This window comes from Arvicola amphibius, chromosome 12 (assembly GCF_903992535.2).
Source record: "Arvicola amphibius chromosome 12, mArvAmp1.2, whole genome shotgun sequence".
Taxonomy (NCBI): Eukaryota; Metazoa; Chordata; class Mammalia; order Rodentia; family Cricetidae; genus Arvicola; species Arvicola amphibius.
In genome coordinates this window covers 131,175,149-131,247,237 of record NC_052058.2, presented here as the reverse complement: position 1 = coordinate 131,247,237, position 72,089 = coordinate 131,175,149, and the positions used below count along the sequence as shown (strand labels likewise).

The 72,089-nt window shown below is 36.4% G+C and overlaps 1 protein-coding gene across 1 annotated transcript; it reads left to right on the top strand.

The window, feature by feature from the left end:
- The first annotated feature begins 48,303 nt into the window (after window positions 1–48,303).
- On the top strand, window positions 48,304–49,733 carry LOC119802996 (PRAME family member 12-like). The gene has a single exon (XM_038314189.1). The coding sequence runs from the start codon at window positions 48,345–48,347 to the stop codon at window positions 49,731–49,733; it is 1,389 nt and encodes a 462-aa protein (XP_038170117.1). The 5' UTR covers window positions 48,304–48,344.
- The last annotated feature ends 22,356 nt before the right edge of the window (window positions 49,734–72,089 follow it).

Here is a 72,089-nt window from a genome sequence, read left to right as displayed (position 1 = left end):
AGACACAGCAGGTTCCTGTCTTTCTCTTGCTCCTAATTATACGTCACTTAATATGTGCTTCTCTGAACAGCTTCTTCACTGAATCCCCCGTGTTCCAGCCACACATTGGACATTACTTCACCCTGGCCCACCTGTAAGTCAAAAGAGTCTATAGAGGAGGAGTGAGAATGAGATGGGACGAAAGACACAGGAGATTGAGACTAGACAGGATTCTGATCAAGTCTTGTTTATTCAATGGGATAATCCAGGTAAATATAGGGTAATGGAAAGGAGGAAATTCTCCTTATGTTCATGAGTAATTAGGCAACTTATACACAACCCAATTATGTTCTAATGGTCAGGCATAAAGTTCCTAAGTGCAACATGAAGAAAAGTCAGAATGTTCAGAATACGGGAACAATGGAGCAATAACTCCTTGCAGAATTAGTATTTGACAGATCAGAACCCACGCAAAACAGGATGTATAAAACTGAATCAGGGAGCAATAAGTCTCCCACAAAAATTATTATATTGTATTTTGTAGATATGTTTGTATACATCAGCATTCCATACTGAGTCCACACTGTTGTGATTTTATATAACCAATTTATTTATTTATTTATTATTATTTTTTCATGCATAAATATTTTATTGTTCTTTTTCATTCATCTATTGATGGATACATAGGCTGATCATACACCTTAAATTTACACAGTGGTGTAGCAAATGTGGCCATACAGTTATTTCTTTTTTTTTTGCAAGTATAATATAGCATATTTAATGGTATAGTCTTATTTTAATGGTGGAATACTAGTTTCATTGTCTGTGTGGATTCTAATTTATTATCCCATCTTCGTCAGTGAAAACTTGTCGTTCCCCTACTCCAGCGCTCTCTGCTTGTGTCTGACACATTCCTTTTTTTTTTTCTTTCTCATGGTTTTTTTTTTTTTCTTTTTTTTATGTTTTTTTTTTATATTTTAAAATTTCCATCTCCTTCCCTCCTCCTCCCCCCTCCTCCCCTCCTTCTCCCCCTTCCCTCCTCTCCTTCTCCCCCTTCCCTCCCCTCCCCTCCACCCATACCTCCCCTCCCTCCCTCTCAAGGCCAAGGAACCATCAGGGTTCCCCACTCTATGCTAAGACCAAGGTCCTCCCAACTCCCCCCTGGTCCAGGAAGGTGATCGACCAAGCTGAGAAGGCTCCCACAGAGCCCGTCCATGAAGAACAATCAGAGCCCAGAGCCATTGTCCATTGCTTCTCAGTCAGCCCCCGCTGTTGGCCACACTCAGAGAGACGGGTTTGGTTGCATGATCCATCAGTCCCATTCCAACTGGAGTTGGTGGGGTGAGTGAGGGTTTATTTTTTTTTTTTATATTTAAAAATTTCCATCTCCTTCCCTCCTCCTCCCCCTCCCTCTGCTCCTCCTCCCCCTTCCCGCCCCTCCTTCTCCCCCTTCCCTCCCCTTCCCGCCACCCATACCTCCCCTCCCTCCCTCTCAAGGCCAAGGAGCCATCAGGGTTCCCCACTCTATGCTAAGTCCAAGGTCCTCCCAACTCCCCCCAGGTCCAGGAAGGTGATCGACCAAGCTGAGAAGGCTCCCATAGAGCCCGTCCATGCAGAAGAATCAGAGCCCAGAGCCAATGTCCTTTGCTTCTCAGTCAGCCCCCGCTGTTGGCCACATTCAGAGAGACGGGTTTGGTAGCATGATCCATCAGTCCCATTCCAACTGGAGTTGGTGATCTCCCTTTAGTTCTGTCCCACCTTCTCCATGAGTGAACACACCCCTCACGTTCCTGACTTTCTCCCTCATGTTCTCACTCCTTCTGCTCCTCATCAGGACCTTGGGAGCTCAGTCCAGTGCTCCAATGTGGGGCTCAGTCACCTTCCCCATCTGTTGCCAGCTGGAGGTTCCCTCAAGGTCCTGACTTTCTTTCTCATGTTCTCCCTCCTTCTGCTCCTCATCAGGACCTTGGGAGCTCGGTCCGGTGCTCCAATGTGGGGCTCTGTCATTTTCTTCATCTATCGTCAGGTGGAGGTTCTATGGTGATATGCAAGAAATTCATCAGTATGGCTATAGGAACTGGCCTTTTCAGGCTCCCTCTCCTCAGCTGCCCAAGGAACTAACTGGGGGCGTCTCCCTGGAAACCTGGGAACCCCTCTAGGGTCAAGTCTCTTGACAACCCTCAGGTAGCTCCTTAAATTAAGATATATGCTTCCCTGCTCCCATATCCACCCTTCCTATATCCCGAGCATCCCATTCCTCCGAGCTCCCCCCATTCTCCCCTTCACATTTTTCTCTCCCCATCTTCCCTTGGCCCAGTCTCGCCCAACCCTCAAGTTCCCAATTTTGCCTGGCGATCGTGTCTACTTCCAATATCCAGGAGGATTACTATATCTTTTTTTGGGAGTTCACCTTCTTATTATCTTCTCAAGGATCCCAAATTTATAGGCTCAATGTCCTTTAATTATGGCTAGAAACCGATTATGAGTGAGTACATCCCATGTTCATCTTTTTGGGTCTGGGTTACCTCACTCAGAGTAGTGTTTTTGATGATTAATTTACTTTTTAGGTATATTCCTAGTAGTGTTAAAGCTAGATAATCCAACCATTCTATTTGCCTTTAAGGAAATGTCTTATATTTTTCCATAGCAGTTATACAAATTCTCACTAACCATGTATGTATCTTTGCTAACATTTCTTATATTTTTGTTTATTTATTTATATGTTTTTTATTAAAAATTTCCATCTCCTCCTCTCCTCCCACTTCCCTCCCCTCCCCTCCACCCACACCCCCACTCCCTCCATCTCCAGGCCAAAGAGCAGTCAGGGTTCCCTACACTATGGGAAGTCCAAGGTCCTCCCAAATCCCCCAGGTCCAGGAAGGTGAGCATCCAAACTGATAAGGCTCCCACAGAGCCCATCCATGCAGTAGAATCAAAGCCCAGAGCCATTGTCCTTGGCTTCACAATCAGCCTCCACCTTCAGCCACATTCAAAGAGTTTGCTTAGGTCACATGCTCAATCAGTCCCATTCCAACTGGCATTGGTGATCTCCTATTAGATCTGTAGCACCATCTCAGTGGGTGAACAAACCCCTCGTGGTCCTGACTTCCTTGCTCATGTTCTCCCCGCTTCTGCTCCTCATTAGGACCTTGGGAGCTCAGTGCAGTGCTCCAGTGTAGGCCCCTCTCTCTATCTCCATCCACCACCAGATGAAGGTTCTGTGGTTATATGCAAGATACTCATCAATGTGGCTATAGGACAAGGCCAGTTCAGGCATCTTTTTTTTCTGCTGCAAAAGGAACAAGCTGGGAACATCTCCTTGGGCACCTGGGATCCCCTCTAGAGTCAATTTTCTTGCCAACCCTAAAATGGCTCATTCCCTCAAGCTCTCCCCCATCCTCTCTTTCTTCCTTCTCTCACCCATCTCCCCTTATCCATACCTCATCCCCACCCTCGTGCTCCCAACCAGTGCCCGGCAATTTTATCAGTTTCCAATATCCAAGATGATAATAATGTGTTTTTACTGTGAAAAAATGATGAAATATGTTAGGTACAGCAATAAGAATCAGTAACTGTTGGACAATTTGGTGTGATAAGATACATATATCTTATCACATATATATGTATATGAAATTTATACAATGCCTGTGTCACTTGGCATTATAGTATTCAAGAAGCAGAGATTAAAATAAGACCTAAATACCTTTTGGATATTCAGATTGGCATGGGGAATTCATGGTTTTGCTAAGATTTCTTGTAACAGTGTATATACATAGTTGGGAGTGTTTTGGAATATTTATCAGATTAATTATTAATGTAGGAGGCTACTCATTCAATTTTCGGCAGATCAGGCATCCAATATAACAACACAGAAACTGTAGTAATTAAATCAGTGCTTGGCCTATTAGCTCTAGTCTTTTATTAACTAACTCTTACATATCAATTTAACCATTTTTTAAAGTTAATCTGAGTATCACAACTTGTCTGCATCTTACTGCCAATGTTTCATCCAGCATCTGTGTCTTGTGGAGCTACCTGACTTCTCGTCACTTTGCCTTCATTCTCCCAGGATTCAATTCAGTTTTCCTGGTCTAGATCTTTTTTACCTTATTTTAAGCCCAAAGCAGTTTCTTTATTCACCAAACAATAAGAGTAACAATACACAGATGGACTTCTCACATTATATTGCCATTTCTGTTTAAATAAAAAGGAAGGATTTATCTTTAACATAGAAAAATTACAATTAACAAAACAGGTATCAAGCAAGAATTACAGTTATAATATTTTTTCTACTTTACCATCTATCATAGCTAAGAAAATCTATAACTATCTATTCTTTAACACCAGCAAATGTTGTAGAGAAGCTTTTAGTTTATTTCCAGGCAGCCCGGAAGCTCAGACCCAAATTAATCACACAAAACCATATTATTTAAATCACTGCTTGGCCCATTTGATTTAGCTTCTTATGTGCAACTCTTACAAATTGATTTAACCCATCTCTATTAATATGTGCATGACGAGGTCATGGCCTCCCAGCAATGTTTTAGCACATCTGTCACCAGTGGAGCTCCATGGCTTCTCTTAGAGTCATCCTTTCTCTGAGCTTTCAGTTTAATTTTCCCCTCCTAGCTCTGTTCCTCTATAGCTTTGTTATAGGCCTAAGGAAATTCCTTCATTAAACATTGATATTAACAGTATACAGAGGGGAATCCTACATGAATCAAATTCTCCAGAAGGATATAATATTACCTAGTAAACAGGAGATGCATTGTAAGCAACTCTTAGAACTCTAGAATTGACAGACATATCTCATTTCCCAGAGAATCACCCGAAGGTTTTTTTTTTTTTTTTTTTTTTTTTTTTTGTATTGTTGGAACATCCATATTTAGCCTACATGCCCACATTATCTGACAGACCTTTCCACATACAGGAAATTTTAGACAGTTTTGCCTATATTGGCAGCTTGTCAGTCACTTTTTTGTGTGTCCTGCAGAATGTGTTGTAAACTCTTTTATGAAGCAGTAAACCTAAAGGACTGTCTTTTTAAGAAAGCTTTAGCCATCATTTTATAATGGGTCCTTCAAGTTCAGTCAAAGAGTTTACACAAGAGCAGTTCTTTTGTACAATGTGCTAACCATCTCCATATGGAGCCTCTTTGGTGCCCATTCTTTTCTAGTAGTAGACTGGTGATGCCAGAAGCCAATGTGTCTCATTGTCATGTAAAATCCTGTCTTTTTAAAACATTTTAAATGCCATATTCTGTAGTCTTTAAAACTTTTGAAGAACACCTATCCATCTGAAATACATATCCGTACATCTAAAAATCTAACTAACGAGAACAATCTTGACTAATACAGATTATTATCTATTAACCTATATTTTTCGCCAAAAATGAATGAGTGACACATTCAAATAATGAGGTACAAGATCTAATTTTTGGAGACCCTTCTATAAGTTTGGATGTCTAACTCTTCTTGATATGGTAGGGTTTGTACTGCCTCAGCTTAATATGTCAAGCTATGTTGCCTCCCCATGGGTGGCCTATCCTTTGGGAAAAATTGAGGAAGATAAACTGTGGGGAGGCAAGCATAGGGAGAAGAATCTGTGGGAGAACTTTATTAAGAATGTACAATGAATGAAATGTAAATAAAAAGAAAGCAATTACATACATCCCATCTTATCAGTTATCCATTAATATTATCTCTTAAATTTAGCATTGATATTTAAAAAAGATCAGCAGAGACAGTATGAACATCTACATTTTTCCTTGATTAGATGAGACAAATCTGAAACTACAGTATTAGTTTCATTTTAACTCTGCTCAAAATTAAGCACGTGTTGTTACATGGCATTTGTAGCTAGCTCGTCAACTTTCGGTCCCTCTAAGATGAGCTTCATGGCTGAGGTCTCAGGGAGCCATGAACATCACTACACTTCTGGGATATTATTGGGTCCATTCTTACACTGAGTAGTATACAGCCCATTGTTAATAAACCTTATAAAGTATTTGGATGGAGGACCACTTAATAGCATTATGTTCCTGGTAGTCACCAGCACCCAGCTCATAAAACATCTCTTAAAGAGCCATTCCACTGTTCCACTTGCATTGATCTTAGCTGAACAAAAACACTTATTCAGAAGCCACGTTTGATTCAATTTTTGATTGCTTAGAAACTTTTAGATATCTCATTTAATTTGTTTTATACTAATTAGGTTTCCCACATCAGAATGTCATTAGTAGGCAGAGTTTTTTTTTTCTTAATAGACAGTTCTTGCGTAACCACAGAGAAAAATTATTATTATTTTTAAACACTCAGCAAATAGCTCAGGTTATTAGTAGTTAAAATGTACATTTTAAAATAATTATATTTATTATAAGTGCTCTGTCATGTGGATTGGTATCTTTTCTCTCTATAGTAATTACATGTCCTTCCCACAGCTTCACATAATCCTGAGACTCCTCCAATTTTCCTACTTGTCTGTTTCTTCAGCCTAAACTTAATCTACTTAGACAATATCCAGTCAGAATCTTTCTTAACTGAATCACAGTTACATATATTCACATAATAAAAGGGATATTCCATACCCTGATCTTGATTAGTTAATACCCTCTCTCTTTATTTATTATTAATAATAATAATAAATTATTATTATTAAAAATTTCTGTCTCCTCCCTACCTCCCATTTCTCTCCCCCTTCATCTACTGACCACCCCCTCCCACTCCAGTCCATGGAGCAGTCAGGATTATCTGCCCTGCAGGAAATTCAAGGTCCTCCCCCCAATCCAGGTCCAGGAATGTGCTCATCTACACAGACTAGGCACCCCCAAAGCCAGTACATGCAGTAGAATCAAAACCCAGTGCCATTGTCCTTGACTTCTCAATCAGCCCTCGTTGTCTGCCTGGTTCAGAGAGTCTAGTTTTATCCCATGCTTTTTCAGTCCCAGTTGAGCTGGCTTGGTGAGCTCCCATTCAACCAGCCTCACCATCTCAATGGGGGTGGACACTCCTTGAGGTCCTGACTTCCTTGTTCATGTTCTCCCTCCTTCAGCTCCTCATTTGGGCCTTGGGAGCTCAGTCCTGCACTCCAAAGAGGGTCTCTATCTCTATCGCCATCCATCGCCAGATGAAGCTTCTATGGTGATATGCAAGATATTCATCAGTATGGCTAAAGGAAAGGGCCATTTCAGGCTCTCTCTCCTCAGCTGCCCAAGGTACTAGCTGGGGACATCTCCATGGATACCTGGGAACCCCTCTAGAGTCAAGTCTCTTGCTAAACCTAAAATGGTTTCATTATTAAGATATCTTTTACCCTGCTCCCTTATCCGACCTTCCTCCATCCCAAACATCCCATTCCCCCAAGGTCTCCCCATCCTCCCCTTCTCACTTTTCTCTCCACATCTCTCCATCACCCCTTACCACCACCCCACCCCCACCCCCAAGATCCCAATTTTTGCTTGGCAATCTAGTCTACTTCCAATATCCAGGAGGATAACTATATGTTTTTCTTTGGCGTCACCTTCTTATTTAGCTTCTCTAGGATCAGAAATTATAGGCTCACTGACCTTTATTTATATCTAGAATCCACTTATGAGTGAGTACATACCAAACTCATCTTTCTCTCTTTTTATTACATTTTATTTATATGCTGATGTAGACATACATTGACATTTTTTCTATCTGCATGAGAAATTTTATTATTAAATTTATTCATAATAGTGTTGGTATGTATTATTTTATATGTATTATTAGTATAAAATATGTTTATTTTTTACATATGTCACTTACTCAGCAGTGATGTCATCCTCATATCTACAAACTGAAGGATGACCACGTGAACATTGAATTTAAACCTGGCCAGGTGATTCTTAATATCTTACCACCGACTGGGCTGTGATCTACAACTGCCTTATAATATGGGATTAATAAATAGGCTCATTTTCTTAGTCAGGCTTCCACTCACATTCTATGACATGACATAAGCAAATAATACAATTTCGAAGAGTTAAAACACTATGACTTGAATTGTTTCCAAGGAGATAAAGAAAACCTAGTAAAGGGAAATATTCCAGTACTCATATTTTCTGTCTCCAACTTGAAATTATTCAAAAGCTGAATCACATTTAAATAACGATAAGTTATATGTAAAGGCTCTCTTTTGCTCCTTAATGTATTTTTGTTGCTTGTTTATATATGATATACCTGGTACCTTAAAAAAGGCAATTTCATTAGGTATTACTTTCTTTCATATGAACATATCATAATTGCATTTTTTGTTCCCACTATGTCTAGCCTTTGCTAGATAGCCTTCCAGAGAATGGGTTTCCTAGAATCAGAACATGCAGAATGAATAAATCCTGGTCCCACTGCTTCTGAACCCTCAGTCTGCCCCAGTCATACCACTCTCCCTCACACTCAGAGTGCTTAGTTTGTTAGTATCCTAGTTCCCTCACTGTCAGGCCAGAGTTCCTAGGCTACCATCAGCTCAGGTAAGCTGTTTCAGTGGGTATTCCCATCACGACCTTGACCTCTTGCATGTATTCTTACTATTCCCATTATTCAACTGGACTTTAGGAACTCAGCCATGTGATTAACTGTGGATCTCTGTTTCTGCTTCCATAATTTGCTGGATTTTGGTTCTATGATGACATTTAAGATAGTCATCAATCTGACAACAAGGCAAGAACTGTTCAAGTACCATGTCCACTAATACTGAGAGTCTAAGTTGTTTGTGGTCATCCTTGCGAATTCCACCAATTCCTGGGCTTAGCTAGTCCCATAATGTTTCTGTCAATTAATTTAACATTTTCCTTGCTCTCTGTCTCTTTCCTTTCCCAATCTTTACAATCCTGTTACTTAGAGTTCTTTCCTCTTCATTTCAGTCTTTGTCCTTACTTTTCACCACATCCATATTTTTTCAAGTATTTCATGATATTTGTTTTTTTCCTTTTCTCAGGGTGATCAATTTTTTTCCTTAATGTTCCTTTTATTCCTTAGCTTCTCTGTGGTCCTGAATTATAGGTTCCCTATTCTATGCTTTATAGTTGTTGTTCACCTAAGATTAGGTACAGACCACCATCATCATTCTGGTCTAGGTTACCTCACTTCGGATGGATTTTTATACTTTTACTCATTTGTCTGAAAATTTCAAAATATCTTTGTTTTTACTGCTGAGTAGTTCTTTACTGTGTAAATGTGCTCACATTTTTTTTTAAAATCTATTTTTGGCCAATGAACATGGATTTTCTTCCATGTTGCTTGTATTACATTATATGCTTAAGGATTATAGAGCAAGAACCCAGACATTTGCCTATTTCTGGACATTATTATCTGCTATTAAGAAAAGATAATTTAACATTGGTGTTTACAGAGGACCATAGCATATTTGGTGAGTAAGTAGAATACAATGATCTTTAGAGTGGTTAACTGTGTGGTCTGTGATTTATACTCATTATCTTAATTTTTATGCTTTCATGGTTACATTGAAAACTGAGACAGTCAGGAATATGCTCATTTGGAAATTTGCAAACCTGGAAGCCATTTTTAGAATACTTGTTTTCTAAAGCAGGTGTGCTGGTATTGTACAATTCCAGGACATTAGAGAAGTGTGGTAACAGGAAGTTTTTTGAGTAGTCATGGCCAGCTAGGTTCGAATGGCACATTTCAGGCCCAGGAAGAAACCTATCTCAATTGCACAAGTTTTAAAAAATATCTGCATCAAACCCCTATTAATTAATATATAAGCAGTTTTGCTCTAATGAATTTCCAACAACTGTAACTAAATACATAATTCTTGTAGTATATCCAGTGCTCAAAAACGCACTATGCATAGAGGAAGGACAATGAAGCCAAACCCTTATTAGAGTAGCTATTTGTAGTATTGGGCAACTTGAGAAAGAAATTTAGAATTATTTTCAGTGTTGCTTGCCAGGTAGGGCACTCATGTACCGATAGATAGTTTCTATTTAATGGGCATACAACTTCCTTAAATATATTCTCTATACATTAAAGACAGAAAAATATGGTTCAGATTTAATAGTAATTTGGAAATATTGACAGGAATTCTAGTATTTGGAATATAGTGAATTTTTATAGTGAATACTTATAAATTTATATTAAGGGAATATTTTAGGTATATTAATTACAAATGATATGAAACATTATGAAAGTCGATTTTAACAAAGGTGGGGGTGCAAATAATTATAAGGTCTTTAAACAGGCAAACATAAATGTTAAGAATATAAATATACGTAATTTTTTTAAGGAAAGAATTCACTTGAATTCATTTTTTATCATTAAGACACAGTGGGATACTTTATTACAGTCAGGTCTATTTCAAGGGGGCTTGAAATTAACATTTATTTCCACAATCCACCCATCTCCTTATACAACATTCTAATGGAATTAAATATATTATGTATTGTAATTCAACTACATGAACCATTGTAATCATGTATTTATATATTACATATTACATGTAGTATATAAAACATAATTATATTTCAACTACATAAACAAATACACAAAAAAACAGACAAAAACAGATCACAAAGAATAAGAAGCCAGATGCAGTTAACAGCATGAATTCACCATCAAAGAACCAAAGATAAGAATGGAGGCTTTCATGTATACAGGTAGAATCTAGGCAAAAGCCGCTGCAATGTTGCTGTGGCTACCAGTCATAATTATCCAGGTTTGTCTGTTGTTAACTGGAAGCAAAACAAAGGATAAATTACATTTTATCCTCTGTTCCCCTTTAAATGGCTCTGCCTTTTTTTTTTTTTTTTTTTTTTTTTTTTTTTTTTTTTTTTTTTTTTTTTTTTTTTTTTTTTTTTCCACACATAGGGAGGAGGGCTACTCAGCTCTGGATGAGATCACCATGTAAAATGTAGTCCTGTGCTTTCCAGTCCTTGGTTTGAGATTTCCTTATTGGTTCCTAGATAACATAAAAAGGTGTGCACTGAGGGATTCTGCCAGCCCGGCTCCTGGCTAAAGTCCTGGCTAAAGTACAAGAATTAAAGATTTGTACTAGGTTATTCTCTATACTAATATAACAAATATGTCTAAGATATACAAAAGCCAAACTATATAGAACAACTATAGGTAACCTGAGGGATCTAAGCTTTTAGCTGGACTTTAGCCAGGAAATTGGCTGTAAACAAACTCAGAAAGGAAATCTGTTCCAGAGACCTGCAGGAGACAGAAGCAATAGATACCTAGTAAAAGCAAAGAATTTCTGAGATTCCCCATGCTTCTGCTAACAGTCAGCTGTTCCTCTTTGCAATGCAGAAAGGGTACTCGAGTCTCTGAAGTCACTGCTTCAGCCATAATGTCTGTGATTTTTAATTAGCCTTTTATTCTTTATTTTCTGTAATCAAATTTTAGTTTGGGGTCAATACTTACAGAAATCGGCAATGTACTGATCATATGAACCATTGGAGGATTCACTATGATAATTGCTATATTGGGGAATAGCTTCTGTCATCTCGTATTCTGAAAATTTCAAATGGCAGATTCCACAATCAGTGTGTTTAGGGAATATGCCATGGAACTTCTAAATGTGACACTAGTAAGCTGCAATTGGCAGCAGAGAATAATAATCAGACATCTGAACTCAGAAATATTGGATTTCAAGAATAAGGCAGGATACAAACCCAGGAAGAGGGTTATATGATCAACCCCTAATACATCGCAGTGGTTTCCCTTTGATAATTGGATTCTGGTCCGAGATAAACTGCATTTTTCCCTGTCATCCACTTTCACTTTCATTTTTTCTGCCGGACCACACCTTGAGATGGGAGGGAGAAATGAGTCAGCAGCTCTGATGGACATCTCCACGGTTACCACAGGATTTATGTTCCTATTGGTAGAATGGAGATCAGTCTCCTTAATGGTTCATATTCCCGGAACAATTAGAAAGCACACACCCCTGATGTCTGAGGCAAGGAGAGCTAATAACACTTTCAGCATAGCATTTCCTTATTAGTTATGCTCTGGTTATAATCCATTTCTCAGATGTTCATCCCTATAACCAAAACCAGATTTTATATCACTAAGCAGTCAATGTTGAATTATTACGTATCAGCCCTTAGGCAGGTTTTGGTGTCACCAGAGATGGTCCCATTGGATGTCACAAATATGAGTGCTGGATGTGTGAGGGAATGAGATGTGAGAAGAAATATAGACGTTATCTGGGTCACTTGGAATCATAGCACGAAAATTCTTGAAAGAAAGACAGCATTTGTGTACATGCTATTGTGGCAGGACTTAAGGACAGCTAGAAAGTTCTTGGAAGGTATCCATCATAAAACAATCTAGGGGGAGACAAGTTCATGCCTTGTGTGGATAAATATCTATTGCAACTTTTCACTATGCTGCCCAATTTAACATCAATAGCCTAGGAATAACCACATCCTTATTCTTTTGTATAAAACAACCAAGAGTTGAAGAATTAAAGTTTTGTACAAGTAGGATGCATGTATTAAATAGGTAGATATTCAAAAAGTAGAGGCCTAAAGTCATCCCCATTGTAGATTGAGTATCTTAAAGGTAGAGAACGTTGTAATTTTTTCATGTCTCATCTGCATACACAAGTTTATGGAATAGCTGTAGGTATTCTCAAGGTTATTCTATGTACTAATATAACAAATATATCTAAGATATACATAAGCCAAACTGTATAGAACAACTAGAGGTAACCTGAGGGATCTAAGCATCCTGTGCATGTGTAATTAAAAGAAAAGGAGAGCAACCACATCTAAATCTCTCAATTCATGCATTGGTGGGAGAATAAGGAGCTCCATTGAGGAGATCTAGGTGAGGGATGTTGTTAGACTCAGGAAAATCTAATTTGAATTTTGCACATCCTAATAAATTGGAGGATCATATTTTCATTTGTATATAACACTTCCATGTCAGAGATATAAATGTTGAGAATATATCAGAACTACAAACCCTCTAGAAGACCATGCCTATATGAAACTTAGTTTGTAATTAGCTTTGAATATTCTCACACTTTCTCAGAATAGGTGACTTTGAAATTCACAAATCTTCACTATCTTTTGTATCACCACATGCCTATTTTTAATGTTTTTTTTTTAAATTTTCTTATTATTTTGAATGCATTGTTGTTTTACCATGGGTGACCTTCTTTTCCCATCACTGTTATTTCCCATCTAGTTTTAGAGGTTACATTTCTGGTGAGTTTCTGGTGATCCACAAATATATCGGTATGGGAATATGATTACACATAAGATTTTTTCTATATGATTCTAATAGAAATAAAAAAAATCTGTATAATTTTGTAATCATTTCAGTCTCAGTTTCCAGTCCATTAAGACATGTGGGGTATTCTTTCCAAACTATGCTCTTAATCATAATCCTCATAATTACTTCATTTCACCCATGATTTTTGGGCCAATTTGATAAAAAAAATCTGAAAATTGTTCTTGATCTTCACTTTTTTGTCATGTTACACATGAGAGTGAGAAATTTTGTTCCTGCTAATTTAAGCCACTATCATGCAGGTTCAACTTCAGTCATCTCTCATGTATTCAATTTCTGTGAAGCTTCTAATACTAATAGAGAGATTTCTGTTCTATGAGAACATAATTGATAGGAACATCATAAATGGATGCTTTGCCTCAAATGTGGAGGTGAAAATATATTTTTGAAATGCTCTTTAATCTTGAGTGTGGAATTAGAGGAATGCCCTTGTCCAAGAAGCACATCTAATAACAATGTATTATTTCCTTTGTTAAAATATTCTCCTATTTTTTCATAATACAGGAGGTATACATTTCATAATATCTCACCAAGTGTACTGTGACATTTTCAGATCCATTCAAATAAGTATATAAGTTTATTATATATATATATGTATATATATGGGTTTCCTCATATACACACCTACAAATATATATAATTTATTTATTAATGGGTACAATTGCATTATATCATTTAGAAATTCATGTGTAAGTGCAGTATGTATATTACTTCAAAATTCTTCCTGCTACTTTCATTAAAATATCTGCATTAGAAAATGTCGAATAATACAATAGTTAATAAAGTTATTTTACATTTTGTGCATACACAAATGTATACACAACTATCACAAACTGTATAAAGACTGTGGTGATTATATGTAACCATTTTAGCTTATCATTTTGAATTTTAAAACTATCAATATTATTGTACAGTAAAGGAAGATCTTTTCTGATTTGGCACAATTTTTTTTTCTTTTTAATAGGGTCTCCTGATGTGAGAAGTGTTGTATGTGGTGAGTTGGTTTTATTGCCATTGGCTAATTAAGAATATGCCTTATCCAACGCCTTTACAGAGTAAACCCAGGCTAAAAGTAATAACAGAGTATGTAAACAGATTCCGGGAGAAGCCATGTAGCTACTGCCAGAGGAAAATTCCTCATCTGGTACCGGCCAAAATTTTACCAGTAAGTTAAGGAAGTTAATGAACATTTGCTATGAATATTGGTTAGTTTAGGATAAAAGAGCTAGCTACAACACACATAAAGGAAGCAATTGGCCAAATAGTATGCAAAAAAATATAGTTTCTTAGTTATTATTTAAGTCAGGGTGGTCATGGAATGAACTAGCACCATGGTCAAGTATATGCACATAAAAGCTGAGAAAGATGAAAAAGGAATGCTCAACACAAAAAGATAGATTTATTTAAGGCTTTTTGGTAGTAACATTTTTTGGTTGGGCTCTGTTTGCTAGTAGCAAGCAGAGGCATGATTTTATTTTCTTTCAGAGAAGGCTTCCTGACTCAGTGGTAGCAGAAAATCTTCAAGACTCTGTTAAGAAATCTTCTTGGTTTATGCTAGTTTCAGGATGAACTATGATTCTTTCTGGTGGTCTGGAAACAGTGCATTAAACTGGTGTTTGCTAGCAGAGTGCTACAACTTACTTAATGGCAACACAGACATGGTGAGACCTAAGCCTGGATCTTGGTCTAAAAGCCTTTCTTTCAGAGGCAGTAAACATGTCTTCACCATGTTAGACTGAGTGGAAATGACAGGCTATATGGCAGACTTAGTCCTAGCCATGCCCGCTTAGCAGATAAAAATGCTTCTGAGCAGAAAACAGTTAAAGCTATAAAAAGAAACAACTCATTGAAAAAAATAACAAAGTTTTTAAATAGACAGAATATACATAATCATAGATTAAATGAGTAAAGAAAAATAAGTCATATAAAGATGAAAAATACACAGAGAGACTGGATTATGTACATTATTGTGTTTTATTTTTGACTGTGAATGAGCTAAGTACAGAAAGATATTTCGTAGAATGAGGTGGTAATCTAAACCAAAATAGATGCTTTAAAGGTATCTTGACTTCAAAATTTGGTTCTATGTAAGGATATTTTGCTTTGGAAAAGAGGTTCTACTTCCTTTCCAGAGAGGATGAAAACCTGTGGATTTCTCAAGAGTGTTATTGCTGGGAAAAGATGCACTTAAAGGTCTAAATAAACTCCTCCAAATACTTTGCCCAATAAACATCAGGAAGAAGTTAGGAAATAAGTATGACCAAATTCAAAAGCATTTTTTTTTAAAATTTGGTTACATTTAAAGGGTGATATGCTATAGAGATATGCACTGGTATTGATTTTGGTTTATTAATATAAATTTAAGATCAATATTGTTTTATATATGTATGTTATAATTACATATATGTTTCTGCTCTTGATTAAGGTATTGTATTGTGCAGCTAGTTTAAAATTAATGTATAATTTTGAAACATAATTTAATATAGAGTCGTCTATAAGAGTCAAGTTTGTAGTCAGGTTAAATAGCATTTCTAGAGTTACAGAGATATATTTCAGATAGATAGTTATTATTCAAGCTTCTCAAAGACTAACAGAATATGGTATTTAAAATGTTTTCAAAACTTAGGACTTTTCATGACAGTGAGACAAATACTCATCTGCTCCTAGTAGCACCAATTACATCAAGAGAAAGATGGGCATCTAGCAGGCTCCTTATGAAGTTTACCCGCCATTTCAGTAAGAAACTGCTTTTGCATGGACTGCTTAATGATATATTGTATTAATTAGACATTCTGGATCCACAGAAAAATGACTGCTAAAGTTGCCTAGAGAAGGTGAGACAATCCTTAATGAATCATGCTTTATGAACAGGTCTGTAAGACCATCTGCAGGACATGGAAGAAAGTGACTGACAAACTGCCATTATAGATGTAACTATATTTGAAATTTCCTGATAAATTCTCCCAGAGGCAATGGGCCAGTAAGATGAATAGGGGTGCCTGTAAAGTCACAGAAAAACTTTGCATGACTGTCCAGGCAGTGAGATGACTCTCTAAATTCTAGTGTTTTGGAAGTTGCATACAATGCAATTCCTGTTAACTTAGGTAATATAATCTCCTTTTGGAGACACTGATAAAGTTGAAGTATAGTTATAATTATAGTTTTCTTTAGTTACGATAAAATATAAGATGCATATAAATATTGTAATGTGATTCTTGCTAGATAACTGTTTTGTTATATGCAATTTTAGTATGTTAAAGTTAAATCTTTCTCTTTTATTTAGAAAGAAAAGGGAAGGTGATTTGGTAGGTGATGTATTCTCTGAATATCTTTTATTACTATTTGTTAATAAGGAAGCTGAATCAAACAATATCTTAGCAGAGTAAAGAAAGTCTGAAAGAGCTATATAGAAAAAGTAGGAAGAGTCACTGAAAAGTCATGAAGCTGCCGTCAGAAACAGATGCCTTTCCTGGAGCCTGCTGCAATTTGCCAGTAATCCATGACCTCATGGTGGTCCACAGATTAGTAGAGATGGGTTAGTTTAGGATATAACACATAGCTAGCAGTACTCTTAAGCTATTGGCCAGAAAGTATTGTAAATAATATTGTTTCTGATTGGTTATTTCAAGTCAGGTCATTAGGATACAAGCCATCAGCCTCTCCCAACAGATCTACTCCTTATGATATATTGTCTTCAAGTAAGATATCCTTTTCTTTGGGATATAAATTGGATCTACACAAGGCATGAACTATTGTTAAGTCCAAGACTAATGGTAAGTAGTATGTATTAATTAGGTATAATTAGAAGAAACACTGCAAATTTTAGCTCTTTGAACAAATATGCATGAGTAATATTGATGTAAAATGATATTTTTATAGCATATAAAGCTGATGTTTAATACTCTAGTGCATATTAACCAGTATGCTTACCCTCAACATTAAAATGCTGTTGCTTTCTCATGAAGACATCGTTTCTCAGACTATTTTATCTATTCTTGTTATGGTCATACTTCAAATCTTGGAATTTTCTTATGAAGTTATTTTTGTTTTTCCCCATTTTTTTCTTTTCTGAGTTTTATAGCTGTTTGTTTATTTTAAAATCAACACACCAAAACAAAGACACAAATATCTTTTGAAACATAGGTAATGATGATGAAAAGCTCTATGTTAAACCCCATATTGAAGAAACTCATATGATGTACAACATTTCTTATGCTGATCTGGTTGACAGTAGGCATGTGATCTCTAGCCAGATGCCTAATTCCAGGATGCTGGCTTGGTTAAATGGTATTCAAGTTCTAATAAGTACAGATAAATCTAAGAAAGAGAGCATTTTGCAAATTGCAATGCAGGAGGTGAAGACTTTGAAATTAGTGAATTATCTGTAGATTGAGCAACATGCTTCCATATCCAAAGATGTGTGGATGAATTTGGGCAGAAAATGCTTTTCAAAAGACAAAAATGCCTACAGCCATGTTAAGCTAATGAAACAGTAACTAGGTTACAAAGAAAGAAGTAATTGTAGTTAAATGGTTCCCCTCTTAGTTGAAGACTGATTCTGAGAGAAGAAAACATAGAATCTTTCACCTAGTTAAGCTAATAAACATCAATTTTGATACAATAATATCAGGACCCTGATGAACCTGACTACTTCTCAGAATCAAGTCACAGTCCAGTTGAGAGTGACAGGTAGAATTTCAGACAGGTCATAATGGTAGGCTATGCCTAACTAACAGGAGTAAGAAACTTGCCCACTGTCATGGACACAACAAAGCAGAATAGAGCAAAGGTTGACAGGTAGTAATTTGAAAATTTTTATAAATTGTCTTCAATATTTCTTCACGGAGCTAATTATTATTATTATTGGTTCATAAAAAATAATTTAATTTTAATTTACAAGACACAATTGCTTTCTATTTTGCTCTCATTTTTGCATTTTGTATTTTTTAAGCATCTGCTTTCTTATTTGTGTTTTTTCTTTATGGCATGTGAATGACGTTTATATCTATTTATATGTTCATTCATTCATTTGTTCATTTATGTAAATTTTGTGTCAAACCTACCTGATGATCCCCCCTTCATCTCTTCGCCATCTCTCTCCCTTAGGCTCCTTAATCTACTTCTTCATAGTATTTACACAATATGGGGCAGGCCTCTCATGGATGCCAGAACAGCATGACATATCCCTCTACAATAAGGCCAACACTCCCCCTGTATTTGAAGAGAGTAAGACTATCCAGTATGCGGAACAGGATACAGAGCACCAGCCTAACAGCATGACAGACACTTCTCCTATTGTCAGGGTGACAGAAGTAGATTAAGGGTCACAACTGTTATTAATTAAGAAGCATTCAACTGTGTTTTTAATAATTGTGAAAAATTTATTTGCAAGGTGTACAAATTACCATTGAGGATTTTATAGTAGAGTATGACAGAAATAAATTCACTAAGGTGATTAGGAAAGTTTCCAAAATGATTTTGCCAGTAAATATTATATTGTACATAAAGTGTAAAAAATAGTTTTTGAGACTCCAACTTTGTGAATATTGAAGGCTAAGTATTACAGGCCTAATGTTCCAAGTAATTGTTGATGACATAGGACTTGAAAACTTCTAAATATATTAAGAGTACTGTGATATATATCATTGCATTTCAGAATGAGAAGAATATTTGTTATGATAAGAAACTGATTGATTTTCATGTTATAATTGGATATTTGAGAAAATAACTCTAGAAATTGCCTCAAATATTTCCCTCCTTAAGCCAGACCCTATAGTACAATAGGAACTTATGATGAATTTGTGAATGTTAATCACCATGTCATAATAATTATTTGTGGATCTTATAATCATTATTTGTGTATCTTTCATGGTTCATTTCAATTAAGATTTGCAAAGAAGCAAAGATCTTATTGGATCCTATTGGATCTTATTGGATATAATGTGTACTACTGTAGTGTTGGAGGTGCGGGCAGGCCTGCTTTTCGTCCCGCCCGGCTCCTGCATCGTTAACTTTCCACCTGAAATAACAACAAACAAACTGTATTCTTTTAAATACTGCCTGGCTTATTAGTTCCAGCCTCTTACTCACATCTTGACTAACCCATATCTAATAATCTCTGTAACACCACGAGCAGTGTCTTACCGGGAAAGATTCAGCATGTCTGCCTGGTGGCTGGCTTCATTGCATCTCGTATCTCTCTGAGGAGAGGCACTGCGGTCTGACTAACTTAGGAGAGGCATGGCATCTGACTGAGCCATCTACCTTACTTCCTTTTTCCTGTTCTGTCTACTCCACCCACCTAAGGGCTGGCCAAGGCAGTTTCTTTATTAAAACAGAAGACCCTCCCACATCATACTACAGTCCACTGGAAAGGGTTTCTTTGGAGAATCATGATAAAATAGTCCCACATCATTTGGCATAGAGTATAATAAAGGATTCTTTATTTAGGTGAAGCCTCTCAGATCAACGGTCCTCTGCATGAGCAAGGAACAGGGAGCACAATCTGGCTGCCAAAGGGAGAAAGAGCATGTTTCTTGATCTGTTGTTATAGTATGCCAAAACCATGCCTAAGTGGCCCAGCATCCAAAGCCATTGTCTTAAGAGTTCCCAGAGCACCTCTCCACTTTTTTTAAATAAGAGTTTTAAAACCATTGTAAAACTATATACAATATGAACAGATATTGAGTATAAAAATGGTAGTTATCAGAGAAGCCCTGTCTTAAACAACCAAAAAAATAGAGTTACACCCATCATAAACAATATCAAGAAAGAAACGTACCCTAAATTTTTCAATAAATATCTTATACCAAGGAGTCTAAGTCTTATATCAGTAAAGGCTTGGCCAAGTCATTAGAGAAATGTAACTATGACTACCTAGTGTTCAACCCCATTGAAAACCTGATAGGAAAATAATATTTCTTTAGTAAACATGAAGTACAAGAAGCAACATTCAAATGTGCAATAAATGACAAAGGCAACTGGCTACGTAGGCAATCACCCTAAGTCTCATTTTCAACATTGGAGCAAATAACATTTCCTAAGACCTAGAGTCACTGACAGACCATTTTCAGAGGTAGGAAAAAATTTAAATTCATCTTACCCTGTCCTGGCCAAGTCTGGCCATCTTTTTTCTTTGATTATGCTTTTCCAGTTTAGACATCATGCATTTTTTTCAGTGTCAAGACATGTGGAGTTCTTTGGCCAAAGACCAGTTTTGCCAAGCTCCAAGTGGATGCCTTCAGTGCCCCACATGTTCTGGGGAATAGACTAGTGCTGTCAACGGATAAATGTTTGTTTCCCTTATGTTCCCCTTGTTACTTAGCTTGTCTGGGGTCATGGGCTATAGGTTTGCTTTATTTAGTATTTACCGATGAGTGGCTACAAACCATCCTCATCATTCTGGTCTGTGTTAACCCACTCAGGATGGAGTTTTTGGGTTTCATTCTTTTTCCGGCATATTTGAAGATGTCATTGTCTTTTACCTCTCAGGAGAACCCCATTGGTTAAATATACCCACAAATTTTTATTCAATTTTGTTCTATGGGCGTGGATTTACCTCGCTGCTGTTCTAATTATACTATATGCATAAGGATGATAGTGGAAGAACCTAGACATTTGCCCATTTTTCACATTATCATCTTCAATTCAGAAATGATAATTTAATATTGGTGTTAGAGAACCATATCAAACTTGATGAGTAAGCTGAATACCATGATCTTTAGACTAGTAGACAGTGTAGTCTGTGAGTTACATTCTTAATTATTTTTTTGTTTTATGGTTGTATTGTAACCTGAGATAGTAAAAAACATGCTCATTTGGAAATTTAGAAACCTAAAAGACATTTTCACAATACCTATTTTCTAAGGCAAGCATTCAGGTATTATATAATTCCAGAATAGTAGAGAAGTGTAGAAAGAGGAAGTTTTCTGAGTATTTATGTCCAGGTAGGCTAGAATGGCACATTACAGTCAAATGAAAAATCTAATCTCATATCTTCTAGTTCCAATAAACATCTGAATGAAACCAGTATTTGATTATCATCAAAGAACATTTGCCCCAATGAAATTTCAAAAACTGGAACTAAATGCATTATTCTTGTAGTTTATGCAGTGCTAAAAATCCTAGTATGCCTAAAGGCAGGACAAATTTTCAGAGTTGCTTGCCATGAAATGTGCAATGTAACAATAGATGGCTTGAAAATGGTGGACATAAAAATTCCTTGAATAAATTATTTATATATATATATATATATTATTCTATATATATATATTTCAGTTTTAATGGTGCTTATTAGATTTAAAGAGAACTTACAATATTTTGAATCTAGTAGTTTTTTTTATAAATTATTCTTTAGAGGATATTAATGTATATCGATTGCATGTAAGACACAAAAATATGAAGGCTGCTTCTTGCAAAGGTAAATGTGCAAGCACCTATAAGCTTAAAACAAGCAAACACAAATGTTAACAATTTAAATATATTTAATTTTCTCCTGAGATCAATTAAACTGAATTCATTTTTTATCATTAAGAGCCTGTGGACTACAATATTACAGTTGTGTCTATATGAGAGAGTGATTCAAATCTACATTTCTTTCTACAGTTCACCCACTTCCTTGTTAAGCCCTCTAATCAACTTAAATATATTATGTATTATAATTAAACTACACGAAAAATACAATTCCATTTTTTATTTTAATATATTTCATAATACCCTATTATATATAACATATTTAATTATAATTTGACCTCATAAAAAACCACACGTAAAAACAGAGAAAAAAAAAACAAAAAGAATCAGAGCCAGATATATTGGCATCACAGATTCACAATCAAAATCCCCAGACAGGAATGAAGGCTTCCATGTATATAGTTAGATTCAAGGAAAAAGCATCTGCCATCTAAGCTCAACCTGTTACATTTTGCTAGTTTCGTTGGCTGTTAACAGGAGGCAAAATGCAGGGTAAATTACATTTTATCCCGTGTTCCTGTCAATTGCTCTGCTTCTTTTCAAAATACACAGAGAGGAGGGAGACAGATGACTCATCAGCTCTGGATGTGATCATCAAGTTAAATGCAGTCCTGTGCTTTCTGGTCCTTGTTTTGAGATCTCTCTCCTTATTGGTTCCCTGATGGTATAAAAAGGACTGATCTGAGGGATTTTAACAGTGAGGCTTTGACTAGTCCTGCTAAAAGCTGGACTTTAGTCAAAGCCTCATAATAAGCCACACCAGAGAAGAAAATGTGTCCAGAGACCTGATGGATACAGAAGCAATAGGAAAAGAAAGGAATTTGTGAGAAGAGTCACCCGATTCTGTTTGCAATGCAGGTAATGTGCTCGAGTCTGAAGCTCTGATTCAGCTGTAAAATCTGTGATTCCTAGGTTAGATTAAGGTTCTGTGTTTTCTGAAATGATGATTTTCTTAGAAATTCTGTACATGAAAACACTGGAATGTATTTTTCTTATGTGCCATTTGAGGCCTCACTAAGATAATTACTATGTTGGCAAATAGCTTCAGGCACCTGAGAATCAGGAAATTTCAAGGTTACATTCCGTAATAAGTGTTTAGGGACCGTGACATTGCATTTCTGAATGTGATACCAGTAAGCTGCAATCGGCAGCACAGATTCACAAGTAGCCATCACCAGGGAGAAATGGAAATTTTCTGGTAGATAGGCAGGTTACAGACGCAAGAATTTGGATATGTGATCATCTCCTAGTTCCCTCATAATGATTTCCTCTTTGATAATTAGGTTCTGGTCCTAGGTAAACTACATTATTTCCTGCCATCTATTTTCCCTTTCATGTTTTCCTGTCAGAGCAAACATTGAGATGGGAGGGAGAAATGAGTCAGCAGCTCTGATGCCGATCTCCATGGTTACCACAGGCTTTGTTCCTATTGGTGGAATTGAGATCATTCTCCTCACTGTTCCAGCGAAAATCTGAATGCACACACAACTTCAATCAGAGGCAAGGAGAACTAATAATATTGTTAGCATAGCATATCCTTCCTAGTCAGGCTCTGGCTATCTGTCAGCTCTCAGCTTTAAATATTTATAACTGAAATCTTAATGTACATTGGCCCAGACACGGCAGACTGCTCTTGACATCTGTATGAGAAAAATCCCAGTAATTAGCAGTCAGGTACTCGTATATTCCCAGTATTACAGATCGGAGTTACCTGTTATGGTCTGTACATAATTGCAATTCGTGCTTCTAAAACGTCTCCTTCTCTTTAAACTTGTGGCACCACTATCTCTGTCTTGAAAACTGTAGTATCTGCAAAGTAATAATTCCCTTAAGGTTTTCGTATATGACAGTGTCAAGTGGAGTCATGCCCTTTCCTCTTTTCTCTGAGTTTCATTGTGAAAATTGGTATGACATTGCAGTTCTTTTTCATGAAAACAGTATCCTTGAAAATATTATGCAGTAACCTGTAAAAGCACTACCCTACCTGTCACCAAAGACTCTGAATTAGAATAAGGTATAGAAGAGAAAACCTACTTCTTATCATCCTATTGCTTTTAAGGATCTCACAGTTTCAAATTTGCCGTTTTGATTGACATAGTATTTGTGTATAAATAGCCTTGTACATTATACTTTCTCGCATTTTGTCCATCCCTAATTAGCAAATCAGAGAGCATGAGCTTTTTGGAAATCCAGTGTCTATTGATGATGGCAGTGAAGTATTACATACTTCCCTTGAAAATAATTAACACAATAGATATCTTTGTTATTGTCTGTCTTGCTTTATATGCTTTGAAATAGTGCAGAACTTATCTTGTACATCATTTCAGACTCTAAATGAATATTTCTGCTAGGAATGATGAGGCTGGAAAGAAAACATTGGTTCTTTGGAATCAAGAGCCTCCATTTCAATCTGTTACAATATTTCTGCCATCTTTAAAATATACATGTATGAAACTTCCAAGTAGGCTTTAAAGAATGAAACACCATAACATAGGACCACACAAGTTCATATTTTTTATAGAAAGGCCTTCCCTGCACATCATGTTATTTTCCAACTGGAGCCAAATGAAAATCTCTGGTGAGGGTCAAATGATGCTCAGATATATGAGCATATCAATATTACATTAAACTTTGGGAGAATAAAATATATTATTTTTATGTAAGTTTGTCATCATTGCAGACTTAGAGTCCTAAATATTAAAGCTGTTTGAGATATGCCTTCCATCATATAGTCTTAATAACAATAATACTTGATTTCTTGATTTTTTTGGTCACTATGACAAATACATATCTGAAGACTTATTATTTTCTCTTTTCCGGCATGTAGCTAATGAGAGTGAAGAAATTGGGTCATGCTAATTTCAAGATTAATCTTCACTTATAGCCCAAGTAGGTAATCCCATTAATTTACTAATAATAGCAGAAGTATTTACATTCTATGATGATGAAATCATATAGAAACGACCAAAGCAGGTTCTTTCCACCATATTGGCAGTTGTAAGCCTATTATTGAAATGGTCTGTGAATCTCTAGTTTTGACTTACAGTCATGACTTTGGCCAGTAAATGAAGAAATAACACACTACTTTAATCTCCGTGAGAAAATTTGATAACCCTCATAGTATAAGGAGTTCAGTTTTACAATCTCTCTCCTAATATACTATGAAGCATCTCAATTACTTTCTAATATTTATATAAGTTCATGTATGTGTACATGTATGAGACTGACTACGCATAATTATATTCATACATGCATATGCCAGCATGTGTACACTTTCTTAACATACTTTAACATTTCATACATGAGTACTCTATGTTATTTTATGCTCATTTTTCTTCAGCCTTTAAAACAATATCTATAGTAAAAGTGTCAAAATAAACCCTCCTACAAAATAAAATTGTTATATATTATTGTGTAATACAAATGTATACATCAGTATCCTACTGAATAAACACTGTTGTGATTTTGTATAACCAATTTAGCATTTACCTTTTCTATTTCAAAGGCCTATCAATATAACTGTACAGTAAAAAATGATCCTTTCTTAGCTTCCAATATTTGTCAGTGGCTTTTCAGCTACTTGTGTAACTTTTAGAGAATTTTCCACCTTTTTTGACATTTCAATAAGGGATGTTTTTATGTGAAGATTTTTTCTTTGTTTCTTTGCTTTTATTTAATTTTAATTGGCATTTATGATTTGTAAAATTTTACTCTTTAATACCTTAAACTTATCTGTTTTATTTTTTTTCTGGAAGTTATAGCCAATAATTTTTGTGGGTCTATGGATAATACATTTAAGGTAAAGTTAGAAATGATATTCTTTCAGAAAAGTTGCAGATGAATTTTCTGATTTTGTTATCACTAACTCGCTAAAATATAGAGTAGACTTGATTGTTGCAATGGGCATATTTTTCTTTCTGTCAATTATATATGTACATTTCTAAAAAAATCCAAGAGTAAAAATTTAGACATGTGTATGAATATAAAACCAGTAATACTTCTGAAGTGTTAAATTTTGATAAATTATCACAAATACAAATACTGGAGAAACCATGCATTTTACCTTGATATGTTGTAGTCCTGTTTGTTGTGGGTTTGACCTTAACATAATAGGATGATTATAATTATAGCTATATTAATGGTTTAAGAAACTGACTCTAACATCTAGGGGGAGTTGGGAGGACCTTGGTCTTAGCATAGAGTGGGGAACCCTGATGGCTCATTGGCCTTGAGAGGGAGGGAGGGGAGGTATGGGTGGAGGGGAGGGGAGGGAAGGGGGAGAAGGAGGGGAGGGAAGGGGGAGAAGGAGGGGAGGGAGGGGGGAGGAGGAGGGAAGGAGATGGAAATTTTTAAATATAAAAAAAATAAACCATGAGGAAAAAAAATAACATCTAGATCCTAATAGTGTAAAATATTGATGAAATACCTTATTTTTAAGATAAACACCAAAACATAAATTTATTAATTCTCTGTAGATTTGCATGGGAGTCTCCTGAATGTTGCTTTTCTTTGATGTATTTGTGGGTTATATATAAACAACAAAGACACTGTAGTGATCATATGGTTTTAGTTAAATCTTTAGTGATGCAAACTATACAATCAGAGGAAAGAACATAGTAGAGTAGTTAGTTACATATAAAAACATCAGTGTCTACTCTAAATAATAACCCTTATGTTATTTTCTGCTTTTATGTTCAAAAATTCACAGACTCATAGAGGGCTCTGTCCATGAACTGGTACTTTGAAATATTAACAACTGGATCTATTTTTACTATATACATCTGAAAAAACTGGTATACAACATTGTCATGTTTTCCTAGGATATTAAGCAGATACTGTGAATGCAAGAGCTATGAGATTTATTGCCTGTTTTCATACCACATGTGGCATGTTATTATACATTATGTATATGTACACACAAAGAGAACTGAATGCAGGGAGAAAAAAACAGAGGAGAGAGCTGCCATGGAGCCACCAGAGTCAGCCATGCTGAATCTTTCCTGGTAAGCCACTGCCATATAGCAATACACAGATTGATAAAATGGGTTAAATCAAGATATGAGAGTTAGCCAATAAGATGCTAGAGCAAATGGCCCAAGCAGTGTTTTAATTAATATAATTTCTGTTTGGTTATTTCGGGGCTAAGCAAGCCGGGTGGCTGAAATGAACAAGCAGCCTCTCCTTGAAACAATTGGTGCTCAATGTGATCAACTAAATCAATAAAATATATGAACTACAAAAGGTCTGCTTATTAAAATTATTTTATTACTTGAAAATAGAAATGTATACATATCTAACCCACACTCGATACACACTGTGGGAATTATATGTATCCATTTTTATCATTATTCTTGTGAAATTGATGACTATCAAAGTTATTGTAGTTTAGAATTAGATTATTTCTATTCTGAATCTGGTATTTGTCCTTGGCTCTTCTCCTTAGTGTGGAATATAGAGAAAGTTCTTTATTTGTGTTGAAATTACAATTTGTAATGTCATTTTGCTAACCTGTTGAGTTATTTATTTTTTTTAATTTTTGTTGGCATTTAAGACTTCTAAAATTGCTTTTTAATACCTTGTCTTTATTTAAAGACAGTGTTGTCACACAGATATTATATTTCTTATGACATGAAATTATGTCTTACCTTTACTGGCAATATTTTTGACTGTAGGAAAAAGTGGTATTTGTGTGGTTTGATCTGGTAGAAATGGATGAAACATTATAAGTTTTTTGCTATTTGAACAGATGGATATTTTTGCAATATAGCTGTAATATGATGGGATTTTTTTCTGAGAGGTAGAGCTAATGTTGCCTGTGGGTATAACAATAATATTTATAACATTGTGAGAAACCATATTCCTTCATAGAATTGACTGGTGAAATATTGCTTGTTGATTCACTATGTATCTGGCCACATTGATTAGGTTAGCTTGTTAGTTTGGGCATAGATTGCCTTCCTGTCCATGACATATATCTGCATTACTGGAAAAAATTAGAGTGAAAAATTTGCAGATGTCTCTTGTTATCTAACCAGTTATACCCTAGGTAAGGATAAAACTTGATAAATTATGACATTTGAAGGAACTGGTAAAAGTTAAAAAAAATTGAGATGATATTTTATATAGCTGTTAGCTGAAGTTTTGATCTTAAAAATGTAGAATGATTTGAATGAAATAATAACTATATGTGGGTTAAGTATCTGTATCTAAGATACTAATAATGTAACAAACTGCTATAAGTACCATATTTTGAAGGGAAACAATGTTAAAACAAAATTGTTCTGAAACTTTCTCTACCTGGGATTCTTGTTTAATGTTTGTGTGGATTATAAAAGAATGGTAAAGACACTGGCATCTGTATATTTTTTAATCATTATGTATCCAGTCTAGAGTTTCTTTTTGCTGTCTGGCTCTTTTTTTTTTAACTTCAGTATGGTACTTTATTGATCATGGGAGACAAATCTCAAAATACAGTGAAGTTAGAGTAGCTAGCAGTGTTGTGTTTCTGTTATACTGAAATAAGTTGGAATTTAACAGTACACAGATTAACATATGTGTTGACACAAGGCATTACTCGCTGGATCCTTCTCTCATAGTCCCTGAGAGTCTAGCTGTATGCCTGACATATCAGGAGTCCTGATTACCTCGGTAGATCAGGGAAGTTGTGGGGTCAATGCTGACTGCTAGTAGACTGTTTCCCATTATTCATTAACCCCATTTAAGTTTTCTATCAAGGGAATCAAAAAAGAGCCATACATGTTTTAGTTAGGAGCACTCAGCCTAGAAGCTGGCTGTTATAAAAGCCATTCCTCCTTTTGCCCTTAGGATTGAGTTTAGCCAAGAAAAATTGTTATCAATAAACTGCTTTTGGCTCCAGTTTTGTTGGTTTGTCCCTTTTTAAATACTTTTTTGTCTTATGTCGAATGTCTGGCCCTTAGTAGGAGTGCATTTGTAGGTAGAATATTTTATCCCACCAGATGTTTCCAAAATAACCACAGAGAGACTGTTATTAATTATAAATGCTCTTTCGATGGATTATGCTTATTGCTGTTTCCACCCTAGTTTATAAACCCTCCTTTTCTTATTTAGGCTATGCCACATGAATTTTTAAATTTCTAGATATAACAAGTTCATATCCTTTTCTCTGTATCACCTTACAATACTGAGACTCTTCTTTTTCCACAGAAGACACTTAGTCTTGTTCTTCCAACTAATTTTTCATGCCTAGGTATGAGTCATAAAGCTTATTTATTAACCAATCCATGCAATAAACATTGACACGTTTTAAGGGAATATTATTCACCATGGTCTTTCCTTTTTCATGCAAATGCCCTTTTATTGCAATTTATTTATAAGCCTACAGAGATATACAATTATACTCTTGTACATATTTAATGTTTTATGATGAAAATATGTTTATAAAAATACTTGGAAAATGTCATTTTATGTGTATGTTTAGTTTATCATATCTGTAATTATTCCTTAAATATTTTATTTATAAAGCAGGAATGTTAAATTTTATGCTACAGGTTTAGACTTGATTTAGAGCTGCCTTAATATATAAGATAAAATTTAGAATGGATCATGTGCATTTGAAAGCATATCAACATGAAAATTTTGCTATGTACTTTCATGAGATTATAAATATGACTCCACTTTATTTGGTAATAAATATATGGAGTGTAGGTACCTCTGACTCAGAAACTGTCGATGATTCTGTTTCAAATTGCTTTGCGGTGAGATGCTATGCTACATTTCATTGACGGACCAATGTTTTAACTATATCTATAAAATGTTATGTGTAGTTTGAACTCATAATATATCATTATCTAAAATATTCATTTTATATTCCTCAACTTTTATATCAAATGCTTTTTCTTAAAACATCCTCTAAAATCTTTTGTCTTGCTCATGTTGCCCCTCACATTCTGTAATATTATGTAAACTTAGTAACACAATTTCAAAGAGTAAAATGCCCCTTGATTATAAATATTTAATAATATAAAGATAACTTGGTAACAGGAAAAATTACCTTAATAAGTTTTCTGTCTACTACATTTAATTATGCAAGGAAACCACAGTTCACTAATACTAAGGTGTATGAAAATATTGTTTTTGTCTTTATGTGTGGTTTACTTGGTATTTTAAAATGACACACAGATTAACATAGGTAAAAAAAATCAATATGTGCATGCCTTAGCTCCAGTATCAATTTTCAAAACCTATCTGATGTTGAGTTGGCTTTTAGGGGAATTTACTTTATGTCATTCTTAGTCCAGTGAATGTGTAGGGATGGTAATGGAATAGTCCTGTCTTTTGCACATTTGTGACATTTATATATCCACTGTTCAGAAAATAGAATTGGAAACTGGAGGAACACAGAGGACTGTATAATAAATAGGAAGGAATTGTAATACAGTGAACTTTAGAGTAGACAGCAGTGTTGTGTTTTGGTTATACTCAAGTACGCTATTTTATGTTTGCTTTTAAGAATGTATTCTGGACAATGAGGCAATGTCCTGTCTTTGATATGCCTATTTGAAAATATGTAACCCTAGAATATATTTCTAGAATATTCATATTCAAAGGCATTCATGCTGGTATTATCTGATTCCAGGACATAAGAACAGTATGTTAACAGGAAGTTCTCCAAACATACATTGACAGCTAAGCTAGACTGGCAAATCCCAGCCAAAGGAAAAATAAAACAAATATAAAATCTGATAGTTTCAATAAATAACTGCACCAAAATTTGCAAATAATCTAGTTTTGAAAAAATTCTGCATCTACCTGGTATTATAATAATACAGGCTTCAGGGTCCTGGCTTTTTTGTCCATACTTGAAAGGAATGATGAAAATTAAGATTAAAAAACAACAAGAGACAACAGATAGAGTTGGGAGGTCATCCAGTGCATACTGTGATCTGCCTCAAATTTATTATAGAAGATCTTATGTACCCAAGTCAAAAATTTGGGGAAGAGGAATGCAAATGACTCTCTTGCCTTGATACAGAGAATTAAAAAAACATAATCTCATCCCCACATCTCCAACTATCAAGTAAAACACCTTATATCAAAATTCAATTTTGTCTTAGCAAAATAATCAGTAAGCACACTATAGGTCAAAACATGCTCTCATGAACCCTTGAAGATACTAAACTCAGTCTTAACTATTTTCAATTTAATTAATGCAACAGGACAAACAGCTGTTTGATTATTAGATTGTCTCCTTCAACATTATATAACTACTCATCATTGAAACACACAAAAAAGTAAAAAAAAAAAAAGAATTCTACCTGAATGTCAAAAGAAGAGCTAATACCTATACTCCTCAAATTGTTCCACACAATAGAAACAGAAGGAACATTGCCAAAATCTTTTTACAAGGCTACAGTTACTCTGATACCCAAACCACCCAAAGTTTCAACTAAGAAAGAGTATTACAGACCAATTTCCCTCATGAACATTGATGTAAAAATACTCAATAAAATACTGGCAAACTGAATACAAGAACACAACAAAAAATCATCCACCATGATCAAGTTGACTTCATATTAGAGATTCAGGTATGGTTCAACATACAAAAATTTGTCAATGTAATCTGCCATACAAATAAACTGAAATAAAAAACCAAAAAAAAAAAAAAAGAAACACACATTCTGTCATGCATGCCCTTTCTTGTTTACCTAGATGGAGAAAGATCTTGTCCATGATTTATTACAAGAGTGTATTTAAAAAGAGTTAAGGGAGAGCATGTATCTTGATTCCACATACATCTTAGCCAAATTTCCATTAAGACTTCACAAATACCTTGATAAATATAGTCAAACCACTAATGTCTATCAATACAAATGTTTCTTTTTTTTTTTCAATGAGCATTTGTTCCTTTTAATCACAAAACATAAGCCCTCTATTGAGACCCTTTATGATTTTACAGAGGACTTTGAAATACATCAATTATAAAACATGTCAAAAAAAAACATCTTCAAAATATACAGATACAAAGAGGTCCTTTAAACAGAGTTCTCTATAAAATCCATCAGTGTAAAAAGACGTGGGAAGGCATGATACTTGATTGCTGTGCCCAGCAAAGGACCTATGAAAAATTTTTCGGCTTGTTAGCTGGGCGGTTTTGCATGCTGAAAAAAGAATACATGGAATCATTTGAAAGTATATTCAAAGAACAGTACGATACCATCCATCGCTTAGAAACAAACAAACTGAGGAACGTCGCTAAGATGTTTGCTCACCTTCTACACACTGACTCACTGCCATGGAGTGTTCTTGAATGTATAAAGCTCAGTGAAGAAACCACTACATCGTCTAGTAGAATACAAATGTTTCTATTGCTACAATACCTCCTAGTAAAGAAGTAACTAAAAAAGTAACTAAAGAAATAAAGGGTAACAAAGTTGGAATGTCCTATTTTCAAATTGATCCAGGCTGTCTTTAGCAGCATATTTGTTGTTGTTTTCTACTTTTTGAAATATTATTTTTTGTAGGTTTGGAGCCTGTCCTATAACTGGTAGTTGTAGATCTGTCTGGCCTCAAACTCGGAGAAATCTCCCTGTCTCTTTTGATGGACATGGGTCAAAGAACCCCAGGCTAACTCCAAGATATACCAACTATATTTTCTTCTTATAAGGGTACAACTCATGAAACAGGAAGTAGAAGACCAACCTTTGCTGTGAAGCATGGGAATCACAGAGAGAGGAAAGCCTGGGCAGGCTGGCGGTTTTCTCTGGGTATGCAATAGGTCACGTCCTTACCATTTTCGAAATGATAACACATTTTCATAGAGAAAAGAAGTAGTTTCAAACATTTATATGCGAAAACCAAAATTTTTGTATGAATATTAACAATAAAACACGATAGGTTAATTTATAATTCTTATAATGAAAGAAAATGTTTTTGTGATGATGAGATATGTGTCTTTTTCATCTCATAGAATCTTAATACATTGCTGCTATCATTATTGAAAGATGTGTTTCAGCTGCTATAGTCCTTGAACTCTGAATATTAGCAGCAAAGCCTATTTTTAATCCCTCCTTATATGCTCAAGTGTGATTTTATTCACACATTATACCTAAAATAGTGTTTGATTGCTTTATCAAGTTTCTATCCCACAGAAGGGAAATTTCTGAATCTCAGTTCTCCAGGACCTCTAGTTCAGCAGCAGATGAAACACTGAACTGTCAAAGTTAACTTCTGTGTCTCAAGATACATTAGATATGCATGGCAAAACATCCAGTCAACAATCATTTGATGGATTTAGATTAATAAAACTCACAGATGTCTGGGTGGTCTATGCAGCAGTTATACCAAGAACCTGTAATCGCCAACCATCTCTCTATCCTCCTTTATTTGTCAGATTGCAGTATGATGACATATACATCAGAGTTTCAGGAACAAAATTTCAGCAATCTCCAACCATTCGCTCTCGGTGAGTACTAGCAGCTACAATATCATCCAGTCTGGTACTCCTCTGGTCAATCCACTACAACAAACTTTCAGGAAACCATTGAGGTTCTTCCTGTAAACACACACACACACACACACACACACACACACACACACACACACACACAAACATGCTCTTGACCCTATATTATAAAAAGGTTTTTTCCTTTCCATAACCCATTGCAATGGTCTTTTCACTTTGCTTTAGACAAAGTCTCTTCTACACCCTCATGCCAAAATCTATGTATGGTATAATGCTTGTGGGAATCCACATTTAGAAAATTTAGAATAAGAAGGGCATGATGCTATGCCTTATGTGGTGACTGAAGGGTATCCCTCATTTATTCATTCATTTATTTATTTATTTATTTATTTATTTATTTATTTATTTAAATTGTGAATTCAAGAAGCCAGGGGAATGCTCCACTTGAGTCAGCACTTGACAGTCAGCATCAATATAGAACCTGTGGAAAATAGGGTCACTTCTCCCCTTACAAATCTCACTGCATTGCTCAAGATTTTCCATAGACAATATTAAAATAGGCACAGTCACTGAATATTTACCAGTCATTTCTGAAATTCCTTCAAAGTTTGCAAGCTATCTTTCCTAATTTCTAATTACTGAGTCTTAATTTCTTTAGGATAAGACATATTTCCTGAAAATGGGAAAGGTGGCTGGATTTGTATTTTCTGTAGGGAAATAACTACCCTTAAGGGCAAGGCTCTGCTGAAGCTGCCCAAGTGTTGCAAACAAATTTCTTCATAGTTCATGGAGAAACAAGATCTGTAATGGATAATGTAAATCTTGTTGAAAAATATTTTGAATATTTTCTATTGCATCAGCCACACATATCTGCATATTATTACACTGTTTGCCATTACTTGAGGCAACACTTATCATTGATAGGTCCCAATTTGCTCCTTTAATTGGCTGATGTAACACTACATGGAAATCTTTGAAAATATTTTGGAGCCAAAGGGATGATAAAATCAATCTTAAATCTAACATCTTTTATAGGTACCATTTGGACCATACCTTAATGAGAAAGTAATCCAGGCTAGTCTCTAAAGCTCAGCCTAGGTACATGGTCTCATTAACTATTTATAAAATTCTTGTATCAGTTTCCATTTTCCAGATGTCTATGTTGTGAGAGAACATATTTACCTGTTTTCCCCTGCAAAGCAGCAGCCATAACTAGTCCTTGGTGTATGATGTTAAAATTCCTCAACAATTTTGAATGTGATCAGAGATGACACCTTTCTTTCTAGAAGATGTCAAAGCAGCCTGATATATTATATTTGTAATCTCATAGGCTACCTGTTTAAAATCAAAAATCTTCCTTCTTGATCCCTAATTATTCTTATTGATGGCTGCATCAGCATGGAGACAAAATCCTGGAACAACTCAACAGGTCCCTGTATTATTTAAGGTAAGTCCTCTGCTTTCCTGAAGAAAGAAGTTTGTTCCAAGAACTAATTGGGTTAGATTACTCACAACTGTGGCCTGACTTTGTTCTGAAAACTCAGTTTTCCTCACCAGGTAGACCTTTTCCTTTCAGGCAAGCTTTAACCATCCATTTCCAATCCATGGTGTATGTTTTCAAAATCCATATACTCTAGCAGCATGTGTAAAAGGAGAAATCTGGTCACACTGAGCTCAGGTTGCTTTTAATGCTTTGCCTGGTTTTAATGGTTTCAGGTCTTGTTGGCTGAGTAGATTTCCCTGAGCATATCATTGCCCTATTCTAGAAACATTTGAAATCCCTGAACACCTTTTTATTGGCTCACTCCTTCTCTGTAAAATAGCTTGTATGAAAAATGCACAACAAAAGTTGGGTGTTTGCCTTGCTCCAGGAGATCTCTGCACTATGGTAGGAGAGTAGTACTTTTATGACAGAAGAATTTCAGAAACTTCAACTTCTGTGAAAGTGAAATTACTAGGTCTCTCATGCCTTTTAACTCCTGTTCTAGGTTTCCACCATCTTTGACTCTCAGAATCCCTAGTCAGAAGTGCATGACTTTAAAGATCCTCAGTATGGAACTTTGTGGCTTCTTCTTCAGCTTTCTAGGCTCAGACTGATTATATCACAGTCCCATTAATAATTCTATTTTTTATTAAAAATTTCTGCCTCCTCCCCATCTCCTATTTACCTTCTCCTCCCCTTCCCCTCCTCTTCCCACTACATATACTGGCTTTGGGGGGGGGCTAGCCTGTTTAGATGCTTACTTTCCTAGACCTGGATGGAGGGGGGAGGACTTTGGACTTCCCACAGGGCAAGGAACCATTAATAATTCTTAATCTATCAGCTCTTCTGTCTGCAGAGTGTCTTGTCTCACTTCTAACCATTTCACGGGAACAATCTCTGCTGTTTAGGGTAGAAAACCTAACTCCCCCTTATAAGTACCCACAGATGAAGTAATTTGTGCTGTCAAAAGCGGATACATTAAACTGTTGAGAAATATGTAAGTTCTTAAAAACTTTTAAATGCTATACTCTTTAGGTCTTTGAAGTGTTGAAAATAATCTATCTAACTGAACTATATCTCTGCATAACTAGAAAACCTAAATAATGTTACTAAGTATTTGATTAATATTGTTGACTATTAATCTATATTTCTTAATTATATATTATATTTAAATAACCTGCAAAGACAGTACATTAACCAAGAGTAGAAATACATATACCAAAATCAACCTTAAATGTTTATCAGTAAACTAAGATCCATACCAATGCAAAGTGTACATCTCTCTCTATAATATCCCAGTTTAAATAAAGATGAACATAAATAATTATTTGGGAATTTCTATGTAGTTTTCTCCATATGGTGATGGTTCAAATCTTTAATCCCAGCACTTGGGACTCTGGAGTCAGAGGTAGGTGGATCTCTGTAAGTCTGAGTCCAGCATTGTCTACAAGAGCTAGTTCCAGGAGAGATGGCAAAGCAAGAGAGAAACCATGTCTTGAAAAACTGAAAAACTAAAAGAATACATTTAGATTCAAATTTCGATGCTTTTAAAATATATGTTTTCATATACCATAGGAGCCCATGAATCAAATGTCCCTCTGCCATCAAAAAAATTAAAGAAATCACAATAATAAATACAATTCATACACTTTGTGTACATTCTTTCTTTATGTGGCTTACCTTTTATGATATTACTTTATCATTTACATTATTATCTTTACTCCTTCAATCTATGACAGTCTCTACTCTTTTTTCTTTTTATTATTATTATTAATTATTATTAAAAATTTCCGCCTCCTCCCCACCTCCCATTTCCCTCCCTCTTTCACCCCTCCCCTCCCCCTCCCTCTGCAGTCCAAGGAACAGTCAAAATTCTCTGCCCTGAAGGAAGTCCAAGGTCCAAACACCTCCATCCAGGTCCAGGAAAGTGCACATCTTAACAGACGAGGCTTCCCCAAAGCCAGTACATGCAGTAGTATCAAAACCTAGTGCCATTATTCTTGGCTTCTCAGTCAGCCCTCATTGTCCGCCACGTTCAGAGAATCCGTTATGATCCCATGCTTTTTCAGTCCCAGTCAAGCTGGCCTTGGTGAGCTCCCATTAGACCAACCCCACCATCTCAGTGGGTGGGCGCACTCCTCCAGGTCCTGACTTCCTTGCTCATGTTCTCCCTCCTTCAGCTCCTCATTTGGGCCTTTGGGGCTCAGTCCGGTGCTCCATTGTGGGTCTCTGTCTCTATCTCCATCCATCGCCAGATGAAGCTTCTATGGTGATATGCAAGATATTCATCAGTATGGCTATAAGAAAGGGCCATTTCAGGCTCCCTCTCCTCAGCTGCCCAAGGAACTAGCTGGGGACATCTCCATGGATACCAGGGAACTATCTAGAGTGAAGTCTCTTGCTAAACCTAAAATGGCTCTCTTAAGATATCTTCTTCCCTGCACCCTTATCCACCCTTCCTCCATCCCAACCATCCCATTCCCCCAGGATCACTTTTCTCTCGACATCTCCCCATCACCCCTTACCGCCACGCCACCCTACCACCAAGATTCCAATTATTGCCTGGCAATCTAGTCTACTTCCAATATCCAGGAGGATAACTATATGTTTTCCTTTGGGTTCACTTTCTTATTTAGGTTCTCTAGGATCAGGAATTATATGCTCACTGACCTTTATTTATGTCTAGAATCCACTGATGACTGAGTACATACAGAATTCATCTTTTTGGGTCTGGGTTATCTCAATCAGAATAGTTTTTCCTATTTCCATTCATTTGCATGCAAAGTTCAAGATGTCATTTTTTTTTTTTACCACTGAGTAGTACTCTAATGTGTATATATTCCACACTTTCTTCATCCATTCTTCCACTGAAGGGCATCTAGGTTGTTTCCAGGTTCTGGCTATTACAAATAATGCTGCTATGAACATAGTTGAACAAATGCTTTCGTAGTATGATAGGGCATCTCTTGGGTATATTCCCAAGAGTGGAATTGCTGGGTCCTGGGGTAGTTTGATTCTGAATTTCCTGAGAAACCACCACACTGATTTCCAAAGTGGTTGCAAAAGTTTGCATTCCCACCAGCAGTGGATGAGTGTACCCCTTACTCCACATCCTCTCCAAAATAGGCTATCATGGTTTTTTTTTTTTTTTTTTTTTTTTTTTTGCCATTCTGACAGGTGTAAGATGGTATCTCAAAGTTGTTTTGATTTGCATTTCCCTGATCACTAAGGAGGTTGAGCATGACCTTAAGTGTCTTTTGGGCATTCGAACTTCTTCTGTTGAGAATTCTCTGTTCAGTTCAGTGCCCCATTTTTTAATTGGGTTATATAGATTTTTAAAGTCTAGTTTCTTGAGTTTTTTATATATTTTGGGGATCAGACCTTTTTCTGTTGCGGGGTTGGTGAAGATCTTTTCCCAGTCAGTAGGTATCCCTTTTGTCTTAATGACAGTGTCCGTTGTTTTACAGAAGCTTCTCAGTTTTAGGAGGTACTATTTATTCAATGTTGCCCTTAATGCCTGTGCTTCTGGGTTATACATAGGAAGTGGTCTCCTGTGCCCATGTGTTGTAGAGTACTTCCCACTTTCTTTCTGTCAGGTTCAGTGTGTTCAGATTGATGTTGAGGTCTTTAATCAATTTGGACTTGAGTTTTGTGCAGGGTGATAGATATGGATCTATTTTCATTCTTCTATAGGTTGACATCCAGTTATGCCAGCACCATTTGTTGAAGATGCCCTCTTTCTTCTATTTTGTACTTTTAGCTCCTTTGTCGAAAATCAGGTGTTCATAGGTTTGTGGGTTATCATCCAGGTCTTCTATTCGATTCCATCCCTGTATGGCATTCACTTATTTTAATTTTAATTTAATTTAATTATTTTCTGTTGTTATTTTTCATCATGACTGCAGCCTCTACTCTGCCTCCTCTTCCACTCACTTAGTTTGGACAACCTCTTACTCTGCACCTCCACTGTATTCTCACATTAAGAAGGAGGCTTCTCATAGACACCAGCAAAACTTGGAGTAACAACTTGCTGTAACACCAGGCACCTTTTCCTATATTTAGGCAGAAAAATGCAATCCTGCGTGAGGAACATATTTCAAAGTCTCAGCCAAAGCCACAGGGACAAATCAGTCTCTCACTACCAGGTGTCCCAAAATAGATCAAGTATTACAACTGTCACAAATAAGTAGAGGAACTAGGTGGGTCTCATGAAGGCACAGTGGTTGTTGGTATATCCCACAGTAATTTCTGAAAGTCATTGAGAGTTTGTCATCTTTCTTAATTTCCAATTTCTGAGGCTTAATTTCTTTTGGATACAACATATATCCCAAATACTCAAAAGATGGCTGTCTTTGTACTTGCACTAGGGCAATTACTGACCCTGCAAGGACAGGATTCTGCTGAAGGTGACAATATATTACAAACTTTCTTCATTTATATAGACAAGTCATCATCCTTAAAGGATAATATAAACTTGTGTCCCTTGAAATGTAAAAATTTGTGTAGCCTGAGGCACAGACTTCTAGCATAATAAAAAATATTTTGTCATACCCTGAGCAACGATGTTCTAATGATATCTTCTAATTTGATTTTTTAATTAAGTGATAAAACACTAAATGCATGTCTTTGACAATTTCAGTGAGCACAAAGGATGGTAAAAAACAATCTTTTAAATATAAAACAATATTATAGGTATCTTTTGTTATGAAAGAAACATACAGCACAGCAAGATGTAAAGCTCCCATTAACTCTCATTAACGCTTTTTAAATTTTATATCAATCTCCAGTTCCCAGATTTCTTCGTTGTGGGGAACAACTTCAACTGTTTTTTTTTTTCCTTTAAAGCAGAAGTCATAGCTAGCCACTGGCTATATGAGTGTCCAATATCTGAGGATATTCAATAAAATCAGAAATATTACTCTTATTTCTAAATTATCTCTAAGCAGATCAAATACTACAATAGTATTAATCATTGGTTAATTTTACCTCTCAAGCATCCACTTTCTGTGTCTCCAATTAATCTGTTTGGTTACTGCATCATCCTGGAACAATTCATCAAGTTTCAGAATTAATTGACATCACTCTTCAGTATGCTCTCCAGAAGACAGAAGTTTATTCCACGCCTCCTTGTCATTGAAGTAATTTGGGCATATACTGCTATTTCAAAATTTAATTGCTGTTTTCTTTTTTTATGAAGTCACTCTCCAGTAAGCATATAAAAAGAAATGGGAATTTGTTGGGTCAAATTTCTCTGATCTGTGACCCAACATTTTTCTGCATGTTTGGTTTTGCACAATAGATAGTCTCCATATGGCAGGCAAGTTTGTCCATTTGTTTCCATTTTCCAGAAAGTATGTTCTAAAATCCTGTACTCCAGCAGCATTTTCATCAAAGGAGCTTTTGGGCCATACTGAGTTCAAGATGCTTTTAAATCTTTGAGTTGTTTGAATGGACTCAGGGCACCTAAGTTATTATTTGTCCTGCAAATAACATTGGTCTATTGCTAATAACATTTGTACTTTCTCTCCTCAGCAGGTACATTCTCTGAAACTAGCTTGCTTGAGAGATACACGACAAATTCTGAAGATTTGTACTATTCCAGGACATCTCTGTATCATTGCTTGGTTTAAACAGCCCTTGGCTAAGAAGAGGAGTGTTTTTGTGATAAAAGGAGATTTACAGAGTTTGCAACTTCTGTGAAGGTAATATTACTAAATTCCTCAAGCTTTTCAGATCCTGCTTAATTTCTCTACCAGTTTCTACTTCTCAGCATTGCTGACCAGAAGCAAAGGACTTGAAAACTCCCTATTCTTGTACTTAGCAGTTTCTACCTATTGCTCTCTAGGCACAGGCTGATCATAATCAAACAATCATATGAATGTTTCATCATCTAACAACTCCTGTGGTGGATAGGAGTGTCCTGTCTCACTTCTAACCATTGCAGGTGAACCTACGCTTTACCTATTATGTTCAAATACAAACTCTCCCTTATAAGCCCCCACAAAAGAAAAGAATACTTTGTGCTAATTCCAGGTTATAATGTTCTTAGTTTTTCTCCTCAATTTTTCTGTGTCCAGGGTACCATGCTTGGGAAATCAAAGACCAAGCTTCTCTACAAATTCTAAAAATTTCTGTTTTTGAAACTGATCCACCTAAGCTCCTCTAGCTTGTAATTTATCTCCAAAGCAATTGCATAGTCAGTTAACTACTGATTTTCTGTCCCATTACAAATTTATTTACAATTATAATCCTTTATTATTCAACCCATGTTCACTTTTCCTTTTTTCCCAAGCACTTATTCTTTGCTTAACACCTGTGGTATCCTTGACTTTTTGGTATCTGTCATGCAATACCTTCATACTCCAGTTTCACTTCTGAGGAGCCATCATTTATTGTCCTGACCTACCCATTTCCATACTTGTGGATGGGATAAGTATTAAGATCAAAATTTACAAGAGAAAATATATAGATATTGAAGGATATCCAATAATACTGTTATATGTCTCAAGTCTATGATTCAACGTTCTTATATATCTCTGTCCAAAAATTGGTTGGGAGGCAAGACTCCCTCGCCATGACACAAAGAACAAACTAAGTAATTTTCTCTCATAATCACCAAACAGGGAGCAACCATATTCTAGGTCAAAATACCAATTTGTCATCTCACAATGTCCTGTGACAACACCTTAGGTCAAATCATCCTAGCTTATACCCTTGAAAGAGCAAGTGTAGATGTGAACTACCTGATCATTAGAAAGATTGTAAAAGACTCATCTAACACATGTGAATTCATGAATTCCAAGTAATAACTCAAAATGCTTATTCTTGTGATATATCAAAATTCATATCCAATATGCTTAATGGCAAGACTACTGATGCCTGATCCTTTTGAAGTGAGATCACTGAGAAGAAACTTTAGATGTTTTCTCCATGATGTTTGCCAAAATTGGCTACTATGTACCAACAGGTGGATTCATACTGAATGTCATACACCTGGCTTAAATGAACTCAGTTCTTATTAAAGAGACAAAATAATACAATCTTTAGGTGTAATAGTGATTTTGGAAATTGTGCAGTAGTTTTAAAATCGGGGATGTGATGGATTTTTTTTTAAATATTTGTATATTAATATAAGGAATATATTTCTGAATAGGGATTGCATCAGAGAATGAAAAGTAAAAGGAGAAAATTTAGTGTACTGTGAAATTGGATATAAGGCCTTATAAACAAATAAACATAACTGATGATAGCATAAAAATAATAAAAATTTTTAGTGAAAGCATTTGATCTTATTTTATTTATCTTGAGCACACTATGAGATAGCGTTTTCCAGATGTGTCTATTTGGAAAAGGGCTCAAAATCAATATTTCTTTCTTGGAGGTACAATATTGTAAATATAAATATATATTATATTCATCTTAATGAAAGAATACCAATATACATAAGAAATGTTATATACTATACATAAGTGATTTAAAATTATAATTCAGCTACATTAAAGATATAGAAAAATTACAAAAACAGATAAAAAACAGTCAGCAGTCGGAAGTTTGTGACGGCCTAGACTTACAATCAGAGATGTTGAGACAGGAATAAAAGCTTTTATTTATACAGCTCTAATCCAGCAAAAACAACCTGAAACTCACTCAGCTAGCACACAGTGAGGAGAGAGACACAGATGAATCAACAGCTCTGGTGGAGATCTCTGTGTAAACTTTAGACCTGTGCTTTGTAAACCTTAGCTTGATATGTCTGTCTTCATTGGTTCCCAATGCATCTGTACTTAAATGCACGTGCTCCTCCAATAGGAGGTCACAGAGCAAATAAAAATGTCTGTACTGAAGCATTTTGCCATTCAGGCTACAGCCAAAAATCCAGTTTTTAGCTGGATTTAGTCAAAGCCTGATTAGAAACAACTCTAGACAAGGAATCATGTCTCAGAGACCAGCAGGACACAGAGGCATTAGAAATGTAGGAAAGGAAAGAAATTTCTGAAAATTTCCATTCCTCTGCTGAGAGTCTCCTGCTCCTGTTTGCAGTATAGAAAAATATATTTATGTCTCAAAAGCAACTGCTTCAGATTTTATATTTGAGATTTCTGACTCAATCTTTGCTTTGTAATAACTGCAAGAAAGAAAGTTTGGGTAACAACACCAAACAGAATCTGGAGATGTTCTGATAAACTACATAATCAGAGGTCCTCCTGAAATAATGGCTATATTGAGCAGTAGTCTCACATAGCCTCCTGGGTCTCCTTTAAAATTAAAAGTGTCATATTTCCTAATCAGTTCGTTTATGGAATCTGACATGGAATTTCTGAATGTTATACCAGCAAACCACAACTAAAAATAAAGAAAAACAATAAGCCATCAGCAGGCAGACAGGGAGACTCCTATTTAAATAGCCAGGACAGTTGGTTAAGTATCTTGATATAGAATTGCCTCCTAGTTACTACAGATGCTTCTCTCATTTGACAATTAGAATAAGTGCCTAAGTTAAATAACATTTTCCTGTCATCAACTTACAATTACTTTGTTTCTGCCACAGCACACATTTAAATGAGAGAAATGAATCAACAGCTTGGAATAAGTTCTGAAGGGGGTCCAGAGTCCTTGATGCTCAGCCTTTCTGCCAGGTGGCTGCAACCACTTAAACTTGCTGTCCAATAAAGATTATTACTCCTAATCCATTTCACTATAATTGCCTAGGTCAGGTAAATAAATTGTAAAATTGGAAAGTTGTACCACTAGTGCTAATATTACAATTCAGAAATATAATAAACAGTTTGCTTACAGTATAACTGGTATTCTGCTGGGCTTATGTGATTTTTCTTATAATTCATCTATTTGTATGTGGGTATTAGCTATGGTTTTAAAATTATATCTTTAAAATAGGTTTTGATAACAGAGCCAAACAGGAGTCACTTTTACAAATGATGCTGTCTTTACAGACTAATAATGAACAGCTAACTGAATACATTAATACTATTGAAAGGGATAACATTAATTTAACAGAAAAAATCCAATCTATGTTGAAGGGTCCTGAGAAATTATCTGAAATAATTCATACTGTTGAACTTAACAATCATAATCTGTTGAAAAGTTATATTAGGATATCAGATAAAGATGTCTCTAGGGAGGTAATATGCACTCTATCCAAATCATACCCAAGAATGAGACATTATCTTTAATAGACACATTTTATACATCGGGATCATGTGTACTGAATAAGGACCAGAAGCTAAACTGATCAATGAGGGGATAGAACATCACAAAAGAGTGGAAATTCAGACTTTACAAAAGACTATGATAAAATGATTTGAAATATTGAGAAAATTATTGTAACTGATGGGCAGGGAGAGAAAATATAAGAACAGGCTTTAGCATCACCAGCATTGGTCAAAGTCAGGGATGACTTAACCAGAGTTTTAACAGCTTATCCAGTTATCTCCTTTGAGAAGCCAACTGGTACAAAATACTCTAAGGTAGTCAAATAATATAAGTGAAAACTTATAAGAATGAGTGATACAAAGGAAATTAAGCAAGCAATAGTATCTTATGGATTGCACTCACAATTTGTTAGGGATAGGATTCAGGAATCAAGCAAGAGAATTGAACATTATACCAGGGTTAAACAGGTCAAGAGAGAATCCTATAGTGACTTTTACAAAAACTAAGACTGTACAATTAGGAGTAACAGATACTGAAGTAAAATGTGTACTTTTAGAATCACTGGCCTTTGAAAATTCGAATTTATAGTGCAAAAAGATACTTGGGCCTTTAAAGGTCAGATCAGTACCAATAGGTGAACTGATCTTGCATACAATGAATTTTGAGACATCAGAATATAGCACTGAAGCTTGGGTAGGAGAAACAATTTTCAATGGTATGAGGAGACAACAAAATGTCAAATGAGCAGGAATCACAGAAGCAAGGGAAGTTGAAGATCCTAAGAGGGAAACTTACAGAGAACCTAACCAAGGTCATGGGAAATCATGAACTCTACACCAACAGCTGTGAAACCTGTATTCCACTAAATTAGGCCATCTGTATGTGGAGACAGATGTGCAGCTTGGTGAATTTAAGGGGCCTGGGAGAGAGGCCAGGGTTTGTTTCTGGTTCAAGATCTAATTTTGGAGAGAATTCCATAAGTTGGGATGTCTAACTCATCTTGTTATGGTAGTGTTTAGGAACTGCCTCAGCTTAGTGTGCCATGCTGTGTTTCCTCCCCATAGGTGGCTTTACCTTTGGAAGAAATTAATGAGACTATGCTTTAGGGGGGCAAGCATAGGGAAGAGGAGTCAGTTTGAGAACTACAAAATGTAAAAGGAATAGAAAATGAATAGAAAAAGCAATTAAATAAATTCTACCTTATCAGTGATTCATTTAAATTCATAAATTACATATAAAATACCAATAAAGACCTGCAGAAACACTAGTACATGCATATTAACAAACACACAGCAGTCTGTCTAGAGTCTTTTTTGTCCCGATCTTCCTGTCCTGAACATTACATTGTTCTTTAATCAGCTAAGATTAAATGTAATTTACACTGTTCAGAGTAAGTCATGTGTTGTTGCATGGCTTTTGTGGCTGGTTCTTCGCCTTCAGTTCCCTCAGAGACTAGCTGAGGTATTAGGGAGCCATGATTAATATTGCACCTCTGGGTCATGATTAGGTCCATTCTTACACTGAATTACATAGAGTCCTTACTTAATATACTTTATTATGTTCTTAGACGAAGGGCCACTTAATAGAGTTATTCTCCTGGTAGTCACCAGCACCCAACACAAAAGCCATTTCTTAAAGAGCCATTCCACTGTTTGCTACTACCATTGATCTTAGCTGAATTAAGGCACTTATTCAGAAGCCACATTTGTTTCTATTTTTTGATGGTTTAGAATTTTTTTTTTGAACTTTTATTTTTTTATTTTTTTTTCTGTGAAGTGTACTTATTTTTTTTAATTTTTTTAATTTTTTTTATATTTAAAAATTTCCATCTCCTTCCCTCCTCCTCCCCCCTCCCTCCCCTCCTTCTCCCCCTTCTCTCCCCTCCTTCTCCCCCTTCCCTCCCCTCCCCTCCAACCATACCTCCCCTCCCTCCCTCTCAAGGCCAAGGAGCCATCAGGGTTCCCCATGGAAACGGTGGGACAGAACTAATGGTTTAGAATTTTTAAGATATATACTTTTATTAGTTATACAGTAATTTGTTCCCTACAACAGAATATCATTATTCAGACTTTAGTGTCCCAACAAAGAGTTTCTGAATAAATGCAGAGAAAATTATTATTTCTTCTAAAAGCACAGCAAATAGGAAAGGCTTGTTACTAGTTAACATGTATATTTTATATTAATAATAATTCTTATATGTGCTCTGCCATGTGGATTGGTACCTTTTCTAAGTATAAAAAGTTCATCTCCTTACCACACCTTCCAGACTCCTCCATTTTCCCCAGACTTCTTTGTCTGGTTCTTAAACCTAAATTTATCTTGCCTAGACAAAATCCAGTCAGGATCTTTCTTTTTTAAAATTAATATTTATTTTTTATTTTTTTTATTAAAAATTTTCATCTCCTCCCCTCCTACCAGTTCCCTCCTCTCCCTCGACCTTGGGGAAGTTGTCAGGATCTTTCTTCATCAATCAAAATGACATATAATCCGAACTATAGAGAAATGTTACATAACCTGTTTTTAATATTTAATACACACTCCCTTTTATTATAATTTATTTATATGCTAATGGATAAGTAAATTGCCATCCTTGCTATCTGCTTGAGAAATTTTATGATTAAATTTACCCATAATAATGTTGGCATATACTATTTTATATATATATTTAGTCTGAAATATTTTATTATTCTTTACGTATTTCACTTACTCAGCAGTGATTGCATCCTGAATGCTCATGTCTAGAAACTGAAGAACAACCACATGATAATAGAAGTTGAACCTGCTGAGCTGATGATGAATATCTTACCACAAGCTGGGCTGTAATGTACAAGTGCCTTAAAGTATGGGATTAATGAATAGGCCCATTTTCTCAGTCAGGCTGCCAGTCCCATTCTGTGACACGATGTAAGCATATAACACAATTTTAAAGAGTATAAACAAAGTGAATTTAATTGTTTTCAAGGATATTAAGAAAACCCAGTAAAGGGAAAAATTCCAGTACACATTATTTTCTGCCTATGAATTACAATTTTTTAAAAGAAAATCACACTTAAATAACAATACGTTATATGTAATGGCTCTCTTTTGCTATTTTATGTATTTTTAATGCTTGATATATATGTTTTACCTGGTACCTTAAAAAGACACATTGGTGACACAGGCAATTTCATTATGTGTTTATTTTCTTTCATATTACCATTACATAGTTCCATTTTTAATTTTATTTTTATTTTGTTCTCACTATATCTAGACTTTGCTAGGTAGTTTTCCAGAGAATGTGTTCCCTAAAATCATAAAAAAGCAAGATGGATAAATCCAGGTCCCACTGTCCCAGGCTCTAAGGTCTGCTCCAGCCATACCTGTCTCCCCCACATTCAGAGCACTTAGTTTAATACTATGCTGGTTCCCTTACTGTCAGGCCAGAGTTGTTAGGCACACATTAGCCCATGTAAATTGTTTCAGGGGGTATTCCAATCACGACCTTAATCTCTTTGCATGTATTCTCACGCCTCCGTTCTTCAATTGGACTTTGGAAGCACAGCTCTGTGATTGTCTGTGGATCTCTGCATCTGCTTCCATCATTTGCTGGATATAAGTTCTATGATGACATTTAAGATAGTCATCAGTCTGACAACAAGGCAAAAACTGTTCAAATACTCCCTCCACTAATGAATAGGTTCTTAGTTGGGGTCATTCTTGTGAATTCCTCGAAATTTCTCCAATTCCACCTTTTAGCTATTCCCTTAATGTTTCTGTCAATGACTGTAACTTTTTCCTCATACTCTCTTTCCATCCCCCATTTCGACAATCCTGTTCCTTTAAGCTTTTGCCTCTCCTTTTCTCTCTTTGCCATTAGTTTCTGCATTCCCTTTCACCGCACCCATATTGTCTCATTTTTGTCATGATATTTGTCTTTTTCCCCTTCCCATGGTTATCAATTTTTCCTCTTAATGTCCCCCTTATTACTTAGATTCTCTGTGTTCATGGGCTATATATTCCCTATTCTTTGCTTTATAGTTGTTTTTCACACATGATTAGGTACAAACCATCCTCATCGTTCTGGTCTGACTTACCTCACTTAGGATAAAATTTTCTAGATTCTCATTTTCCTGCATATTTCAAGATTTCTTTGTTTTTACTGATAAGTAGGTCTCCATTGTGTAAATGTGCCCATATTTTTTTTATTCATTTTTTGGTTTATGGGTGTGAATTTTAATCCATGTTGTTCTTATTACATTATATGTTTAAGGCTTATAGAAGAAGAACCCAGCATTCTCTCCTGGTCCAGGAAGTGCAGTACAATGGCGGTTTTTATGTTTCAGTAGGAGAACCCTGGCCTCTGGAGTTCAGTGCAGAGATTTCATTGCAGATCGCTGGCTCTCTATATATATTGCAACCCGAAGAATCAGTTCCTGCCTTTGCACATCGACGGGTGGTACCATTAGCTAGAGTATCCTGGTTACATATTCTGGTGACTCTGTCATACAGCTTGGGAACCCTCTGATCCATCAAGATGAGCTTCCAGGCCACACCCACACTCCTGCATCTGGCAGTGCAGAGCCTGCTGACGGACGAGGCCTTGGCCGTCTCTGGCCTGCAGGACCTGCCCATGGAGCTCTTCCCTCTGCTCTTCAAGGAGGCCTTCACCCAGAAACGGTTTATGGTCCTGAAGGCGATGGTGCAGGTCTGGCCCTTCCCTTGTCTCCCACTGGGAGGTCTGATGAAGATGAAGGCATCTTACCTGGAAAACTTACAAATCATACTGGATGGAATTAATATACTGCTTGAACAGAAGGTTCACCCCAGGAACCACAAACTGAGAGTTCTGGATTTACGTGCTATACACAAGGACTTCTGGAACGTATGGGCTGGAGATGAGGCAGCTGCTGGCTCTCTAGAGGTCAAGCATAAGAAGAAAGCACAAGACAGAGGTGAAAGGATAGTGGCCAAGCAGTCATTGAAGGTGTTTATAGACATGTCCCTCAAGCCAAGAGCCCTGGATGCATGCATGTCCTACCTCCTGCTGTGGGTGGAAGGGAGGACAGGCTTGCTGGGCTGTAAGAAGCTGAAGATCTCCACAATCGCTTTCCGGAAGATCGTGAAGGTACTGGAAATGCTAGAGCTGGATGATATTGAGGAAGTGGAAGTATGGTGCACCTGGAAACTGTCCACCCTGGCTAGCTTTGCTCCCTACATGGGCCAGATGCGCAATCTCCGCAAGTTCCTTCTCTCTGATGTCTGCATCCCAGTCCCTATTTCCCTCGAGGAGAAGGAGAAGTTGATGGACCAGTTTACCTCGCAATTTCACAACCTGGAGTACCTCCATGAGCTCTCGCTGGACTCCACCTCCTTCTTTGAAGGTCAACTGGACCGATTGCTCAGGTGCCTGAAGGTCCCCTTGGAGACTCTGTCTATCACTGACAGCCAGCTTTTGGAATCAGATTTGAATTCCCTGACCCAGTGTCCAGGCATCCGTCAGCTCAAACATCTGGATCTAAGTGGTGTCACACTGACCAACATAAGTCCCAAGAGCCTCCGAGTCCTGCTAGAGACAGTCGCAGCTACCCTGAAGACGTTGAACCTGGAGAACTGTAGAATTATGGACTCTCAGCTCAGTGCCCTCCTGCCTGCCCTGAGCAGCTGCTCCCAGCTCACCACATTCAACTACGTAAAGAATCCCATCTCTGTGGCTCTTCTGAAACGCCTGCTCTGCCACACTGCCAGGCTGAACCACTTATCCTTGGAGATGTATTCTACCCCGTGGGAGATTTATGGTGGCCCGGTTGCTTTCCACCACAAGAGGCTAGAACAGTTACGTGAGGAGCTGAGAAGGACAGTGGAGCCCCTGAAACCCACCAGGACTGTGTTGATCAGGATCATTTCCTCTTCACCTTTTGGCTAGTAGGCCATGTGAGTCAGAACCCAAGTTGCACCAGGGCCCTGGTCCTATCCAGCTGGGTACTTGTGTACCAAATGATTCCTTCTAGCTCTTAGAAGCATGTTTCTTATAGTATAGGTGAATCCCGAAGACCACAGAATCTGTGCGGGTGGGGCAGGGATGGGTCTAGCAACAAAGGCTACCTCAGAGAGAGAAATGTTGACTTGAGAATTGATGGGACCTTTAGGACACATACATTCAGAAATTAGAGGTGAGGTTTCTAGAATCTAGATGAAGAAATACTATGGTGTGGACCTGATTAAAGATATGGTCAGTGTATTCTTCTCTCCTTGATGTTACAGGGTGAGTGGAATACACTATGATTGTGGTAGCTTTGCAGGCCTCAGTAGCCACCAACAGCAACCACAAAGTAGCAAGGGATAGGCTTAAACTTTAAATACGCAACAGCCATACATCGTGCTTGAAAATCAGTAAAGCAAGGCCTGATGTTGGCACATGCCTTTAATCTTAGCATTCAGGAGGCAGAGGTAGGAAGAGCTGAGCTTGAGCTTACCCTGGTCTACAGAGTGAGTTCTAGGACAGACAGGGCTATACAGAGAAACCCTGTCTTGAAAAACCAAACTGATAGGCAGTAAAGCAGACAGAGTAGTTAAGAAACATCTTTGTTAGTCTAAAAGTACCTAGGTCACAGTTTACCACCATCAACAGATCTGTTCTACATCTGACCTGTGTTGGGTCTACTGCTGTTACAAACCTCTTGACTAGTCCTACTGCACTGTGGGTGGGTGGTTATTAGTAATACTACTGGAGGATTAAACGTAGGGCTCAGCATGATTAGTAAATGCTCTATTGCTATGAACCTTTAAAGCATTGCACTTCTGTGGGTATATGTTGGATTTAGGGGAATTTTCATTGTTTAAATAAATGTGTGTTAAAGAAAAAGAAAAAAAGAAAAAAAAAACGAACACAGACATTTGCCCACTTCTTGACCTTATTATCTACTCTTTAAAAAAAGATAATTTAACATTGGTATTTACAGAGGACCATATCATATTTGGTGGTTAATTTTAGAGTGGTTAACTGTGTGGTCTCTGTTTTATACTCATCTTAATTTTTTGCCTTTATGGTTACATTGAAATCTGAGATAGTCTGGTAGCACTCTCAGTCAGGAATATGCTCATTTGGAAATTTGTAAACCTGGAATTCATTTCTAGAATACTGCAGGCATGCTGGTTTTATACAATTCCAGGATATTAGAGAAGTGCGATAGCAGGAAGTTTTCTGAGGATTCATGTCCATCTAGGCTAGAACGGCACATTTTAGTCCCAAGAGGAAGCCTATCTCTAATCTGCATTTTCTAATTAATATCTGCATCAGACCACTATTTGATTAATATGAAAGCACTTTTACCCTAATGAATTTCCAGCAACTGGAACTATATACATAATTCCTGTAGTATATCCAGTGCTCAAAATCACAGTATGCATAGAGGAAGCACAATGAAGCCAAACCCTTATTAAAGTGGTTATTGATAGTATTTAGAAAATTGAGAAAGAAATTTAGAATTATATTCAACATATCTTGCCATGTAGGGCACTCATGTACCAATAGATGGTTTCTTACTGATGGACATACAACTTCCTTAAATATATTCTCTATATATTAAAGATAGTAAAATATACTTCATAATTAATAATGATTATGAAATGATCATTATGAAATGATTTTGAAAGGAATTCAAGTATTTGGAATATAATGGAATTTTAAAACAAATACTTATAAATTTATATTAAAAATATTTTATGTATATTAATTACATATGATAAGAAAAATTATGAATGTCGCTTGTTGCAAAGGTGGGGGTGCAAATGCTTATAAGGATTTTTAACAGGCAAAAACAAATGTTAAGAATAGAAAACTATTTTTTTCAAGAAATCAATTAATTTGAATTCTTTTTCTTTCGTTAAGACACAGTGGGATAGTTTATTACAGTCGGCTCTATTTTCAAGAGGGCTTGAAATGAACATTTCTTTCTACAATCCACCCATCTCCTTATACAACGTTCTAATGGACTTAAATATATTATGTATTGTAATTCAACTATATGAATAATTATAATCATATATTATATTTAGATATAATACATATTACATGTAATACATATATATAGCGTAATATGTTAAAATTCAACTGACCAAAAAAACATAAAAACAGACATAAATCACTAAGAATCAGAAGCCAGATGCACTTGACAGTGCAAAGTCACAATCAAAAAACCACAGAAAGGAATGGATGCTTACATGTATACAGCTAGCATCTAAGCAATAGCATTTCCAAGGTTGCTGTGGTAATCAGTCATAATTAACCAGGTTTGTCTGTTGTTAACTGGAGGAAAAATAAAGAGTAAAATTACATTTTATTCTGTGTTCCCTTTTAAATGGCTCTGCTTATTTTTACAACGTACAGGGAGGAGGGAGACACCGAAGAATCATCAGCTTGGGATGAGATCACCATGTTAAATTCAGTCCTGTGCTTTTCAGTCCTTGCTTTGAGAAGTCTCTCCTTATTGGTTCCTTGATGGAATAAAAAGTCTGCACAGATGGAATTTACCAGCTATGCTCCTGGCTAAAGTCCAGCTGGACTTTATTCAGAATACTGGCTCTAAACAAACCCAGAGAAGGTTTTCTGTTCTAGAGACCTGCAGGAGACAGAAGCAATAGCAACCTTGAAAAATCAAGGAATTTCTGAGAATCCCCCTGCTCTTGCTGAGTAACCTGTTCCTGTTTGCAGTACAGGAAGTATGCATGAGTCTCTGAAGTCACTCTTTCAACCTTAATATCTGTGATTCCTTGGTTTGTTTTTGATTCTGCATTTTCTCTAATCAAATTTTACTTTAGGAGTCAATACCTGACAGAAATCGGGAATATACTGATCATATGCACCATTGGAGGACCCACTGTGATAATTTTTATGTCAGGGATTAGCTTCAGGCATCTTGGATTCTGGACATTTCAAGTGACAGATTCCACAATCACTGTGTTTAGGAAATACAACGTGGCATTTCTGAATATGATATCAGTAAGCTGCAATTGGGCAGTGAAGAACAATAACCAGTCATCCGCAGGCAGAAATGAAGGATTTCAGGAAGATAGGCACAATACAGACCCAAGAAGTGGGATATTTAATCATCTCCTAGATCACTCACAATGCTTTCCTCTTTTGATCATTGCACTCTGGTCTGAGGTAAACTGCAATTTTTTGTCATCCACTTTCACTTTCATATTTTATGCTGGACCACACATTGAAATGGGAGGGAGAAATGAGTCAGCAGCTCTGATGGAGATCTCCAAGGGGACCACAAGATTTGTTCCTATTGGTGTAATTGAGAGTCTTCGCCTCATTGGTTCATATTTCAGGAAGAATTTGAAAGCACACACTTCTGCTGTCTGAGTCAAGGAGAGCTAATAACACTTTCAGCCTAACAAGTCCTTACTAGTCATGCTCTGTCTATATTCCATTTCTCAGCTGCTCATTCCTATACCGATCACCCGATTGAATAGCACTGAGTAGGAGTAAATGTTAATATATTACATATCAGCCATTAAGCATGTGTTTGTGTCACCAGAAATGGTTCTCTTGGATGTCACAATATGGATGCTGGATGTGTGAGGGAATGAGTGTGAGAAGAAATATATACATTACCTGGGTCACTTGAAACCATAGTATACAATGTATAAGAAAGTATGTTTAAGTATAGATGTTTAAGAAAGACTCAAATATTTTCTGGATCTTGATACTGGCATAGAAAATTCATAGTTTTCCTACAATTTTTGGAACAGGATATTTATACAGTTGTGAATTTTTGGGAAGATCTAATTAACTAATTGTAGTACAAAAACTGTCTATAATGTGGATATGCTATGTTGAACAGAAAAGAGAAAGACAAGAAAAGGAAGTAGTGAAACTGAGTTACTAGAAATAAATGGTGACAAGTTTTGAATGACTCCTTAGTCATTGCTGAAAAATTCTTGAAAGAAAGACAGTATTTGTGTGGAAGTAATTGGGGCAAGACTTAAAGACAGGTAGGAAGTTCATGGAAGGTATCCATCATAAGGCAATCTAGGGGAAGACAAGTTTATGCCTCGTGTGGGTAAATATCTATTGCAAATTTTCACTATGCTGCCAAATTTAACATGAACTGCCTAGGAATAACCACATCTATATTCCATTGTATGAAACAACCAAGAGATGAAGAGCTGAAGTTTTGTACAGTTAGGATCTAGGTAGCAAGCATATAGATATTCAAGAATTAGAGGCCTAATGTCATCCCTGGTGTGGATTGACTATCTTTAAGGTAGAGATGGTAGTAGTTTTTTCATGTCTTTTCTGAATACATAGGTTTATGGCATAGCTGTAGGCATTAATAAGTTTACTTTTTATACTAAGAAAAAATATGTCTAAGATTTACAAAAGCCAAACTACATAGTAAAATGAGAGGTAAGCTGAGGTATCTAACCCAAATGTGCAAATGGAATTACTTTCAATAAAATATCTGCATTAGAAAATGTCAAAATAAATAAAACAGGAAAGTTATTTTACATTTTTCTGCATATGTAAATTTATACACAATTATCACAAACAGTATAAAGAATGGGATGATTATATGTAACCATTTTAATTTATCATTTTGAAGTTTAAAACTATCAATATTATTTTACAGTGAAATCAGTTCTTTTCTGTTTTCCCATGAAATTTTTGTCCATGATATTATTGCCATGTATGGAAATTTGGGAGCATTTCCCATCTGTGTCGGCATTTAAATTTTTGATGTCATTGTGCTTTACTAGTTTTGATTTTTGTGCTTTTCTTTAGTTTTTTGTTATAGTTCTTATTTTCTAAACTTATTTTTTTCTTTATAATACATTCTTCTGCAGTGAGTCCTGATGTATGCTATGAGTTGGTTTTACTGCCATTGGCTAATTAAGAAGATGCCTTCAATCAATGCCTTTTAAAGAATAAAGCCAGGATGAAAGAAATGAATAGAGAGAGTAGACAGATTCTGGGAGAAGCCATACAGCTACTGCCAAAGGCATTTTCCTCCAATGGTGCCTGCTGAAACTTTGCCAATGTTTTAGGTAGTAATGAACAGATTTTTAGGTAGAATATTGGTTAGTTTAGGATAAAAGAGATAGCTACATCACCCATAAGAGAAGCAATTGGCCAAATAGTGCTGCAAATAATATAGTTGTTTAGTTATTATTTCACGTCCTGGCAGTTATGAAATGAACTAGCAGTGTGGTCAACTATACCCATGCAAAATCTCATTGTTCAGGGAAAAATTTCAATGCACCTACTCCTTCAGTCAGCGGCAAGAAGAGCTAACAATATTGCCAGTATAACTGGTCTTCCTAGTCAGCGTCTGGGAATATGCTAACTCTCAGCTGCAAATGTTTATACCTGAAACCGGAACGTACATTGGCCCAGACCCTGCAGACTCTTCTTGACACCTTTATGAGAAAAAGCCCAGGGAAATTAGCAGTCAGGTAATGGGTTATTCCCACTCTAACAGTTCTGAGTCGCCTGTTTTGATCTGTGCATCATGTTCATCCCTGTTTCTAAAAATTCTCCTTCTCTTTAAACTTGTGTACCACTGTCTCTCTTGAAACACTGCAGTATCTGCAAGGATATATTTCAGTTCATGTTTTAGTATCTGACAGCATCAAGGGGAGTTATGCCCTTTACTCACCTAGTTTCACTGTGAAAATGGGTATGGCATTGTAGGGTTTTTTTATATATAAAAACTTAGACTCATTGAAAATATTATGCAGTGATATATGAAAACACTTCTGTATCTGTCACCATAGACTCCGAATTTAGAATAAGGCATAGAAGAGGAAACATACTTCTTACCATCCTATTGCACTTATATTCTCACATGCTCAAATTTGCTGTTTTTATAAAATAGACTTTGTATTTTCGCATATAAATACTCATGTACATCCCTAATTAGGAAATCAGATAGCCTGAGCTTTTTTGGATATCACGTGTTTATTGATGATGGCAGCTAGGTATTGCAATCTTCCCTTGAATATAATTAACACAATAGATTTCTTTGCTATTATGTGTCTTGTTGTTGTTTGCCTGAACAAGTGCAAAATTTTTCTTGTATTTTACATAGCAGACTCTAAATGTGTATGTCTGCTAGTAATGCTGAGATTTGAAAACATTGGTATTTTAGAATCAAGACCCTCCATTTGAATCTGTCACAGTATTTCTGCCATCTTTAAAATATAAATGTACGAAGCTTCCAAATAGTTTTAAAGGCATGAAACATCAAAACGTAGTAACACACAGCCTCTTATTTTCTATAGAAAGATCTTCCCTGCACATATTATTTTCCTACTACTGCGAAAGAGCATCTCTTATCAGTGTCAAATTAAGCTTAGATATATGAACATATCTATATTTCATTAGACTATGGAAGAATGAAATGTATTATATTTATGAAAGAGTGTCACCATTGATTTCTATCTGGATTTTTTGGATATTATGACAAAAATACTTCTGAAAACTTCTTACTATTTTCTCTTTTTGGAGTGTAGCTAATGAAAAGATTAAACTGCAGTCATAGCACAAGTAGTCAATCCCATTTGAATTACTCATAATAGGAGATGTATAAACATTCTATAATGATGAAAGTATGTAAAAACTTCCAAAGTATGTTCTTTCCACTGTATTGACATTGTATGCATATTTTTGAAATGGTCTGTGAATGTCTAGTTTTGCACCTATAGCCATGACTTTGGCCAATAAACAGATAAAATAATAAACTACTTGGATCTAAGTGAGAAATAGCTGATATGCTTCATAGTATAAGAATTTAAGTTTTCCTACCCTAGACAACTGTTCAGATTGCTGTCCATGTCCTTTCTTTTTTTCTTTTTTTATGGTTTATTTTTTTATTTAAAAATTTCCATCTCGTCCCCTCGTCCTCCCCCTTCCCTCCCCTCCCCTCCACCCATACCCCCTCCCTCCCTCTCCAGGCCAAGGAGCCATCAGGGTTCCCTACTCTATGTTAAGTCCAAGGTCCTCCCAACTCCCCCCAGGTCCAGGAAGGTGATCAACCAAGCTGACAAGGCTCCCACAGAGCCTGTCCATGCAGAAGAATCAAAGCCCAGCGCCATTGTCCTTGGCTTCTCAGTCAGCCTCCACCATCGGCCACATTCAGAGAGTCCAGTTTGGTCAAATGTTCCATCAGTCCCATTCTACCTGGAGTTGGTGTTCTCCCGTTAGTTCTGTCCCACCATCTCAGTGGGTGAATGCACCCCTAACGGTCCTGACTTTCTTTCTCATGTTCTCCCTCCTTCTGCTCCTCATCAGGATCTTGGGAGCTCAGTCCGGTGCTCCAATGTGGGGCTCAGTTATTTTCTTCATCCATCACCAGGTGGAGGTTCTATGGTGATATGCAAGAAATTCATCAGTATGGCTATAGGATCTGGCCTTTTCCGGCTCCCTCTCCTCAGCTGCCCAAGGAACTAGCTGGGGGCATCTCCCTGGAAACCCTGGAACTCCTCTAGAGTCAAGACTCTTGACAACCCTCAGATGGCTCCCTTAATTATGATATATGCTTCCCTGCTCCCATATCCATCCTTCCTGTATCCCAAGCATCCCATTCCCCCGAGCTCTCCTCATTCTCCCCTTCACGCTTTTCTCTCTCCATCTCCCCTTATTGAAGATTTTCTTTGGCACCATTTCAGAGAGAGGCTTTCAAATACCATTAATTCTAATAACACTAAGGTATTTTTAAGTTTATTTCCCTTTAATATAATCTAATATTATCTAACATTTCCAGATCAAAATAATTTTTCCTATAATACCCCTACAATAAGTGGTTTTGTTAAAAATTTGATTGGAATTTTGCTATTAATAATGTATTGTTTAAAACTGGCCATATATAACTGGAGATAAGTAACTATACTTAGATTCAAAGACATCTAATTATTATAATGTCTGAGTTTCAATTAAAAAGCTGTGAACAGAAATGTAGCATGTTCTTGTACAAAAATGGAGCATGTTTTAGCCATTTCAATTATATATGAAATAAAGTATTCTGAAAGTAAAAAAAAAATAGAAAAAAAAATTTCAGTTTTACAGTCTCTCTCCTTATATGCTATGAAGCACCTCAATTACTTTCCAATATTTATATAAGCTTAGGTATGTGTACATGTGTGAGATTGACTAGGCATAATTACATTTATACATACATATGCATGTGTGTGTATTATTTCTTAATATAGTTTAAAATTTTAATCTGTATAATTTTCATTTTCTTGTATAGTTTACATGTTAGTTGCCTCATACACCTGTTGTTTTATAAATGCCATCAACTTAAAACAAAAGATACTAGCGAAACAAAAAATAATAAGCCAAGCAAGGATGCTAACAAGGGAAGAAGGTAGGGGGCATGTTGCTCATGACACTATGGCATTCATGAGGAATGCAAAATAAAGCTACTAGCAGTATTTTGTTTATTTGCCAAATTAAAAAAGAATACAATGAAAGAAAGCAAAAGCATATAGAAGCAAAGCACATCCAAAATTATACCTGGTGATGCGTGATTAACTGAACTCAAAGGCCACTTCCTTATTTAGGGTACAGCTTCTGAGAGAATGTTTGAGTAATGGGCAGAGAAAGTATGCTTTCATCTATGCTTGGTCTGCCAATCAACTGATTTCTAGCCTCGTCTCATCTGTCCCAGGAGGATCTTACACTCTAAGTCAATTGTGTCCCTAGACCTTCCTCCTTTCCCATATTTATTTGAAGCCAAAAGATGTTCTAATCATAAAATATGTAAACTTTTTGCATTTAGTCCATATGTATTTTTTGATACATAATCAAAAATTAAAGTATCAAAAATGATTACAATAAGCATACATCTATAGATATGAAGAATGCAACAAAAACTTCAAAACTCTGTTAAGAAAGCTGTCTGGTTCAAGAAAGTTGAAGGATTAACTATGATACTTTCTGGTCGACTGGCTGCAGAGCATTTAAGTGGGGTTTGTGATCAGAATGCTACAACTTACTTAATCAAAATACAGTCCTGGTGAGACCCAAGCCTGGGTATGGGTCTGAGGTAAATACTCTTAGAGGCAGTAAAAATGCTTTCATCATGAGGGACTGCTTGGAACTGCCAGTCATGATTGCAGAGTTAGACCTAGCCATGCCTCCTAAGCATTTAAAAAAATGCTCCTGCTCAGAAAACAGTTATAGCTATAAAAAGAAACAAATGGTTGAAAAAAATAAAGCAAAGTCTTTAAATAGATAAAGCATAGATAGTCATAAAATAAATGAGTAAAGAAAAATATGTCAATAAAATGGAAAGTACACAGAAAGACTGGATTATGTTCATTATTATGTTTTCTTTTATTTTTTTGACTGTTGTTGCATGGAGCCTGGGTCCTTTTGTTCCATTCCGGCCAACCGTCTAGCTTTCACCTGAAATAATCATGCAGAAACTGTATTCATTTAAACACTGCCTGGCCCATTAGCTTTAACTTCTTATTGGTTAACTTGTACATATTAGTTTAATTCATTTCTATAAAATCTGTGTATGGCCACGTGACTGTGGCTTACCAGAAAGATTCTCACCAACATTGTCTCAGGCAGGAGATCCATTCTGCCTACTGTCTTCCTACCTAAGTTCTGTACTATCAACTAGGCCAAGGCAGTTTCTTTATTCATTGCCAATAAAAGCAACACACAATGAGAAGGAACTTCCACACAAAACTGTAAATGAGTTAAGTACAGAGGGACATCATTTCATAGTATGTGGTGCAAATCTAATCCAGCATATAGGTTTTAAAGATATCTTGACAACAAAGTTTGGTTCTAGTTGTATGTTATATTTGTATATAATTCATTCTAATTTATTATATGTAACATTTAATTATAATTTTACTGCATAAAAACCACGTATATAAACAGGCAAAAACTTATCCCAAAAAATCAGAAGACAGATTCATTGTCAGCACCGATACACAATCAAAAATCTCCAGACAGAAATGAAGGCTTCCATGTATATAGGGAGAATCAAGGCAAAAGCAGCTCCTGACTCTCTCAACTTGTCACATTTTGACAGTTTTGTAGGCTGTTAACTGTAGGCAAAACCCATGATAAATTAAATTTTATCCTGTGTTCCTCTGTCAGTTGTTACGCTACTTTTGACCACACACAGAGGAGGGAGACACAGATGACTCATCAGGTCTGGATGAGATCACCATGCTAAATGCAGTCCTGTGTTTTCTGATCCTTGATTTGAGATCTCTCTCCTTATTGGTTCTAAAATAGCATAAAAAGGTCTGCACTGAGTGATTTTGCCAGTGAGGCTTTGACTAACCTACAGCTTTTAGCAGGAGGTTAGTCAAAGCCTCACCTTAACAACTCCAGGGGAAAAAATGTGTCACAGAGACTGGTAGGATACAGAAGCAGTAGGAAAAGCAAGGAATTTGTGAGATTCCTCATGTTCTTATGAAGAGTCATGCATTTCCGTTTGCAGCACAAGAAATGAGCTCAAGTCTGAGGACACTGCTTCAGCCATAAAATCTGTGATGGCCTTAGGTTCTGTATTTTATGAAATGAAGATTTTCTTTAAAATTCTATACCTGACAACAACGGTTTTACTGATCTTATGCACCTTTGGTGGCCCCACTTAGATAATTGCTATGTCAGCCAATAGCCTCTGGTACCTGGGAATATGAAAATTTCAAGTGTCTGATTCCCCCATCAGTATGCTTAGGGACTCTGACATGATATTTCTGAATGTGATACCTGGAAGTTGCAATCAGAAGCACAGTGATCAGCCATCAGCAGGGAGAATTAGAAAATTTCAGGTAGATAGGCAGGATACAGACACAAAAAGTCAGATATGTGATCACCTCCGAGTTAACTCACAATGATTTTCCCTTTTTGTTAATTGGTTTCTGGTCCTATGTAAACTACATTTTCCTGTCATCTATTTTGTTTCATTTTTTCTGTCAGAGGAAACACTGAGATTGGGGGAGAAACGAGTCAGCAGCTCTGATGGATATCTCCATGGTAACCATAGGCTTTATTCCTATTGGTTGAATTGAGATTACACTCCTGATTGTTCAGGGTAAAATTTCAATGCACATATGCCTTCAGTCAGTGGCAAGAAGAGCTAACAATTTTGCCAATATAGCTGGTCCTTCCTAGTCGGCCTCTGAGAATAAGCTAACTCTCAGCTACAAATGTGTATACCTGAAACCAGAACCTACATTTGCCCAGACCCTGCAGACTGCTCTTCTGCTCTTGACATCTTTATGAGAAAAAGCCCAGGGAAATTAGCAGTCAGGTAATGCTTTATGCCCAGTATTACAGTTCTCAGTCACCTTTTATGGTCTGTGTATCATGTCCATCTCTGTTTCTGAAAATTCTCCTTCTTTTTAAACTTGTGGTACCACTGTCTCTGTCTTGAAATGCTGCAGTATCTGCAAGGAATTATTTCAATTCAGGTGTCAATATCTAACAGCGTCAAGAGAAGTCATGCCCTTTATTCATGAGTTTCATTGCGAAAATTGGTATGGCATTGCAGTTTTTTTTTGTAAAACTTAAACTCATTGAAAATATTAGGTAGTAGTATATTAAAGCACTTCTGTATTTGTCACTAAAGACTGAATTTTGAATAAGGTATAGATGATCAAACATACTTCATACCATCCTATTGCATTTTAGGTTATCACACACTCAAATTTGTTGTTTTGATCAAAATAGTCTTTGTGTTTTTGCATATAAATACTCGTGTCCTTTTCTAATTAGGAAATCAGATAGCCTGAACTTTTTTTGGTAATCAAGTGTTTATTGATATTGTCAGCTAGGTATTACATACTTCCTTGTATATAATTAACACAATAGATTTCTTTGTTATTGTGTGTCTTGTCGTATGCTTTGAACAAGAGTAGATCTTATGTTGTATCTTCCATATTGAGTTTAAATGCATATGTCTGCTAGTAATGTTGAGACTTGAAAACATTGGTACTTTAGAATCAAGACCCTCCATTTGAATCTGTCACAGTATTTCTGCCATCTTTAAAATATAAATGTATGAAGCTTCCAAGTAGTTTTAAAGGCATGAAACATCAAAACATAGTAACACACAGCCTCTTATTTTCTATAGAAAGATCTTCCCAGCATATATTATTTTCCTACTACTGCTAAAGAACATCTCTGATGAGGGTCCAGTTATGCTTTAATATATGAACATATCTATATTTCTTTAGACTAAGGAATAATAAAATATATTATATTTATGAAAGTCTGTATCCATTGTGGTCATAGATTCCTAGCCATTAAGGCTCTTAGAGTTATGCCTTCCATCTTATAGTCTTAATAAGAATATATACTTGATTTCTGTCCTGATTTTTTGGATATTATGACAAAAATACTTCTGAAAACTTTTTATTATTTTCTCTTTATTGCGTGTAGCTAAGGAGAGTATTAATCTGCAATCATAGCACAAGTAGTCAATCCCCTTTAAATTACTCATAATAGGAGATTAAAAATGTGTCACAGAGACTGGATACAGAAGCAATAGGCAAAGCAAGGAATTTGTGAGATTCCCCATGCTCCTACGAAGAGTCATGCATTTCTGTTTGCAGTACAGGAAATGTGCTCTAGACTGAGGCCACTGCTTCAGCCATAAAATATGTGATTCCTAGGTTAGGCTTAGTTTCTGTATTTTCTGAAATGAAGATTTTCTCAAAATGACCTGACAACAACCAGGATGTACTGATCTTATGCATTTTGGAGGCCCCACTTATATAATTGTTATGTCAGCAAATTTTCTGTGTAACTCATTTGTGCGTGATCTTACCAGTTAAACATTGTCATTTTTTTCTGTTGGCATGAATAATATTTTCTTGTATAGTTTATATGTTAGTTGCTTCATACACCTGTTGTTTTATAAATGCCATCAACATAAAAGAAAAGATCCTAGCAAATCAGAAATTAATAAGCTAAAATGATGCTAACAATGGAAGAAGGTAGAGGACACTTTGCTAATGCCTTCATGGTATTTATAAGGAGGGCAAAATAAAGCTTCTAGTAGATTTTTGTGTATTTGCTGAATTAAAAAATACAGTGAAAATAAGCAAAAGTATACAGAAGCAAAGCACTTCCAAAACTATACCTGGTGATGCATGATTAACTGAACTCAAAGGCCACTTCCTTATTTAGAGTACAGATTCTGTGAGAACATTTGAGAAATGGGCTGAGAAAGTATGCTTTCATCTATGCTTGGTCTGACAGGAAACTCTTTCCCAACTTTGACTCATCTGTCCCAGGAGGAGCCCAAGAATGGCAAAAGAAACAGGTAGCCAGATATATTTCTGGTGCTGCCATATCATAAGTGATTGATTATGAGGATTAAACTTAAACAGAGAAATTAATACATGAATACAATTGACAAACATAACAGTTATTTCCAGTTGTAAAATTGATTCTACCAACAGAAAATACATATGGTAGTGGCACACAAGCAGTAACATTAGTACTTCCAAATAAGGGAAAATTGTAAGTAGAAACAGATACCACTGTTGCAATAAATGAGCATTTATAAGCTGAACAGGTTTTAAGGTAGCCACAATCTTCTGATTTGCAGTAATGTCTGTGAGTAAGGCAATGTGATTATCAATGATTCTTCCATCTTCCCATGCCAGAAGATGTCTTCCAGTTATCATTTCATTCTCGGCCCAATTTAGCCTGGTAACATTAGACAAATCACAAGTGGTAATATTCCATTCAGAACAAGTGTTAATAAATTGACCATATGGGCCCCAATGGATGTGTTTATTTGGAATTATTATGCCTAATTTGCCCAAACAAGTCTTCCAAATAGATGCCTGATATTTCAAACCATAATACATAAAATCTGGACATACAGGATATGATAATTCATAATTTTCAATAATATTGTCCCAGATCTGATTAATGGACCATGCTGAAAGTCTTTGAAGGTGAGTAAGAGATCTACCTATTTTAATATCAGGTTGTAATCAATCATGTAATCCCACTGATAAACAAGGACAATTTCCAAAGCTTAGTGGCTTTCTATCATCCATATAAGTAAAATATAAGAGGTCCCATCAAAGTTATTCAGATAAGTCAAGGCATTCCAAGGAAGAGAAAAGATACTTATAGTGATATACAGTAAAACATCAGTATCTCCCCAAAAGACAGGCTTAAACATAGGTGTACAAGGGACGTAAGCACAATAACTTACAGCTGATCCCTGAAGAGAAGAGACAATTAACAGTGTACTTATGGCCAGAAAAAAATATTGGGCTCTAACAGGTATTTTGGACTGATGGACAATAATCTGACAATAGGGCACAAGAGAAAAACATATATTTATCCTTCTAGATATTATAAGAGGACAAGATTGCCATGCAAAAGTTGGGATCATGGGTTTGGGGGTGGGATAGGGTTAAGGCAAGATGGGGAGAGAGAAGGGAAATGGGGAGGATTGGGTAGAGCTTGGGGAAATGGGATGGTTGAGATGGAAGATGAGTGAATATGGGAGCAGGGAAGAAGCTCTCTTAATTAAGGGAGCCATTTTAGGTTTGGCAAGAGACTTGACTCTAGAGGGGTTCCCATGTGTCCTAGGAGATGTCCCCAGCTTGTTTCCTGGGCAGCAGAAAAGAGGGAGCCTGAACTCGTCTTATCCTATAGCCACACTGATGAATATCTTGCCTATCACCATAGGACCTTCATCTGGCCATGGATGGAGATAGAAACAGAGACCCACATTGGAGCACTGGACTGAGTTCCCAAGGTCCAATTAAGGAGCAGAAGGAGGGAGAACACGAGCAAGGAAGTCAGGACTGCAAGGGGTGCGTCCACCCACGGAGACGGTGGGACTGATCAATGGGAGCTCACCAAGACCAGCTGTACTGGGACTGATGGAGCATGTGATCAAACCAGACTCTCTGAATATGGCTGACAATGAGTGCTGACTGAGAAGCCAAGGACAATAACACTGGGTTTTGATTCTACTGCATGGAGTGGCTTTGTTGGGAGCCTTGTCTGTTTAGATGCTTACCTTCCTAGACCTGGATGGAGTGGGGAGAACCTTGGGCTTTCCACCTGGCAGGGAACCCTGACTTCTCTTAGAACAAGAGAGGGAGAGGGAGTGGAAGTGGGAGTAGTGAGAGAGAAATGAGAGGAAGGGAGGAGGTGGAAATTTTTAATAAATAAATATATGTATATAATAATTTATTGTGGAGATATGATTGCATACATCAGTATTACAAACTGCATAAACACTGTTGTGTTTTTTTTTTCTGGATGATAGTACTGAATTTTCCTGTGGGACTAGGAATAATGTTTATGCCAGAGTTAGAAATTATATTCCTTCAGAAAAGTTGCACATAAAGTTTATTTTTCTGTTATTACTATTTACCTAACAATATGGAGTAGGCTTGATGGTTGCATTTGGCAAATTTTTCTTTTGTCAATTATATATCTACATTTCTAAAATATCTAAGAGTAAAAATTTAGACATGTCTATGCATATGAAATCAGTAATATCCTCTGAAATGCTAAATTTTGACAAATTTTGACATTTGAATTAGCTGGAAAATGACACATTTTACATTGATATGTTGTACTCCTGTTAGTTGTGGTTTTAACACTAATATTTTAGGATGATTTTAAGTAGAAATTATAGCTATATTCATGGCTGTATCTGTTTATAATATATATGTGTGAAAAAATCTTTTATACTAATATTATCATGTTGTCCCAGGACATGGAGCATATGCAGTGAATGAAGGGATCTCTAAGATTTACTTGCGTGTTTTCATACCACATTTGGCACATTTCAAGGCTGTGGTCTGCTATTATACTAACACATACAAATAGTAATTGATTGGCATTTATGTATATGTACACTTATATTATTGAATTTCCATTGTGTAAGCTTACATATTTAATTGTTTCATTATTATCATATATTCCAGAAAATATTCTACTGTATTCTGAGGAATATTATGAATTCAAAATATTATCAGAATGGCTTATATATTTACAGAAATGATGAAAGGGGAAAGATAGATTTTCTCATGTATGCTAGCTTTGAAATGATGCCCATGTGCTAGAAGAATGCCCCATATCAACACACACACACACACACACACACACACACACACACACACACTCACAAACACACATTTTCACCTGAAGTCAGATGTCACTGAAAAGAGAGAACAGATACATGAGCTGAGGATTGGTGATTGCAGAAAAAAATTGCCCATATGATTGAATTTGGACAAGGAAAGTTGTTATCAAGAAACTGTTTATGGCTGCACTTTTGGGTGGTTTGTCTCATTCTTTATACTTTTTTTCCTTATCACATTTTTTTATTTAATATTTTAAAATTTTCCATCTCCTCCCCTCCTCTTCCCTCTTCTCTTCCCTCCCTTCCACCCATACCCCAACTCCCTCCCTCTCCAGGCCAAAGAGCCAACAGGGTTCCCTACCCTATGTTAAATCCAAGTTCCTCCCAACTCCCCCCAGGTCCAGGAAGGTGCTCAACCAAACTGACAAGGCTCACACAGAGCCCGTCCATGCCATAGAGTCCAAGCCCATCGCCATTGTCCTTGGCTTCTCAGTCAGCCTCCACCGTCAGCCACACCAACAGCCACATTCAGAGAGTCCGGTTTGGTTGCATGTTCCATGAGTCCCATTCCAAGAGGTCTTGGTTATCTCCTGTTAGTTCTGTCCCACCTTCTCAGTGGGTGAACGCACCCCTCACGGTCCTGATTTTCTCTCTCATGTTCTCCCTCTTTCTGTTCCTCATCAGAACCTTGGGAGCTTAGTCCGGTGCTCCAATGTGGGGCTCTGTCTCTATCTCCATCCATCGCCAGGTGAAGGTTCTATGGTGATATGCAAGATATTCATGAGTATGGTTATAGGATCTGGCCTTTTCCGGCTCCCTCTCCTCAGCTGCCCAAGGAACTAGCTGGGGGCATCTCCATGGATACCTGGGAACCCCTCTAGAGTCAAGTCTCTTGACAACCCTAATATGGCTCTCTTAATTAAGATATATGCTTCCCTGCTCCCATATCCACCCTTCCTATATCCCAAGCATCCCATTCCCCCAAGATCTCCCCATCCTCCCCTTCACGCTTTTCTCTCCCCATCTCCCCTTGCCCCCATCCCACCCCACCTCCAAGTTCCCAATGGGATGTACTCACTCATAATCGGTTTCTAGCCATAACTAAAGGACATCAAGCCTACAATTCGTGATCCTTGAGAAGATAATAAGAAGGTGAACCCAAAGAAAAACATATAGTTATCCTCCTGGATATTGGAAGTAGACAAGATTGCCTTATCACAATTTTTTATGTTCTTTTTTTCCTCCTCCACCGTCAGCCACATTTAGAGAGTCCGGTTTGGTCTCCTATTCCATCAGTCCCATTCCAACTGGACTTGGTGGTCTCCCGTTAGTTCTGTCCCATCGTCTCAATGGGTGAACGCACCCCTCACGGTCCTGACTTTCTTGCCTCTTAATACTTTTTTTTCTTTTTTTATATGGTTTATTTTTTTATATTTAAAAATTTCCATCTCCTACCCTCCTCCTCCCCTTCCCTCCCCTCCCGTTCATCCATACCCCCCTCCCTCCCTCTCCAGGCCAAGGAGCCATCTGGGTTCCCCACTCTATGATAAGACCAAGGTCCTCCCAACTCCCCCCAGGTCCAGGAACGTGATCAACCAAGCTGAGAAGGCTCCCACAGAGCCCGTCCATGCAGAAGAATCAAAGCCCAGTGCCATTGTCCTTGGCTTCTCAATCAGCCTCCACCGTCGGCCACATTCAGAGAGTCCGGTTTGGTCTCATGTTCCATCAGTCCCATTCCAAGAGGTCTTGGTGATCTCCTGTTAGTTCTGTCCCACCGTCTCCATGGGTGAACACACCCCTCATCGTCCTGACTTTCTTTCTCATGTTCTCCCTCTTTCTGCTCCTCATCAGGACCTTGGGAGCTCAGTCCGGTGCTCCAATGTTTTTATGTCTTATGTTGAATGTTTGCCCCTTGGTAGGAGTGCCATTTGAAGGTAGAATATGTTATCCTAACACATGTTTCCCAAATAACCACAGAAAGACTTTATTAATAATAAATGCTCTTTTGATAGATTAGGCTTATTACTGCTTCGAGCCTAGATTGTAAACCCTCCTTTTCTTATTTAGGCTATGCTACTTGAATTATTTACTTTCTAGGTATAACAAGTTCATATCCTTCTCTCTGTATCACCTCACAATACTGAGATTCTTCTTTTTCTGCAAAAGACACTTAATCTTGTTCTCTCAACTAATTTTATATGCCTAGGTATGAGCCATTCAGCTTACTCTCTAAACCAGTCCCTGGAATATATATTGACACTACATAAAGGAATATTTTTCACCATGCTCTTGCCTTTTACATGCAAATGCCTTTTTATTGCAATATATTTATAAGCATGATGAGATATACATTTCTAATCTTGCATTAGTAAGAAGTCTTATGATGAAAATTTATTTATAAAAATACTTTGGAAATAATATTTTATGTACATCTCTAGTTTAACATATCAGTAATTATTCCTTAAATATTTCATTTATAAACCAGTGAATGCTAAATTTTATGGCACAGGTTTAGATTTGTTCTAGAGCTGCCTTAATATATAGGATACAATTTAGAATATATCATGTATGTTTGGAAGCATATCAACATGAAAAATTTGCTATGTACTCTCAGGAGCTTATAAATATGACTCCACTTTATTTGGACTTTAGCCAGGAGCATAACTGATAAAATCAGTCTGTGCAGACTTTTTTATTCCATCAAGGAACCAATAAGGAAAGAGTTCTCAAACCAAGGACTGGAAAGCACAGGAGTGAATTTAACATGGTGACCTCATCCAAAGATGATAATTCTTCAGTGTCTTCCTCCTCCCTGTATGTTATGAAAATAAGCAGAGCCATTTAAAGGGGAACACAGAATAAAATGTAATTTACTCTTTGTTTTGCCTCCAGTTAACAACAGACAAACTTGGCTAATTATTAGTGGTTGCCACATTAATGTTGCAAATGCTTTTGCCTAGATTCTATCTGTATACATGAAAGCATCCATTTCTTTCTGTGTTTTTTTATTGTGATTTTGCACTGTCAAGTGCATGTGGCTTAAGAGTCTTTGCGATCTGTTTTTGTCTGTTTTTATGTGTGTTTTTTAGGCAGTTGAATTTTAACTAATTATGTTATATATAATACCTGTAATATGTATCATACCTAAATACAATATATGATTATAATTATTCATATAGTTGAATTACAATACATAATATATTTAAGTCCATTTGAATGTTGTATAAGGAGATGGGTGGATTATAGAACGAAATGTAGCTTTCAAGCCCTTTTGAAATTAGACCTGACTGTAATAAACTATCCCATTGTGTCTTAACAATAGAAAAAGAATTCAAATTAATTTATTTCTTGAAAAGAAATTAAATAGTTTTCAATTCTATACAGTTATGTTTGCCTGTTTAAAGTCCTTATAAGTATTTGGACCCCCACCTTGCAATAAGCGACATTCATAATTTTTCTTATCATATGTAATTAATATATATAAATATATTCTTTTAATATAAATTTATAAGTATTTGTTTTAAAATTCCATGAGATTCCAAATACTAGAATTCCTGTCGACATTTCATAATCATTATTAAATCTGAAGTATTTTTTTTATCTTTAATATATACAGAATATATTTAAGGAAGTTGTATGTCCATCAGTAAGAAACCATCTATTGGTACATGAGTGCCCTACATGGAAAGATATGTTGAATATAATTCTAAATTTCTTTTTCAATTATCTAAATACTATCAATAGCCACTTTAATAAGGGTTTGGCTTCATTGTGCTTCCTCTATGCATACTGTGATTTTGAGCACTGGATATATTACAAGAATTATGTATATAGTTCCAGTTGCTGGAAATTCATTAGGGTAAAAGTGCTTTCATATTAATCAAATAGTGGTCTGATGAAGATATTAATTAGAACATGCAGATTAGAGATAGGATTCCTCTTGGGACTGAAATGTGACATTGTAGCCTGGGTGTCCATGAATACTCAGAAAACTTCCTGCTACCACACTACTCTAATGTCCTGGAATTGTATAAAACCAGCATGCCTGCAGTATTCTAAAAATGAATTCCAGGTTTGCAAATTTCCAAATGAGCATATTCCTGACTGAGAGTGCTACCAGATTATCTCAGATTTCAATGTAACCATAAAGGCAAAAAATTAAGATAATGAGTATAAAACACAGACCACAAAGTTAACAACTCTAAAGGTTATTGTATACTACTTACTCACCAAATATTATATGGTCCTCTGTAAATACCAATGTTAAATTGTCTTTTTAAAGAGTAGATAATAATGTAAAGAGGGGAGCAAATATCTGGGTTCTTCTTCTATAAACCTTAAGCATATAATGTAACTAATATACATAAAGAATATTTCATGAATATTAATTATATTTTCAAAAAATGAATAAAAATATGGGCACACTTACACAATGGAGACCTACTCAGCAGTAAAAACAAAGAAATCTTGAAATTTGCAGGCAAATGAGAATTTAGAAAAATTTATCCTAAGTGAGGTAAGTCAGACCAGAATGATGAGGATGGTTTGTTCCTAATCATGAGTGAAAAACAACTATAAAGCAAAGAATAGGGAACATATAGCCCATGAACACAGAGAAGTCAGTAATAAGGGGAACATAAAGAGAAAAAATTGATAACCATGGAAAAAGGAAAAAGACAGATACCATGACAAAAATGGGAGAATATGGGTGTGGTGAAAAGGAATGCAGAAAATAAGGACAAGAAGAGAAAAGAAGAGGAAAGTTTGAAGGAACAGGGTTGTCGAAATGGGGGATGGAAAGAGAGAGTAAGAATAAATTTATAGTCATTGACAGAAACATTATGCGAATAGCTAAAAGATGGAATTGGAGGAATTTCCAGGAATTCACAAGGATAACACCAACTAAGACCCTATGCATTAGTGGACAGAGTACTTGAACAGCATTTGCCTTGTTGCCAGATTGATGACTATCATAAATGTCATCATAGAACCTACATCAAGCAAATGATGGAAGGAGATGCAGAGATCCACAGAGAATCACAGCGCTGAGCTTCCAATGTCCAGTTGAAGAATTGAAGGAGTGAGTATGCAAGCAAAGTGATTAAGGTTATGATTGTATATCTGTTGTTTCATTGGTTAATGCCTTAGTCATTTGCCATGCCTCCCCTCTCTGAGTTGGATGCAGGTTAAGATCTTCCCTGGTAAGCCACCCCTCGTGGTGCTACACAGATGACTAAATATGGGTTAAAGCAAGATGTGAAAATTAGCCAATAAGAGGCTGAAATTAATGGGCCAGGCAATGTTTAAATGGATGCAGTTTCTGTGTAATTATTTCGGGTGTAAAGCTAGTCGGGTGTCGGGATGCAGCCCTGATGCTCCATCTACAGATTGCCGCCCAACGTGGGGCTAAATCCACTTAAAAACCTGAGAGGGCTTTAAAAAAAGGGAGAGAGAGTTTAACACAGCTTTTTGCTGTTTGCTAGGACATGCCATAGAGAGATTTCCTGTTTCAGTAATAGCGGCAGATAAAAAAAACTGAGTCATTTTAAAATGTGGCTTCCTGGGCCCATAGCCAGTGCAAACTCCGGCTATGAAGTATTTCTGGGCCCACTCGGGATCGGGAACAAAGTAGCTGAGACCATGCCTGTGGATCAGTTCTTCCTGCCTGGGTAGGCCACAGAATCAGGTCTAAAAAATGGTAGTTTTGAAATACCAGTTTCTGGGCTGTGCTGCCATCTTTATCTGGCTCCTGCTGGAGACAGAGCTTTTGAATTGAATATTTGGAATAAAATGCTATGATTTGTTTGATTGCAACTAGACTCACTGTGTGCCTCAAAGGGGGTCATTGCATGCTATGGCTCAGAGGCACAAGCAGCTCCACCATGTTAGCTGTGCCATGTGCATGGCTCAGAGACACAAACAGAGAGGCTCCACCATGCTGAACTGTACTGGTCTCAGGCAGGAACTATCATAATTAGCATAATATCAGCACAATTAAGGTTTAGACTGGGCAGAAAACAGGCATTACCATATTACCCCTATGTGGCACAAGCTAAAGATTTTAAGAAGCACTTAGCATTTTAAAAAATGCTCCTGGATAGTAAAGAATTACAAATTCACAATAGGACAGATTCAGACATAGAAGACCTTTAAATGGGTCACAA

Excerpts from the sequence above, each read along its gene's own strand:
- LOC119802996 (XM_038314189.1), top strand. The coding sequence starts at position 48,345 with ATGAGCTTCCAGGCCACACCCACACTCCTGCATCTGGCAGTGCAGAGC.